At 54.1% G+C, this 70531-nt stretch overlaps 2 protein-coding genes across 3 annotated transcripts in view; both read right to left on the bottom strand.

Annotated features, from left to right (window-relative positions):
• Positions 1-7968, bottom strand: part of SLC2A9 (solute carrier family 2 member 9) — a 221878-nt gene extending 213910 nt beyond the window's left edge. Inside the window, exon 1 of one of the 2 annotated variants that reach the window (XM_035005304.1) lies at positions 7631-7968. The gene's annotated coding sequence lies outside the window, so the exon portion shown is untranslated. The remainder of the gene's footprint in view (positions 1-7630) is intronic. The other variant, XM_035005303.1, reaches the window with a different exon arrangement.
• Positions 7969-20319: 12351 nt separating this feature from the next.
• On the bottom strand, positions 20320-61872 carry WDR1 (WD repeat domain 1). Its single transcript, XM_035005301.1, has 15 exons — positions 61725-61872; positions 61158-61279; positions 50562-50652; positions 45484-45631; positions 44291-44471; positions 36618-36695; positions 36178-36258; positions 35606-35839; positions 32803-32890; positions 31197-31353; positions 30319-30406; positions 27429-27539; positions 24493-24666; positions 22716-22860; positions 20320-21260 (listed from the first exon to the last, which is right to left on the bottom strand). The coding sequence occupies exons 1-15, from the start codon at positions 61738-61740 to the stop codon at positions 21154-21156; spliced, it is 1821 nt and encodes a 606-aa protein (XP_034861192.1). The 5' UTR covers positions 61741-61872; the 3' UTR covers positions 20320-21153.
• Between the last annotated feature and the right edge of the window lie 8659 nt (positions 61873-70531).

The raw sequence follows: 70531 nt of genomic DNA, 5'->3' as shown, positions 1-70531 counted from the left end.
CCTCAGCCTAGACGCCTGCTCAATGCACTCATCCTTCAAGACTCAGTTCAAATATCCTTTCCTCACACTCCACCCCCTACAGAAATGGTGGGTGTCCTTCTGCTCACCTGGTTTTCTGTCTAATGTAAATCTTGGTTTTGTGATGCATGCTACTGTTCATTATAAACCCTGTTCCCGACCAGATCAAGTGCACCTTGAAGGCCAGGGCATCTGTAGGCTGACAGCTCTGAAATTTGTCTCCCCGACTCAGAACACTCCCCTAAGCTCCAGACCCACACATCCGACTACGCACCGGACAGTATCACCTGCAGGACTCACAGACTCTTAAGTTTCTCTCCCAAACTTTTCCCCCAACCTGGGTCCCCTGTTGCCCCGACATCTCCGTAAGCAGCTCTCCCAGCTTCCTTGGGTAGCTAGAAACCTTGGCAGCATCCTGATTCCTTCTGCTTCCTTTTCAACCTCATCGTGCATCCGTAATGCTCACCGGTTCTAGATCCAAACTGCCTCTCAGTGTCACTTCCTCTGTCACCTGACTGCCACCCACTCTCAGCACCTCTCTGTAGGGCCACCGCCAGCTTCCCATTGCCCTGGCAGGACACTCTGCACTGCCCCCACGCCCTGCCTTTCTTCTCCATACAGCCCCTCGTTGGCATCCTTCCCGGTGCTTGTCACCCTTTGTGATCATTCTGTCTGTCGCCTGGTGTTTGCTGTCTCCCCCAAACTGGGACTGTGTGTCTGTCCCTGTCACCGCTGTACCCCCAACACGGTGAGTCAGCACGGTGTCTGACTCATATGAAGTACCCAACAAAAGCTCAGCGGCTTCATGCTAAAGGTGCAATGAAAGGCTGGCTGAACCATCACTGGAGTGTGTTCTTGAGTGACACTCGGATGAGGACAGGACCAGCCCACACCATGAGAACCAAGCACTGATACCCTTGTTTCCAAAAACGAGTTCATGAAGTCAAACATAGAGCTAAGCAGTGAGGAGCCGACACTGATCTGACCTTCCTGCAAGGTTCTGCTCCGGGGCGCCGCGTGGAAATCATTGGAAATCTACTGTCATCCTGGAGCAGTACTGAGAGCAGAGCCAAGGTCCTCAGCCAGGACATTATATCCTGATTCCTTCCGTACAGATTGTCCACTTGGAGGCCCAAGGAGGACACAGGGGAACTCACGCCATCAGCCCATCTGGTGAACATCTGACAACCTCTCCCATCCCAGTGCTTCCCTCCCACAATGCTTCATGATCACTCCTTTTCCTTTCCCTGTTTTCCCCTATTTAAGTGCTCACATATAAAAACGGAAGACTGGCTACTTCGTGGGGAAAGGTTGCAAGGGCTCCAGAGAACCAGGGCTCCATTTATAGGGTCGGTCATGATGTCGGTCCTTGCTCTCTGCTGGAGGCATGCGTCTGCTGAAAAACACACTCCGTTCCTCTGCTGGGTTTTGGTGGTGGAGCAAGTTGGGACATGGGGAGACAAATAAAATCTTAGAGTCTTCCCCTCTTTTGATCTGGTGCTATTTTCTCCCAATTCTGATTTTTAACATTTCATTAAAAAAACCCATCTTGATCTTCTAAAAGTCAAGTTAAAAAAGAAAAAAAGAAAATGTCTTTATTGTAAGAACTAACGGCAGGGTGCTTGGGTGGCTCAGTCGGTGAAGCATCTGCCTTCAGCTCAGGTCATGATCTCAGGGTCCTGGGATCTGAGCTCTGCATCGGGCTCCCTGTTCAGCAGGGAGCCTGCTTCTCCCTCTGCCTCTCCCCCCACCCTGGGCTCACTCTCTCTCTCTCACTCTTTCTCTCAAATAAATAAATAAAGTCTTAAAAAAAAAAAAAAAAGAACTGCAGAGACTGAAAGCCAGGGGGGTTGCCAAGGGACATCACCAGTTTTCCTTCCTGTTTTTGTAAAGGAGAAATCAGGAAACCCAAGCAGGCAAATCAGGCCCGTTGTCTGCAGTCACGAGGGCAGACTTGGGCCAAGGCCAGCAGAGCTCAGCCCCCGTGTTCCTGGTCCTCAACGGATAGGGAAGGCGGGGCTTACCCAGCGACTGCCACATGCCGGGCAGCCTGCACGCCTGAGCTCAGCTCCCCGAGTCCCCAAGCGCCCTGCAAGGGCTCCAGCGAGACCCCATGTCTGAGCAAGGAAAGCCTGAGGAAGGTGTCAAGGTCACACACCGGCGGAGATGAGGAGAGACTCTAAGTCAGATCTGTCGGGTGCCAAAGCCTGGGGGCTGGCTCTCCCCCATGTTTTCCCTCCTCCCATTCAAGCATCCGGAGCCAACCCTGGCTGGATTTTCCGGGCCCTGGTCAGTCATCTGAACGAATCTTGTCTCCTTGCCAGGGCCCAGTGTCTCAACCCCGCCTCCTTCACTTCCCTCTTAAATGCAGTCACCACCCTCCCTCCCACGCCCGTTCCTCGGGGATCCTCTGGCCACCCCCATGGACCCACACACAGCCTCCGGGGAACATGTGTGCAATCCCACAACAATGACACATGACTGATAATCATTTGTTGATGACCTTGCTGATGTTACATCTCATAACAGCCGTAGGAGGGAACACCTTCTCTATCCATGCCTGGCGCCAAGAAAACCAAGGCTGAGGGTGGTTCTATGATCCGTCCAAAGTGAAGTTAGCCTGGAGCACGGTGGGAGCCAATCCAGATTAGCGGTTCTGCCTCACTGCACTGGGCTTCCGGGCTGAGTTCCGCTTCCTGCAAGTGTGGAGCCCACACTCAGAGAGCCTGGCTTCATAGTCCAGCTGTGTGACCTTGGGCAAGTCACCTAACCTCTCTGGTTTCTGTTCCTGCGTCTGTGAATCGAGATGATAAACATCCCACCTGCTTCGTGGGGTTGCTGTGAGGATTAACTGACACAGACGTAAAATCCTTAGAACAGTGCCCAGCAACTGGGCTTAACATATGTTCGTTGTTAGTTATCTCTTAGGAATTTTGATTACGCAAAACATCATCAGGGGCCGGGTAAGAATCTTAACTGAAGTCAGAATTCTAGGTCAAACTGACTCCTCCACCCTCACTCCTTCCAGACCTCTTTTTTTCTGTAATCGTATCTTTTCTCCTGCTTTTATCTGGAACAAAGGAAGGAATACAAGGTGGAAGGAGCCGTGAGAGTGATGGGAAAGAGGGTTTTTTGCCAATTCTGCCTCTTCTTTCCTGTCATGAGAGGGTGGTTAGGTGGGCAAATATACTGACGTAGGAACTGGAATGTGAGTCTCAGCCTTGCCATTTATGAGCAGTATGACCTTGGTCGAGTTACTCTACTTGCCTGAGCTTCAGTTTGTTCATCTGTAAAATGGAAGAAAATGTACCAGCTTCACTGGACTGACGGGAAATCGTTACCCTGGGATGGAGACCCAGGCGGCCTTCAGCTTGAGGCCAGCACAGCCGTGAATGTGCTCCTAGCTGTCCCCTTGTGGGCTGGGGTGGGTTTGTTTGGCTTGGATTATTGGGCTCTAGATAATAATGAGTTTATTTAATTTGAGAGAGTTTGCCCCAGCCACATCCCCACGTCCAGTGAGGTCCGTGTCCATACCCACACCCCACCTCCGGTGAGGTCTGTGTCCATGCCCACATCCCCACGTCCAGTGAGGTCCGTGTCCATGCCCACATCCCCACTGACACTGAGCATTGCCTGCTGAAACATCATTGTCCCAAATCACACAGCTTCCTGTGCACTCAGCAGTGAGTCACCCAGTCTCCCAGTGCGACCAGTCGAAACAGGTGCACTGGTTTCATCTTCAAGCCTCTGGGAATTAGCTGCTGTGGAAACTCTCTTCAAAAGATCGGTCAAGTTTCCTGTTCCTGCATCTGTGATTTGCCATCCTTTGCTGTTCCTCCGTTGTCATCGCTGTCTTTCTTAGGAATTTCCAGAAGTCCCTTGTGCATTGTAGGGATACAGCTGACCCCCTGAGGATGCAGGTTTGATCTGGGTGAGTCCACGTCTACAATACTGCAAACATAGTTTCTCTTCCTTATGAATTTCTTAGCAACATTTCTCCAGCTTGCTCTACTGTAAGAGCACAGTATATAATACATACAACATACAAAACATGGGTCAATCAACTATTCAGGTTATCCGTAAGGCTTCTGGTCAACAGTGGGCTATTAGTAGTTAACTTTGGGGGGAGTCAAAAGTTGTACATGGATATTCAACTGTGCAGGAGTCAGGACCCCAACCGCCGCGTGGTTCAAGGGTCGACTATAGTCACACGTCAGTTTCAGCTATGACAAATACTTTGCTCCCGTCTGTCTCCATGAATCTGTCCCTGGTGTCCTTGCATGCAACCGACATCCTGTTTTGATGTGATCTCATTCGTCCGATCACGGAGATTCCAGCTTATCAGGATGCTTCTCAACTGAGGGGCCCCCGAATGGAACGGAACATTCCAGCTGTGGTCTGAGCCATGTAGTGAGGGTCGGTGGGCCTGGATCTGAAATCGAAATGCAGAACGCCTTGCCCTCGGTCCACGTTCTGCACCAACTTGCTGGTTTCTGTCCGCAATTTCAGGCTGTTGAGACCGTTTAATTTTGATGCTGAAACTGCTCAGCGTTGTGCTGCCACAAAACATTCATGACCATACACACCGCATTTCGGTTGATATTTCTGGAAGGTCGAGATGAAGGAGAGGCATATTCCACTCTGTGTCCTGTAGACACCGTACAATGTAGGACGACTGTCCCCTACTTGCCATGTGCGCTTTGTCCCTCACCCTCTGAGTCTCCTCTCTATCTAGGGTAACAAGGACGATGACACACACCTGTCATCAGGCTGCCATGAGGGGCAAGTGTGTTATTACCTGGAAAGCGGTGAGCACAGTGCCTGGGGCACGGGAAAGGCACGCTCTGAACGCCTGCTCTGATGGTTAGCATTATGGTAGTACGACTTGTGCTGTCTAAGGAATATTGAATGGAGTTGCAAAGACTTGAAATCTCTTGTCCCCAGTCACATGCCAGTGACAGCAGAGTTGAAGCTGCATGCTCCTTCCTCAGACCTCGTGTCTCATGCCACTTCCATCCTGAGATATCCAGGCGAGCTGAAATCTGCCTGTCTCCCTGGCCTTCCCTGGGCTTCGTGTTTGGCATCTAAGGGCGCAGGGGACCAAGGCTACCTCTGCTCCCCATGACAGGCACTCATCCGTTGGAAGAGAGGTGCTCGTGTACCCCTGACCCAAAGGATCTCTTCTCCGAGCTCACCAGCCCCCTCCCTGTGGCCAAAGAGAAGCCACATGGTTTCACGTGCAGGCTCATCTTCCCTCAGTCTCAGTCAACACACACAGGGGCTCAAGCCAAAAATCTAACCCTCCTCGGTCCCTCACTGTTCCCCTCGCCCGACATACCCTGTCCTGTGGGCTCTAGTCGTACGACCGACCCCACCACTGCCCGTTCTGCTCACTCCATGCTGGGCCAGCCCTCCCCACCTTCTCCTGCATCCCTGCAGCGTCTCCGCCCTGCTCTCGCTGCCTCCCCCGTCTCCCCTGCAATCCACTGGCACTCAGCAGTAAGACTAAGCATTGTATTTATTATTATTATTTTTAAGATTTACTTATTTATTTGAGAGAGAGAGTTCGCATACACGGGGGAGGGGGAGGGGGAGAGGGAGAGGGAGAGAGAAGCTCAAGCAGACTCCCCGCTGAACACGGAGCCAGTCATGGGGCTTGATCCCAGGACCCTGAGATCATGACCTGAACGGAAATCAAAAGTCAGATGCTTAACCAACCGAGCCACCCAAGAGCCCCTATTTATTATTATTTTTAAAATATGTTTATTGAGCTCTTTATGTTCTCTCTACCGATATCTTTATGTTTTAGTAAGATGCTCTCATACAGGGTTTTGAGATCACCTGTTTGTTTTCAAGTAGGCTCTACCCCCAATGTGGGGCTTGAACTCACGACCCTGAGATCAAGGTTCACACGCTCTCCTTACAGCGCCAGCCAGGTGCCCCAAGACTGAGCATTTTAAATGTCAGACAGAGCATGCTGTTACCCTTCCTAAAACCCTCCAGTGGTTTCCCATTTTCCTTAGAATTCAACCCAAACCCTTTGGCCAGCAATGATCCAATGATCTGACCCCTGCCTTTGTCATCAGCCTCGTCTCCCTCCTCTCTTCCCCTTGTCACCTCGCGCACCAGCAACACCACACCTGGCTTCTCCCAATCCCCTAAACATGCCTCAGGGCCATGGTACTTGCTTTTCCCTCTGCCTGGAACTCAGCCTCAGAATGGACTTTCCTCCTCCACGGTCAGTGCTCTGCTCAGATGTTACCTTTTCAGAGGCTTCCCGTGACCATGCGGCTGAAACCGTCACACTGTGCGCCATAACTCTCCATCCCTGGACCACACTATGGGTTCTCTATCATTTATTAGTGTTCGGTATGTATTACTACTTCTCCGTATCTGTCTCCTCTCTAGGATGCACAACCCCTATGAGAGAAGAGACCACCTGCGATTTGCCCCAGGTATGCTTCGCACAGGACAATTCTCTCCTCAGCCATGATTCTGCTCGGGCATCCCCGGAACCTGTGGCCGTGTCAGGCTACGTGGCCCGGGGGGGAATTAAGGTCTCAGACAGAATTTGAGTTGCTAATAAACTGGCCCTAATATGGGAAGATTATCTGGGATTATCCGGGCGAGCCCAATATAATCGCAAAGGTCCTTTAAAGTGGAAGAGGGAAGCAGAAGAGGGAGAGTCAGAGAGACGTGAGGTGGGGAGGAGTCTGTCCCCCCTGAAGATGGAGGAGCGGCATGAGCAGAGGAACAGGGGCAGCCTCAGGAAGCTCTAAGCAGCGAGGGAATGCCCTCTCCTTGAGAGCCCCCAGAATGGACCGTGGCCCTGCTAACATCTTCTTTTTTTTTTTAAACATTTTGATGATCTTTTTTTTTTTTTAAGATTTTTTTATTTATTTGAGAGAGAGAGAATGAGAGACAGAGAGCATGAGAGGGGGGAGGGTCAGGAGGAGAAGCAGACTCCCCGCCGAGCAGGGAGCCCGATGCGGGACTCGATCCAGGGACTCCAGGATCATGACCTGAGCCGAAGGCAGTCGCTTAACCAACTGAGCCACCCAGGCGCCCCCTGCTAACATCTTGACATATAGTTTTCCCCCTCCAGCCTGCGTGTCCCAGCAGCTTCCGGGCCTTTGGTCAAGGGGCTGCTGGTTGCCTTCATCTTAATGCGGCCCTGCATTTCTGGCTTTCTGTGTTTTCAACACCATCCTGGAAACATCCCTGGGGTGTTAACGTTCTCAGTCCCATCACTCTATCATCCACCCGCTCCACGCGACCTCCTTAGGTGTTTCCCTGCCCCCATTTTACAGACGAAGGAACTGAAGTGTCACTTGCTTATCACTAATTCACCTTTGGCCCTTCTTCAAGGACGCTCTCTATACCCTCGCTGAGGGCTGGCTGTCTCCGTGCAGTCTTGTGTTCAGAGCATCACCCAGCCTTACCGCCCCCCACCCCACCGGATGCAGCCCAGTTGCTGAGAAGTGAGGATGTGAAGCCATGTGCAGAGAGGGGGGGGGGCAGAACTCTGGCCGCCTAGCTCTGCCCACTGGGCCCCCCGATTCTTAAAACAACATCACAAACCACAGCCACAAAACACAAGACGGCTACTCACCGCCTCTGGTCCCGCCGCGCTCAGCCCTTGGCGCCTCTGGGAGAGCTTCTGAGCTCACGGCCGCTTAGGAGCATAATTCGAGCCGCATCATGCCCGTGGGCTTCCCACTGGCTGGACTCCCAGGCCTCCCTCCGTGGTAGGGCTGGTCTCTCAAGAGCTTCCCTGAAGCCACTTGGCCTTTTCGGTGATATTGGCCCCGCCTGTTTGTCCAGTCTGCCCGTCAGATTCCTGTGGCCTCTTTTGAGCTCCTTCCTGATTTGACTGCAATCCCCCTCCTTGCACGGAGTGAGAAGTTAATTTCCTTAACAAATAACTATTTCCCCATCCTAACCAGCGTTTCGCAACCTGGGCACTCTTGCCTTTTAATGATAATTCTGTGCGTTTCAGGATGTTTCGTAGCGTCCCCCGCCCCTTGCCTGCCTGAAGCCAGGAGCACCCTTATACCCTCATCCCCATCCCCCATCCCCCACCCCCTCGTGACAACAACAAAAAAGTCTCTGGGCATTGCTCAATGTCTCCTGAGGGGCAAGATCAACCCAGGGGTGTTTCAACCTTCGTGCCTCTGTTCCAGCTGGACTGAGTGATCTGTATTATTCTCCCCTAGACTGAAAATCCATGCCTCTGTATCACCCATTCCCAAGTTGTGGTTTTCCAAAGAAAAATGATTGTGATTGTGTTGAACAAGAGGTCAGTTTCCATTATGGTAGTGATTAGTCAGCGTTCTCCGAAAAATGAAACCAATAGGATGTGTATATATATATATATTTCTTAATATATATATACATATATATATATGTATATATATATTAAGGCATTGACTCATATGATTTGTGGAGGCACAAGTCCAAAATCTGCAGGGCAGACCAGCAGGCTGCAGACCCAAAGAAGAGTTGCAGGCCGAGTCCAAAGGCCATCTGCTGCTGTGTTCCTTCTTGCTCAGAGGAGGTCAGTCTTTTTCCTCTGAAAGCCTTCAACTGATTAGATGAGGCCCACCTGCATTGTGGAGGCAATCTGCTTTACTCAAGGTCTACTGATTTAAATGTTCATCTCACCCAGAAAACACCTTCACGGAAACATCCAGGATAAGGTGTGACCACATAACTGGGCACTGTGGCCCAGCTAAGTTGGTGAATAAAATGAATCATCACAAGTGACAAGGATGAATTAATTTATGGCAAAGAAAGGGAGAATGCACTTGAACTCATCTGGAAGGTGGGGCCAGACTTCCAGACTTCCATGATCACTGTCTGAAATGTTAATGTTATAGAGGCCACACTGGGGCCATCAGTGGTTCTCAACCCTGGCCGTTACAATCACCCAGGGAGCCTTGAAAGAATTAATAATGTCAGAATCACCTTCGAAGAGCCAGATCCATTTAGTTTGTGGTGAGGCTCAGGCGTGGATGCATTGCTAGCAATCCTCAGATGTTCTTAATGTTTGGCCAAGGTTAAGAGCCCTGGGAAGAATGAATGTCTGATGCTCCCCCCAGGATGGACCAACAGAGATGAGCACAGGCTTTGCAGGGAGGTGGGCTGGACTTGAGTCCTGCTTCCTTCCAAGTGAGTTATGTGATGCTGGAATGGCCATCCTGAGGCTGTTGGTCAATTAAGAGGATGCTTGGAAAGCACTTAGCACAGTCCCTGGGAGGAAGGAAACAGAACATATGTCATACATCAGTTTATGCTTGCTCCCACCACTCAGTGTGGTATTAACAACCTGGGTGTCTCTTCTCTGTCATTTTTATTTAAGTTCCTCTTAAAATATAGTTACAATTATGCTTTGTCTAACACGTGCTGAGCTTTGAGACAGACACTGTGCTAAAAGTCAGTAATATCTTATCCTCACAATTACCCAATAAGGAAGAGTCTATGATGGGCCCAGGCTACCGAAGAGGAAACTGAGGCATGGAGAGGTTGAGTGGCTTGCCCAAGAATGTTGCTGACAGTCTTGATTTATCTGACTCCGAAGGTTAACGTTTTTTAAAAATTTTGCTTCCAGTAGACCGAAATCAGGATTATAGCCACCAAAAAAGAGGAGGCAAAACATGTCAGAGTTCCCAGATGTCCCCATCATGTGCTTAGAGAACCTAAGAAAATAGAAATTAAAATTAGTATGGGAGCACAGTCGTTAGTTATTTAACAAAGACTTTTGTTTAAAAAAACAAAGTCATTTAGCAAAAATTTTGGTGCATATCCAAAATTCAGTCATGTTCCTGGTGAATAGCAACAGGAAGGAGAAATCATACTTAAAAACAAAGACTTCATTCAGGACAGCAATTAAAAACCATGAACTACATGGGAATAAATTTAGCAATAGAGGTGAGGCAGGTTAATGAGCATAACCACCACCAATCTTTACTGAGGGATATTAGAGAAGATTCGACCTTTGGAGAGATGGTCTGTGCACATGGTAGATATTGTAAAAATGTTGATTCTTTTCAAATTAGTTTTAGGTTAAAACGATTTTCTTTTTTCAAGTAAAAAAAGAAATTGAAACAATTCAAAAATTTCCAAGTGCAATGCAGAGTGCCTTCTGAGTAATAGCAACTTCCAGTATCTCTGAAGAAGAGTCAGCTCTTCTGAGCACTTGAGTCACTTCTAGACTTCATTTCAGATTTGTTCACCTATGGCCAAGAGACTCTTTTTGTTTGGCTGTTCCTGGACACACTCAGATCCAAACTAATTTATTCTTTTATTTTATTTAATTATATTTAATAATAATAATAAAAAAAATTAATAAAATAAATTTATTTTAAAAATTGCTTTAGTTTTAAAAATCTTAAATTGTGAAATGTATCATAGGTTTAGAAATATTACACACACACACACACACACACACAGTTTAACAGATAATTAAATGAATATCCATGTAACCATCTAGGGTGGACAGACTCTTAAGGTGGGTCCATGATCTGGCTTTCATGTTCTTGTGTGATCCCTCCCCTTGAGTGTGGATAGAACCCGTGACCTTCTTCTAGACATAGAGAATATAACAAAAGTGAGGGAGTGTATGTGATTGCATGTGTGTGATTATGTTACGAAAGATGGTAACATATGGATGTACCAACATGCTGAGCTGGCCATACGGCTAAGAACTGGGGGCAGCCTTCAGTCCACAGCCAGCAAGACACTAAGGCCCTCAGCCCAGCAGCTTACAGGAAACTGAGTGTTGTCAATAATCACGTGAGCTAGGGAGCAGATCTTCCTCCAGTAGAGCCTCAGATGAGACCACAGCCCCAACTAACACCTTGGTTATAGCCCAACAGAGAACACAGCTAAGCTGTGCCCAGACTCCAGACCTACAGAAATCATTTGATCATTCCTATGCTGTTCTTTGTAGATTTACCATCTAGGTAAGTATCACTAAATAGGATATGTTTGGCAAGCACACACCTAACTCTGTAATAATAATAAAGACATGGTCAGTGAGGTAATTTTTCACATGACAAAGTAACTTTGAAATTGATCTTGAAGAACACATAGAAAGATAGAAAGTAATGACAAAATATGTTGAAAAAGAAATTAAAAAATAGATCCTTTTGTTAGATATTAGAAGATATTGTAAAGCTAATGTAATCCTGCTGTAAGAATGGATCGTGGTATACGTAATATCGCAGCATATTTACCGGCATGTACATGGTTTTTCACGTATGTCTATGCCAGTCACCATTCAGATCCAGATGAAGAACGCTTCCAACATTCCAGATGCCCTTTCCCAATCAATAACCCCTCCCCTCACCCCAGGTAGCCATTATTCTCTCAACACGGATTAGCTTAGTCTGTTCCCAAATTTCACATAAAGGGAACCATGTTGTATTCACTCTTTTGTGTCTAGTTTCTCCTGCTTCACAGCATGTTGACAAGATGAATTCCAAGTTGTTACCTGGAAGGGTAATTGGTTCACTTTTATTGCTGAATGTGGACCAACGATAATGTGTTCCCCCATTCTTCTGTTGATGGGCATCCAGACTGAACTCAGCTTGAGGCTCTTTTGACTAGTCCTGCTCAAATGTTTTTATCCCTATCTTGCGTTCTCTTGCACATACTTGGGTGTGGGATCAATGGACCACCGAGTAGGTATGTGTCTAATTCCAGCAGACACTGCCACATGGTGGTAATCCATATCTTTATAAGGAGTTTTGATGCAGGTGGTCTTGGACCACACGTTGAGAAACCCTACTTAGGTAAAGCCCTATTATGTGAGCAAACACATTCCCTTGAGTTGACCCTTTCTTGGGGTATAACTGGGGACGAGCTTGCTTACAGTGAGGTACCAGCTAAGTGATTTGGGGAAGTGGGGGTGGGGAGTGGGAAATTAAATTTATACCATCTCTTCGCACCTCTTTGGAACAAATCTTTGCAGCGCACCACTTTTGCCCAACAGAAAGAAGATGAGAAGAGGGAAGCTTTGATGGGGGTGGGAAGGTGAGAACCCAGGTCACTGTGTCCCATCAACCAAGCTCTCTCTCACCCCAACCATGAGCTAGAGTAATGTCCGATTATTTGCTAGAAAAGAAGGATCTGCTTGGGACCTTGGGTTGTCTGTATGGGGAGGGACTGTCCCTTCCACTCACCTGAAACTAATTGCAAAGCCATTTCCCCCATGCTCTTAACGCTGGAGGAGGCTTGCAGGTAGCAAGAGAGATGGCATTCCTCCTGCCTTGCCCAGCAGGTCTGACAGCAAAGGCCAGTTATAGAAAAACCGTCCCTTTCAGCCGACTCTGGCCATTTTGCCACAGACCCAGCCAACTTCTCTGAGGTCAGAAGGCCAGGAAACAGGGCTTCGTGCTGGCAACCGGGCAGAGGTGTGGGAAGGAGGACCTGCCTGTCGTGTTGGCCGATGCTCTGCTTCCAGGGTCTCTCTGCCAGGAGCCACTTATCCTTCCAGATTCCAGTGATCTCAGCAGGCTGGCTCAGCCTTGGCCCAGCCACGATCTCAAGCTGCTCTCTGCTGTTCTTAGCTGAGCACTACAACCAGGGGCCACGGGCACCAGACAGAAGAGCAGGTGCCCAGAAATGAAGGAAGGGCTTCCACCTGGAGGCAGGCAGGGGGAGGGAAAGGGGGTGGGTGTTAAAGGAGCCAGGCTCCGAGCAGGGAAGGTGGGCTCTAATCCCCACCCACCCCACCCACCCGGCTGGGCCCCATGTCCCTCCCCGGGGCCCCACAGCTCCCTGAGTGTCCTCTAGCAAAACACTACTTGTTTACACTCTCCCCCACTTCTCTAGAAACCCAGTGAAACAAGACGAACAGTGTCCATCTTACCTCAAAGCTGAGTATATCCCCAAAGCGGAATGTGTTGCCTGGTACCTAATAGATGATCAATGAATATTTCGTTGAATGTATGAGTGAGTAAATAATTGAGTGGACTTTGAATGAATAAAGAAGTCAAATATCTCATTCATGCTCTCTTTCTGAGAATCAAGCTATTAGGATCATGGAGTTATAAAGCTCTTCTTCCTAACAAAAAAATCCCTAGCTCTTTCAAAATAAAAAAGGACGCTCTTGTCTGAACTGTCAGTGACTGGGGATATTTGGGGTCATCACAACTACCATAGGGGGAGCTGTTAGCATCTAGCGTGTAGAGGCCAGGGACACCAGCACGCCTCCCGAGGTGGGCAGGAGGGTCCAGCACAACACAGAAGCGTCCTGTGCAAACTGTGAATAGTGTCGGGGCCGAGTGAGCCAGATGTGAGCACGTGGTCTGGGGGAGGGGGGTGGGGGGCTGGGGTCGACATGTCTGGCTGCAAAGTGGGAGCAGCAAACGCTGCTTGGGACAAACTTGCACCGGTCGAAAGAAAGACTGAAAAACTGACCCAGATAAGAACCACTCCGAGAAGATTTCACAAGTTATAGCAGCAGAAGCCAAAGAATTGGTACATCGGTGTGTCCGGAAGTGAACGGGGTGGTGTCTCTGTAGGACGTACGTGCCAACTAAACCCAGAAATGTGTTTGCATCTTGTAGCTCAGACGGTGATAAGGCAGCTTTCCTCCCAGACCCAGGATTGTGGTGTGTAGCCATTTAGTTTGGCCAGACCTGGAGTATTGGCTTCATTTTGATGAATGGTATTTTGCAACCTTCAAACATTTATCAGGGTTGTTCCCATACCTAATGAACTGGGTGCCAGAATGGAAAGGAAAGAAGGTGGGAAGAAGGGAGGGAGGGAAGGAAGAAGGGAAGGAAGGAAGGAAGGAAGGAAGGAAGGAAGGAAGGAAGGAATCAAAGAAGGTGTAATTGTCAAAAACATAAGTTATTTGGGGCACCTTGCTTGACCTGCCTTCCTGTAGCCCAAAGGACATCAGGGTAAGCAAAAAGTCAGAAGACAAGGCCACTTGGCGATTCTCCTGGGGCAGTCAGAAGTGTGACTTTTCCCACTCCCTAGTCTCTTAAAAAATAACATGTCTCAGACTGATCATCCTTCGGATGCAGGTGAGTCTAATTTGTGACCACATCACAGGAAAGCGGCTGATGATTATAATTCAGTTGCCAGTAGGATGGTGTCAGTCTCCACCTGTGAACTGCTTATGTTGCCCTCCATGTGGCCACACTGACGGTTCCAGCCAATATTTCTCACAATCTTTTTTGGGGGAGGGAAGGGGGATACATAACACCATCTTTTGTGAAGGTTGTACTAGTTCAAGCTAACTTATTTATGATACAAGAATACATGTCCTGGATTAAGTTCTTCACAACAGTTCCCTGCATTTGTACCTCAATCACCCTATGAATACAAGTCACCCCAAATCTGGCTTCCATGCCCCTCGCCATGCGCACTTTGTACCCGGAGGCTCAGCGTGGACACTTACCTTGTCTCAGATCCCTTGGGAGGTGAGAAGCAGATCCGGGACCAACGCTGTTCTTCTCATCAGCATCTGATATTGCAGGTGGGTCCTGGAAATGCAGGACTATTTATGTTTCTGCTGGCTGCAAGCTGAATGTGTCCAACAGCGGCCTCCTTGGCTCAGCCAAGCCTCTAAGGCAAGTCCCGAGGCCTCTTCCCTTTGCTCCCTGCGGCCCCCACCGTCTGTTCTGTACTAAGGCTCCAGCAGTGGGACCTGCCCTCTGAGGCCTGTCTGGCGGCCAACTCCATCCCTCTGTGTCCTAAGTTCCTGCAAGCCAACTGCTCTCCAGTTCTATTCCCCACTCCTGAAAAAGGGACAGAAAGGGTGCTGACTCACCCATGGGGCTGTGAAGATCTTCTGCTCTGTGACGTGAACGGGTTGAGCGTCTCCACCTTCTCCCCCTGCAACGTGATTGCCATCTACCTGTGAGGTGCTAGTCTGACGGGCAAGAGGGTTGTCATCTTCCTTTTTCTTTTTCTTTCTTTCTTTCTTCTTTCTTTCTTTTCTTTCTTTCTTTCTTTCTTTCTTTCTTTCTTTCTTCCTTTCTTTCTTTCTTTCTCTTTCTTTCTTCCTTTTTTTGTTTTTATAAATTAGGGTGTGGAAGGTACTAGATCCGATACACGATTACAAAATGCCACAGAATCCAAATTAAAAGGCCCAGTGTAGGGTCACTGGAGCTAGTCTGGCTCAGGCAAGAAAAAGTTTTTTTCATCTGCACCCCATCTTGACTTGGGATTTCTAAAGTCTCGGCACCTGTTGGGGTCAATGTTTCCAAGGTTCTTTTTTCCTTTTAAAATTAGTCAGTTATTGGTTAAGAATTAATTGTATTAACAATATTAATTTATATCAATATTTATTCATAGTTAACAAAAGTATTGCTTTTAATTATTTAAAATAATAAGAAATGAAGAATCGATGGTAAATTAATCAATTATGAGCCCCCTAGCAAGAACACTTTTGTGGTGACAAGGTCTTTACCTCGTCAGGTAAGAGCAGGATGGTAACTCGGCCCCGTAACTCGGCCCCAAACCTCCACCGCAACCAGTGGAAAGCACATACGTACATACCGGTCTCCCTCACTGTTCCAAATTTGCGCTATGCCCCTTCGCTTTTACGAAAGACCTACATTTGTACCCATTTTCACGAACTGAAAGAAATCCAAAGAGGATTTTCACTTCTAGGCAAAATGATGAAAAGCAAAGGGAGGCAGGGCGCACCGGGCCCGGAGTGGCGCCCCCAGCGTCTTCCGCGGGAACTACACCCGGCCTCTCCGCGTGGAGCCGCGAGCTCTGAACTGTGTGCGAGCATCCGGCTTCACCTCCACCTGTTGTGTGCATCCGTTAGTTAGCAAGGTGCGTCCTAAGGATCAGAAAACCTAAGGAGGATTTATTTGGAGGTCTGGGAATGCTGCAGAATTTACCGGAGAGATTAATGGTAACTGCTTCTCTGCTTTTGGCCATTTTGGCTCCGGACAAGTTTCACAGGTGCACTGTCCTTTCGGATAGCGGGGAAAGCTGTATGTCAATGCTGTTTCCACATCCTCTCCCGAGATTTTCTGTGCCCTGCACCCCTCGCAATCCTGGCTTACAGTAAACCCATGAAACCAACTTTCCGCCTCAGGTTCTATTTCCTAGTAGCTGCTACCTACTGATTTTAGACAGGATTATGATAGTCAGCAGTAAATCAGAAAACAGCATTGTCACAGAAATCCAGGCCTTAATGCAAGAATAGAAAAAAAAAGATTTTTGTATTAAAGAATGTGAGGTTTATACTTCTCTCCAAAGAATGGACAAATGAATGAATCCAAGCAATAACAGTAGATGGTATTAAATAATCTCGTATTTATTAAATATTTTTATTTATTAAATATTTTTCAGGAATGTCACAACCTGATTCCTGTTTGGCTTTCTGAAAGCCTTCTCCCCAGCTTCGAGAGACCACCTACTCCAGGAAGCGCCCACCCCGATTTCCTTCCTGAGATGCTCCTTCTAGGGCACAGGTCACAATGTGCTGTATGTTATCATCAGATGGAAACTTATTTTGTGTCCTGCATTCAGTGATAACTACTGTATGTTACTTAGTTTTAGCAAACTTCCTTCTACATCTACAATCATGGCTCATGTTTATCGCATTTACTGTGGCCCAAACCCTGACTTAGGCTTTACCTGGAGTATCTCACAGGATCCCTACATGACCCATTATTACCCCCATCTCACAGACGTAGAAACTGATGAATACAGTTGTAGACACTAACAGCCCGGATGTGCAGGCCATTCTTTCTTGTTTCTGTGGCAAGTCAGCTTGGGATAGGCTCTGCTGTGGTAACAATGAAATCTCAGTGGATAGATGGAATACGGGTTTACTTGGTGCTCACGCCACACTCTGCAGGTCTGGTGAGCCCCCTCCATCGGCGGCCAAGCCTTTCTGGAATATGTGACCTCCCAAGTCAGGGGTAGGGGCTGAGATGGATATACAGAGCCCTTAACCACCTCTGCCTGGAAGTGGCCCCCACTCTCCCTTAGAGTCACAAGGTGCTATACGAAGGTCTCCTCCTTGAGTAGGGATTGTGGGCCAAACTCAAGTTCTGCTTTAAAAAGCCCTAGTAAATAATCCTAAAATTTGTATGGAACCAGAAAAGACCCCGAATAGCCAAAGAAATGTTGAAAAAGAAAAGCAAAGCTGTTGGCATCACAATTCCGGACTTGCAGCTCTATTACAAAGCTGTCATCATCAAGACAGTATGGTCCTGGCACAAAAACAGACACATAGATCAATGGAACAGAATAGAGAGCCCAGAAATGGACCCTCAACTCTATGGTCAACTCATCTTTGACAAAGCAGGAAAGAATGTCCAATGGAAAAAAGACAGTCTCTTCAACAAATGGTGTTGGGAAAATTGGATAGCCACATGCAGAAGAATGAAACTGGACCATTTTCTTATACCACACACAAAAATAGACTCCAAATGGTTGAAAGACCTCAATGTGAGACAGGAGTCCATCAAAATCCTAAAGGAGAACACAGGCAGCAACCTCTTTGACCTTAGCCGCAGCAACTTCTTCCTAGAAACATTGCCAAAGGCAAGGGAAGCAAGGGCAAAAATGAACTATTGGGACTTCATCAAGATAAAAAGCTTTTGCAAAGCAAAGGAAACAGTCAACAAAACCAAAAGACAACCGACAGAATGGGAGAAGATATTTGCAAATGACATATCAGATAAAGGGCTAGTATCCAAAATCTATAAAGAACTTATCAAACTCAACACCCAAAGAACAAATAATCCCATCAAGAAATGGGCAGAAGACATGAACAGACATTTTTCCAAAGAAGACATCCAAATGGCCAACAGACACATGAAAAAGTGCTCAACATCGCTTGGCATCAGGGAAATCCAAATCAAAACCTCAATGAGAGACCACCTCACACCAGTCAGAATGGCTAAAATTAACAAGTCAGGAAATGACAGATGTTGGCGGGGATGCGGAGAAAGGGGAACCCTCCTACACTGTTGGTGGGAATGCAAGCTGGTGCAGCCACTCTGGAAAACAGTATGGAGGTTCCTCAAAAAGTTGAAAATAGAGCTACCCTACGATCCAGCAATTGCACTACTGGGTATTTACCCCAAAGATACAAAGGTAGAGATCTGAAGGGGTACGTGCACCCCGATGTTTATAGCAGCAATGTCCACAATAGCCAAACTGTGGAAAGAGCCAAGATGTCCATCGACAGATGAATGGATAAAGAAGATGTGGTATATATACAATGGAATATTATGCAGCCATAAAAAGGAATGAGATCTTGCCATTTGCAACGACATGGTTGGAACTGGAGGGTGTTATGCTCAGCGAAATAAGTCAATCAGAGAAAGACATGTATCATATGACCTCACTGATATGAAGAATTCTTAATCTCAGGAAACAAACTGAGGGTTGCTGGAGTGGAGGCGGGTGGGAGGGATGGGGTGGCTGGGTGATAGACATTGGGGAGGGTATGTGCTATGGTGAGCGCTGTGAATTGTGCAAGACTATTGAATCTCAGATCTGTACCTCTGAAACAAATAATGCAATATATGTTAAAAAAAAAAAAAGGAGATAGCAGGAGGGGAAGAATGAAGGGGGGGAAATCGGAGGGGGGAGATGAACCATGAGAGTCGATGGACTCTGAAAAACAAACTGAGGGTTCTAGAAGGGAGAGGGGTGGGAGGATGGGTTAGCCCGGTGATGGGTATTAAAGAGGGCACGTTCTGCATGGAGCACTGGGTGTTATACGCAAATAATGAATCATGGAACACTACATCAAAAACTAATAATGTGGGACGCCTGGGCGGCTCAGTCGGTTAAGTGGCTGCCTTCGGCCCAGGTCATGATCCCAGGGTCCTGGGATCGAGTCCCATATCGGGCTCCTTGCTCAACAGGGAACCTGCTTCTTTCTCCCTCTCTCTCCCTCTGCTTGTGCTCTGTCAAATAAATAAGATCTTAAAAAACAAAAACAAACAAACAATGTAATGTATGGTGATTAACATGACAATAAAAAATTAAAAAAAAAAAAAAAGCCCTAGTGAAGAGTGGAGTTGAGGGAGGTGGGCCCCCGGCTGGCTGGTGGGTGCCCTCCTGCCTCCCAGCTCCTGGCCCTTATCAACCTAAAAGCGTTGTTTTGAAAGATCCAAACCTGTGGTCTTTTTCCATAAATGTGGTCACTTTATATGCATTATTCTATCACTTAGCTTTCTATCATAGATTTTGAAAACTGTCCCAAGTATGCACAAATTTGCATTTGAAAAATCCCGTGTGCTCAAAGAAAATTATGCTGAGCATTAAAACATACACATCCTTTGGCCTAGCATGTGTAGAAAAGTATGCTATTTGCCATGTTTTAACAATTTGTTTACTGTGGGGTTTTTCCCCCGCTTCGATACACTTTTAACTCCATTGTTTAAGATTAAAAACTTGTACCTACTTTTAATTTAGTTTGGCATAAGGACAAGTAAGCAATCTTATTTTTTCAGATTGGTACCCAAATCAATCTTCACTGTTTAGTGAATAATTTGCCATTTCCCCACGGATGTGAGATGAGAAGTAGCTTGTCCCCAATCCAAATACACAGGCATGAAGCACTTGTCTGGACTCTGTTCTGCAGTGGCCCCAGCTTTTAGATATACTACAGAGTAACACTTAATTCTCTTTTCCTTTCTTAGGTCTGTTTTCATACATCAACTGTGGAAGCAGTAAGATGAAACCAGAAGGGAGAAAATATTTTTTATTAGGACTGCGTATTTAGACACCTTTACAGTGTTGTCTTTCTAGCCAAGATCATCTCTCACGATTAATAGGAATGTTTGGAAATGTAGTGTTTTTCAACGCCTACAACGCATGTCATTCCTTACTTTTGAAGGCAGTGCTAGAAAGGTCACGGACTGCCCCAGAACTTGAGAATCAGGTGGGATCTAGGGATCATCTGGTCCAATGTTTTCAGTTTACAAATGAACAAGTTTAGGCGCAGAGAAGGGAGGTGAGATGGCCCAGGTCACCCAGCAATTTGACCCAGAAGTGCCCGCCCCTTCCCTGGGGCTTCTCTTCCCCCACTGGGTGATCCAGCAATCCGGGGTCCTGAACGGTCTCCCCCTGAGGCTGCAGGCCGGGGAGAAGCCACTCGGGTCGCACAGCATCCCATGCCGCCCCCCCACCACCACCACACAAAGTCAGTCACCCAGTGACGAGAAAGACATTTAATCACTTCTTGGTCTTATCTCTTAAAGCGCTCAAGTGTTTTCACAAGTGCAAAGGGAGCGATTGCTCTCAGCCAACATTTACCAGTAATTCCAACACACGCAAAAAAACTACAAATCACCGTGCTTTATACTTACTTTTAATTTCTGCACTGAAAAAAAAAAAGGTGAAAACCATGACAGGTTAGGTTACAGTGACGTCACCTCTGCCTTTAAATTAACCTTTGCTCTTGGGGGCAGAAGGGGGAGAGACAGACAGGAACACATCAAAGCAGGAGAGCAAAACGGGGCCGAGACACCGGGGTCCGGCTGAGCCGGCTCCGAAAACCCGGGGGCGGCGGCGCGCTAGCCGGTAAACACGGACAGGCAACAGTTAAAGACACAGTAAAAAGGGGAAAAACCCCCAAAACAGAACTCCCACAATTCCATCCTTAAAATCAAGCACGACAACGGACAGCGAATCCAAGGTTCACGTGGCGCACCCGTCCGCCGCGGGGGCGACCGCACGGCGGGGCGCGCGCTCCGGCCCGGGGGCGCCCCTGCTCTGCACAGACCTGCGCCCGCCAACGCGGGGTGCTCCGCGGGGAGGGGGCGGCCCACAACCGCAGCCTCCCGACCGACAGCAGGAGCCGCGGCGCGGGTCTGTGTGCCTTCGAGGCTCTGCCTCCGGAAGGCTCTGCACTCGGGCTGGGGTGGGTGGTGGGTTTGAGTTACGCTCCACACGGTGTTTAAGTGCTTGCTTTATTTCGCATGTGCAAACTGTCACTGTCTAAAGCTTTCAGAAGGACGTGTACAGAGAGGAACACCCTGCGGAGAGCCGAGGGTACTCGCGTAAGGCCCCTCCCTCCTGAGCGGGGCGGGGGCGGGGGGCGCAGGGCAGAAATATGGAGAGAAACGACGTGTTCCGCTGCGGTTAAGCTCAAGTCCCTGATTCGGTCCGAACAGAGGAGGGGGCTCCTCAGTAGGTGATTGTCCACTCTTTGACAGAGGCGTCGTGGGAGGTCGTGATCAGCGTGCGCTCGTCCAGCCAGGCCAGGCTGCTCACGTGATGGAGCCGGTGTGCATCTGGGGAGAAAGAGGGCGTTCTGAAGGGAAGCCCCTCTGCTCCCCCAACACCTCACGCGACGAGTAGGGGACAGGCTGTGCCAACAGCGACAACGGCCGAGAACCTGACCCCGTCCCTCTTCACCGAAGGGGGAGCGTCTGGAACGTGGAAGGTGGCTGCAGGCAATCTCAAGCCGGCATCCCTGCGGTCGGCCCCTCCCAGACACGGGGGCTGGCCTGACACCCAACAATGTCCCCTGGGAGTCAGAACTGCTCCTCCCCCAAGGGGGTAAAAGTCTGTTCCTTTTTATGCATAAAGCAACAATACAGACAATACACGAACAGCTTCCTGGTGTATCTGCAGTAACAAAATGGGCGGGGGGCGGGGGGCGGGGGCAGTGAATAAAGGCGGAGAAACCTCTCTAAGAGGTGGACTGGTGACCAGAATACCCTGAGAAACACCCGCGGGGCCCCGGGCCCCCCTCTGTGAGAGGTGCACCAGGGTGACTACAGTCCTCCCCAGTTTCCTGCCTCTACTCTACGGACTGGGTGGGTCCTAGTACAAACCTCACAGAGCAGGGGACCCACGTGAATCTGTTCTGGGCCACCTCCCACTGGGCCCTCCCATCTGGCTGGGGGGTGACACCAGAACAGGAGAATTTCAGATCTATCCTGGACAGACACGGTCCCTCCTAGGGCCATGAGGCATGTGTGACTACAGAGCCCTTGAAGCGAGCTATTGCCACATGTAGAAAAAATATGTTGGGACTAAATAAAACAATTAATAATTTCATCTGTTTTTTGTTTTTTTAAACGAGGCTGCTAGAAACACAGAAGTCCACAGGTGGCTCCATTACACTCCTACTGGACGCTGCCCATCGTGGAGCGAGAACCTGATCAGCAGTTTAATTTAGGGGGTGGGGCGGGGGATGGGGAAAGTGCTGTGGTCTGAATGTTTGTGTCTGCCCCTCAAAATTGTACACCAAAAACCTCATGCCCAAGGCCGTGGTATCAGGAGGTAGGGCCTTGGAAGAGCTGCGAGCACGAATGGGATCAGTGGCTTATTAAAGAGGCCCCGCAGAGTGGGGCCCAGTGAGAAGTCTCTGGCCCAGAAGAGCTCCCCAACGCCCCAGCCATGCCACCCCCTATCTGGGACTTCAGCCTCCCAAACTGTGAGCAATTCTGTGGTTTATAAGCTACCCAGTCTGCGGTACTTGTTACGGAAACCCGACGGGCTGAGAAAGAGATGTCAAGAGGGACCCGGTGTGCTAAGGCGCATGCCCGGTGAATGGAGACCACCTGCTCTCCCGCGGGGAATATGTGCATCGTCAATCCCTCTGCGTGTCTAGCGGGGGCCGGCAGAATGAGAGCCATGCCTCTCGGGGGTGACTTCCCCAGAAGCACAGATGGGACACTCGGGCTTGGGGAGAGCCTCTCTGGGGCCGCCTGGGGAGCCGAGGCGGGATCGAGAGTCACCTTGGATCTTGACCCTGGTCTCAGGGTCACTTAGGGTCCAGACGTACACCATCATGTCCATGCCACCGGAGGCAAAGTGCTCGTTGTCTGGTGACCAGGCCAGGCAGACGATCTTCGCGTGGTGGCCGTAAAAAACGTTGTTCTCCTAGTTGCAGGTTGAAAACAGAGGTGGTAGGTCAGGGTTCAGGCCAGAGGGGTGCGCGTCATCTCACCTGCCCCCAGCGACCGCCACGAGGGCCGACGCTGATGCAGCACGCTCTGCCAGGCACCGCGCATGCCTCACAGAGGGCTCACGGGAACCCAGGTGCCCACCGCTCTGTGATGAGGCCCAGGAGGGTACGGCCCCGCACGGCCCAGCGTCGGGCAGCAACCACTGTGCCCCCGGGGCCCCGAACGGCCTCCGTCCCCCCTGAGGTGCTAGGTGTGTGCACTCTCCTTCATGAAGCCTCGGCCCAGCCAGGGCTCAGCGCAACGCAGACACGAAGGCTCGAGGAGGCCCTGCCTCGGGCAGGTGGTGCTCAGGGAAGGTTCAGGCAGCAGAGGGAGGCCGCCGGCCCCTCCCCACACACACCTGCCCACTACTCACTACTCGCCGCCTGGGGCGGGGGGCTGGACGGAGCCTGCAAGCTGGAGGACTAGCACTTTCCTGCCACCGTAGGAATGCTTTTTCTTCAGGGCATTCCATTTTCTTAATCTCTAAGAAAAGGTCGACTTGACAATGATTTTCCTTTTCAAGTTTGCCTGTTCTGTGCTGTGTTGATCCCACCCTGTGGACCGCCTACTTAGCATGCTGTCGCAAGACTTCTGTTGTAAATACATGAAACCACTAAAAATGAGATAAACACAAAATCTGAGGAATGTGGCGAGGGAGCAGAAAGAAATCCCCTGGGAGGTGGGGTGTCATGTAGATGGAGGTCCTGATTACAGGCTTTATGTCCAAAGCCTTTTGTCAGAAGTAACATTGTGGCATCAGACAGACTAAAAAGAGACTCAACTCTAGTTCATATATAAGCCCAAGTATTTATGGGGAAGTGTACAGATGCCTGTAATTTAGGTGCACCCAGAATTAAGATTATCGGATGGATAACGGCAAAACCTAGGTGGTAAATTCTTTCACCTCTGCTGCATTCCAAAACCATTCAAGTGCTGGGGGGCTGGCGTGGTACAGGGCCCGGGGACCGGAGACCTGCCATCCTGTGCCCCCGCTCTGGCCACACCCAGCAAGTGACGGAACCCCTAACAAAGCTCAGTCTCCTGTCTGTGAACTGGGGCAATGGATCGCTCTTGGCCCTCAGCTGTCCTCCCATGCCCAGGTGCCTCTGCACCCTGGTCTGCCCTCGCCAGCCCACTGCCCAGCGCCCCCACACGTGAGGCGGTGCTGGGATGATCCGCGCTCATCTTCGTGAGACTTAAACAGCAGTGAGACTCAGGAAGAAAATCTAGTCTCGGCCCTTAGAGAAGAAGCCAGAAAGTCACTTAGCCCGGCAGCCCAGGTGAACCACTCAGCCTGCCTTCACAGCAAGCCTTGCTGCCACCCAGGGCCCTAACTTTCTGGCAAGTGTTCTATCTCACTCACAAAACCACGAGACCCTGGACGACAGTGCGTCTCCTTGTCTCACGTCATTCAGCTCTGAGAACAAGGAAGCCACGTGGTCTCATGGTCTCATGCGACTGCCGGGCTGATGAGAACAGGGGAGAGAAGCCACGGCCACCCCCCCACCCCTCGCCTTCCGCACTGCCCAGCACGGGGACAGAGCCGCCCCGCCTGCCCACTCACCGAGTAGCCGTCCGCGACACTGAAGACCGTGACCACTTTGCTGGCATCGCACACGGCTAGGAAAGCGCCATCGTGGGAATACGCCACATCGGTCACGGGGCCCTTGGCCTCCAGGAGCTTGCCCTCGTCCTTCAGCGTGGTGCCCAGGATGGAGTACAAGCGGACATTGCCGTCCTGCAGGAGGACAGAGGGGCACTGAGTCACTTCCCGACGTGCACCACGGCGGGAGCACACGCAGGCATGCACACGCGCACACCCTCCTGACACCCGTACGCACGCTCTCCCGACACCCTCCCGAAAACCGTTCAGCAGCTCCCACGGCGTACTCAGCTTAGTGGGAAGAATTACTCAGGAAGGTAATTAAAATGCCGAGTGCTAGGCGCCCCCACTTCTGCTTCTGGGTGTTTGGGTGTTCAGGACTCTGCCTCTTTTCATAAACGCTCCAGTAAGTTCTAACGCAGGGCAAACTCAGAACTACCCATACACACTTTAGGGCCCCTGGTCTGGCTCTGTCCCCTCCGGCCACTGCCTGCCCCCTGTGCTCCGTACCCACAGGGCCCTTCCCAGCGCCCAGGAGGTTCCTTCAGGCACCGACTCACTCTGACCAAGCCCCCCTCTGTCCAACCGGCTGTCTCCTAGCGAGCTCCCCCTCCTTGTCGTGACCCAGGTGCTTCTTCACAGGGGAGGCACACCTGCTCTTTCAGATGGCAGGTGCCACCTAGTCCATGGGCTGATCAACTGCCCCAGGGGTCCTTGAGCCTGGGATGCCCGTGAGATGCCCAAGTGCCTGGCTCTACCCAGCTCTCCTTGGCGGGAGCCTCTGAGGGCTGTCTGCACACCTCTGCTGACAGTTCCGCCCATGCTCTGGAGCTCAGCCAGGGGACACACCTTGGGCACCTGCCCTCCAGGCCAGGGACCCCCCTCCTGATTTCATGCCCCCAGGGACTTGTCTAGGACTTGGGCCTGAGAAGTGTCACACACGGTGGAATGAATCCCTGTGGCATGGATGGACAGACAGAAGGAACTGGGACAGGTGGTGTCCTTGCGGCTGCCCGAGGCTGCCCTGGGAGGAGGCAGATCAAGGACCAGCCGCCCTCTCGGGGCAGCTGAGCTACCCGAGTGGCGAACATGATCCAAGGTGTCCCAGCTCTGTGCACGACACAGCCCTGGCCCCGCCTCTAACGCAGGAGGAAAGCCCTGTCCGACCCCAGCAGGGTTTCTGAGCTCACGGGACAAGCCCAGCTGACGCCTGCCCGCAGTGCAAGTCTGGGCCCCAGGGTCCTGGGGGTATACTGCCCACATGGAGGCATCGCAAGGAAGGAAATGGCTACGCTCGCAGACCGCACACAGGACGTCAGAGGAGGGCACACGGCACAACGCCCGCCACCGGGCTAACTACGTGATGGGACCGCCACTTGCTAGAATGTCATTAAAATAAATGAAGACTACTAGCGTGGGGGACAATGGGGAAACTTGGGATAAACAGAGATGTGTCCTGTGTGATCACGGAGATTCACAGGCCCAGGGCTGGCAGACAACCAGGGAAGACGAAAGCTGCCAAGACCTTGAGGTGGGAACTGAGGGGACGATGAGACAGCCATCTCTCTTCTTCTTAAGTGAAAAGAGGTAAAGGTCTAGTAAGCAGGGCATGGTGCTATGCTGTGCAAGGGGGAACACCAGGTTCAAACCCCACGTCTGACTTGGACCTCCTGCCCCAGGACCACAGCTGTGAACTCTTCCCTAAAAAAAGGAAGGCTGTTTCTCAAAACATGCCAGAGGGCAGCTACCTGGGAAAGGGGTGACAGGCCCAGAAGGGACCGCCAGCACTGCGGGGTGCGGGCCTACAGGGACGGTGTCCAGGCCGAGCACGTGCAGGAGAGCAGGGCCGACGGGAACCCTGTGGGAGGCGGTGGGGCTGCTGGGCAGGAGGGGATGCAGCCCCCAGGCAGGGGCCACCACACACACACACACGGGACACAGCTTACTCGTCTGTGAACACCAGGGCAGTCCACGGGTCTTAGAGCCCCCGAGGACGGCAACACAGAGGAACAGCTACAGTGCAGGGGCTGACAAGCTCTGCTCTCTGTGTCTGGGCAGTGGGGGCTCGACGCCGTGCCCACGGGCTCCTGGGGGAAGGAACAGCTTGTGGCCGTGACAGGGGGCTCCCTCACCCGCTCGGGCAGGCACCCTGACCTGGCTGCTCCCCCTCCGGGCTGGAAGGGCAGGCAGCAAGAACCACCTCTGAGGCTGGGGGGCGAGTGGAGTGGCCGGTGCCGAGCTGACGCGTCCCACAGGCCAGCTACTGGGCAAAGCCCTGCCCGCAGACCAGCCTTTCCTCAGCCCTCACGCCGGCTCTGCGAGATCGGCCGTGGGCCTCTGGGGGGCAGCTGGCCCTCGGCACGGCCGGCACTGCCCGACACTGGCGCCCTTCCCTGGGGGCGCGGAGGTCTGCCATCTCGGCTGCAGAGCTCCTTCATCAGGGCACCTGAGCCCCCCAGGGCCGGACGGGGCGAAGGGAGCCGGTTTGTAAAGCAGGCAGGACTCGGCCTGGCAGGCAGGGACCACCGGGCCCCCACGGCTCTAGGTTTAGGGGGGCAGGAGCACCACAGACGTCCCTGAACCCATCGGGTTAGTGCTGCTTCGCACGGGCTAGCCATCTTGTCACGCTCCTCCCACCTACAACCCGCCAGCCCAGCTCACCCGTGCTGGTCCTCTCACAACACGCTAAGTCACGTGTGCCCCACGCATTCGTGTGGTTGACGGCCCAGCGGTCCCCCTGCTGTGCGCTCCCCAGCCCAGCCCTGCCCGCTGCCCGGGCCCTTGGTCCCCCACCACTTCCCTATCTGCCTCAGGACACTCCACACTCACCCAGCCTGTGTCACCCCCAAACCGCCCCGACAGCCAGGGGCAGGCGACATGAGGGACAGGAGACTCACCGTGCCCCCGACAGCCACCGTGTCACCGCTGGGGTGCACCGCCACCACTTCGGGCTCGTAGCCGGGGCTGTCGATGCTGAAGCACTTCTTCTGATCCTTGAGCAGGACGATCTGAAAATCACAGGCAGCAGTCAGGGTGCAGAAGCCGGGGACAGACCGCTCGGCCCCACTCTGGGCCCCGTCTCGAAGCTTGCTGGGAGCAGGGGCCCTGTGACCCTGCGTTGTGCTTCCTCCCTCATCAGCCGCTCGGGGCTGTGACTCTTCCTAGTCACAGCATCGTAGTAACTATCGGCTGCTGTCACTGTCACCACACGCGCCGGCTTCTCGGGAAGCCATCTGACGCCAGAACTTTCCATCCTCCCGTTACACAGTTCCACAGGAGCTCTGCCGAACGGCCTTCTCCTGAGGTTCAAGGGACGCAAGCATTTGGAAGAGCAGGGCTCTAGAGCAACACTGGGAACGAACAGGACACGCCGGAGTCTAAGTTCTGAAATCCCAGGTCCAAGGAAAGGCCCTCTGCACCGCCCTGGAGCACGGGAACATCCACGTGTGCTAGTGTGAGCGTCTTGCACAGCTGGGGGGCAGTGTTGGTACGTCTTCCACACAAAAACTGGGTCCCAGGTGGGGGCGCCAGCGAGCAGAGAGCACAGCTGGGCCCCAGGTCCACAGAAGCTCTTCGCTCCCAACCGGCCTCCCCCCAGAGCACGACCTGGCCCAGGCAGCAGGCAGAACAGGACAGATGGTGCACAGCAAGGCAGCTGGACTGTGGCGCAGCGAGCCCTGTGCGGGGCTCCACCCCAGCCGGGCCTGAGTGCCCAGGTGTCCAGGCCCTGCTGAGGGCCCTGTGGGGTTTGATCCTGGCTCGGCCGCCTACTGCTTGTGGGGACAGCTCTGTCCTGAGCCTCAGCTCAGCTTCCCAGGGTAGAAGAACCTAATGGTGCCTACACATCACAAAGCTGGAATCCGACGTTCAGGGTAAATAAAGTCCCTAATAAAGGCAAATAAAAGTAGCAGCTAAGGTCCGCTGAGCCCGAGACACAGGCCTTGCTAAGAATGCTGCACACACCCCGCCCCTGGAGACGGCAAGATCACCACCCCCACCCCCACACAGACGAGAAAATGGGGTACAGTTATAACTCTCAAAACCAAGCTGGGGCTCGCGTCTGGGCCCCCTGGCTCCCACGCGGTTAACTTCTGCCCTCTGGTGCTCACAAGAGGCCCTCTGTACACGAGGACCCTCTGCGCCCTCCACCCCCACGCGCCCCTTGCTACCCACCCCTCCTGCTTCTAGCTCCCGGACTGCTCCCAGACAGCATGGCCTAGATCTGTGACGGCTTTGGCTTCATCCCACAGCACCCCTGCCCAAGCTACCAGCTGCCCCACGAAGGGCAGGCTGGCCCCTGCCCCCACTGTGCAGGGGCCTCCGCTTCTGCGTGTCCTGTGGGGCGGGGGCTGGGGGAAGAGGACAGGTGGACAGGTGGCCGCACCCTCACTAAGACCCACCACTGAAGACGCAGCCTGAGAAACCCTCACCGGCCATCTGCCCGACTCCGGAAGTGGACGTTCCTATCTGACCAGTAAGGACTAGGGGCACAAGCATTTGCCAACACTTGCCCAAGACGTGAGACTTGAACCTAGCTGTTTCCCTTCCTGCACATTCTGCTGACCCTCTGACCTGCAGTGAGGAGTGCTAGGGAAGCTTCCTACCTGGAGTGGGGCAGGGAGGCTGGGCAGCAGCGGCATATCACAGAACAGCCCTGCACTCCCCCAGCCCTCCCCAGCGCGGCACCAGGCTGGCCCCTCTCTGACCCTTTGTGCAAGCCCCGCTGTGAGCCTCGGAGGAAGGCCTGTCAGGACGGCCCTCCACCGACAGGAAACTGAGGCCTGGAGACACGGAGCGCACCCCACGGAGCCGCAGCCCAGGCCCACCCGTGCTTCTAGAGGCTGCCTTTCAGGCCCCCTACACACCCCCCGCCATGGCTCTCCACACAGTTCATGCCTGTTGTTCCCCCACCGACCACCCAGGCTGCTGACAGAAGTTCCTGCTATCTAGGACACGCAGAAAACCATTCTCCCAGAAGCACTTAAGTGAGCAGGATGGAGGAGGGGCGGGGGACCCCGAACAGCAGCTGCCTTTACCAGGGTTGTCTCTCCTGCCGTTGGGGGCTGTCAACCTGCCCTCCCTGATCTACACACTGGGATGCCCCGGTCTGCTGACAGACGCCGCCTGCGCCGGAGCAGAGCCTGGTAGGAAGTGGGTCACGCCAGGGTCTCGATCAAGGGTGCTTTGTTCCAGAAATTCCAAAAGAAAAGGTGTATAGGTAACCTGTCTTGAATGAGAAGCCAGGCCGCAGAGCTGGGATACCTAATGCCATTCTGGTCCCGGCACCCCGGCCATCGTGCGGCCTTGGGGAAGTCACCAGATCACTGCGCCTCGGCCCCGCTCAGGAAAGGAAGGTGCATCGCTGCCAGGAGCCTCACAAGCCCCCCTGTGAGCTGCCAGGGAGGAGAAAAGCAGAGCTCATAGTGAGGAGCATGTGCGGATCACACAGCTCCAGGCCTCAGGGCTGCACCCCCGGCAGGCCCTCTGGGCTGATGGGCACACGGGGAGGCTGATGCCTGACAGCCGTGCCCTCTGGCAGCTGCAGACCCTGGGCAAGCAACTTACCCCCCTGTGCCTGTCTCCATGTCTGCAGAATGGGGAGGACCCTGTGCGACCGGGGAGGCCTGCGGATGGAGCCAACAGGCGTGCATGCGGGGCTTGGACAGACACGTATCAGAGCTCGCGCCGCATGGGAGGCCAGGGGAGATCGGAGGTCAGATGCCGCGGCCTGCCAGTCCTGCTCTGCCACCCTGCCCGTCCTCCCCGCCACACCGAAGCAGACCGTACCTGCCCGATGCACACGACCACGGCGTAGCCTCCGGGGCCCACAGCCACGCACTTGGGCTGGACGTCCATCTTCACAACTCCCTGCCCACTGGTGCAGACAAGGGAAAACGTGTTATGTCCACCTCATGGGGGCTCGGCGTGCGGGTTAAGCACACACCCACCACACACCCATAGCAGTTCTGGGGCCAGGAAGCAGAGATGCTGGTCCATCCACACGGACAGAGCCATGAGCTAAAACCTGGGACCAGTGAGAAAGGGCCCCCGGCTCCAGGGAAAGAGATCGGAAATCACACAGGGGCTGGGGTCAGGGGGCTCCCGTCTCTGTTACCTGAGGACTGCCCATGGACCGCCCTGGGGGACCCCATCCTGCTCTTGTCCTGCGTCCATTGGCCACAGACCCTGGCAATCCCTGGATACAGATGGAACCAAGCCCACCACCCACTCCCAAGGTCACAGCCACTCTGCTCAGCAGGGTGACTCTTCTGAAGAATCGGATACTTTCACAGATGAAAATCAGGTCTTCGTTTTTGGCTAATGCCGTGAAAACACGCCCTGGAAAATCTTGCACACTTACAAAAACTTCTTGAAAAGAGTAAACGAAGGAAAATCCCCTGTGACTGGCCAAGTGTGGGGTCTGGGAGAGCATCTGGGCTGAGATGTTGCGCCTGGCTTCCCAGGCAGAGTCTACACAGCTCACCGTCCACGTGGGCCACTGGACTGTCACCCGGCCCCCAGCCGAGAGCCCGGTACAGGAGGAGTAGTTGGGGGGAGCAGTGAGAAGAGCAGAGTGCCATCGAGGGCCGCGGGCCGGAAGCAGCGTGGGCAGAGAGCCCCTCTTCCGGGGTGCACTGTGGACCCAGGCCCCCGGCAGCCCTCACCTGTAGTCCCTCAGCGTGAGGTTGGTGTACCGCACAGTGTCATCCATGCTGCAGCTAACCAGCTGCCCGGACTCGTCCACCGTCATCCTGGACACCTGGTTCGTGTGGCCCTTCCCGGCGAAGGCGTCATTCTCCCCCGTCTCAGAATCCCAGTAATGTGGGGCGGCGGTTAAGGAAAAGCCGCCTCCAGGACATGGCGCGGGCCCCACTGGGGATGCCTGGCCGTCCCTCCTTCGGGACAGCGTATGTGGGACGGGGAGCACGGGGCCTGAGGGGACGTCTATGGCAAGTCTAAGTCCGAATTCCAGAACGTTCTGGTGACAGTGGGTCACTGAGGACACGCCGAGCGATGAGCAGTCCGGCCGGACCCCCTGCAGCAGCCAGCACGAAGTGTGTGGGTCCCCGCTGGCCAGCGGTGCACACGGACCACAGCCCAGCGGCGGCAGGCTCCCGCAGTGAGGGGACAGCTCTTCACTGCGGCCCCGCGCCACTGAGCCCACGCCGCCCTGTGTCCTGCAGTGTGCCGTCAAGCCCGTGACCGTCAGCAGGAGGCTGGCTGTGCCTCCCCGCTCAGAGGGTGGCCAGCCAGGTGCCGCCGGGGCTGACCCACCCTGGCTGGGCTGGTTTACACACTGCGAGCGGGAGGTGCTCAGCGGGGAGGGGTGCTTTAAGTGAGGAGGCTTTTCTTTCACACAAACACCTGAACATCTCATTTCAAATGAAGATTATTGTTGGCTCTCGAGCGCCACGGGTATGCTGCACGGTCGACAAGCTCTTGTGATGGAGACCCAGCGCTTGATACCCAAGGAAACGTAGCTATCTGAGCATCAGAGTTCACACCAGGGCAACTGAAGACGGCGTGACTGCAGATCCCCACGCCACTCCAGAAGGGCGGATTCTAGAGCCTTCTCTGCCCCTGATTTCATGCAGCCCCCACCACACACTACCCTCCTTACATTTAATGGGGCAGAGGATGACGTGTCTGCCCTCCTACCCCAGGGCTGTGGGGAGGCCTCCCGAACTGGAGCTCTCTTGTGAAAACCGCAAAGCCCTGCAGGGAAGCGTGGGCCTGCACCCCAGCACCCCACAGACAACAGTCCTGGGAGGAGCGCGGGCTGTAAGGGCTGCTTCACATGCCTCCAGGGAAAGTCTCGCAGGACCGCAAAGAACCTCAGCACAAGCCAGATTGTGGTTCCAGTCCCAGGGGCCACCGACAAGCGGTGTGACTTTGGGGAAGGCACTTGAGCATTCTCAGCTTCTGTTTGCCACTTTTAAAGCAAGGGGAACAATACTGACAGGTTCTAGGTCCTACTTAATCCTAAGACTCCTGACTCACGGCTTGTGAGAGGGATCCAGCAGCACTAGGGGCCCAGGTGGGGGCAGCAGCTCGATTCAGAGCTGAACAGCCACTTACAGCTACACAGAGAAGTGACCCACCGGGTCAAGGCTGCAGCACGGAGCCAGGAGCCCCCAGCGTGGACGCGGCCCGCTGGTCGGAGGCCCGCCGCCGCCACCTGGCTGGTCTGGCCTTTGGCTCAACGGGGACAGAACACTCCCACCTCTCCTGTCAGTGGCCCCGGAGCCAGCTCTGTGAGTCAAAGGATATTGATGTGTCCATCGTGGCTCCCGGAGTAGATGTAGGACTTGCCACCGTTTTTATGCACCGTCAGACACTGGATGGATTTGCTGTGACCCTGCGGAGGACATGGACAGGGCCGGGTGAGCGGAGAACACGCCATCCTGTGTCTGCAGCCTGCCAACCGCCCTCCACCGACTGTGCCCCTGGGGGATGAGGCAGAAGGCCGTCCACATCGCGGCGGACGTCCGTGCCGACATCCTGCAGCCCCCCGTGTGCCCGAAACCCCCTTCCAGGAGCCGCGGCCTGCTTTTCCCCAGCTGACTGGCCATCTGGCAAAGCCCCATCATGCAGCCCTCCCCTCCTGGGACCCAACCTCAACCCCGGCCAAGGATGGGATCTAATAAAACCCCAGGAGCCAAGGGCCTGGTCCGTGCAACTGACCCCGGCAGTGCCCCTGAACGGGGGAAAGGCTGCTCACGTCCGGCAGACGGGGGGAGGGGAGCCCCAACCCCGAGCTGAGCCTCCGTGGAGCGGAAGCAGCAGTTAGCGGGATCAGTCACAGGAGGGCCTAATGCTCACTCACGGAGGCAGGTGGGGGGACATCTGGGGTGAGAGACCCAGACAGTCCCGGGGTGCTAACAGTCTGTTCTCTCCCCAGAACCGGAACATACAACCCTAGCTTTGACTCCTGGCTGATGAGGTTTCTTCTCTCCCAACACGCCGCTCCCCACCCAAGCTGTCGGAGGGCCCTGACCCCCAAAACCTGACTCCTCTGCAGCAGCCCCCCGCTGCTAGGGGGGACACGTAACCTCGCTGTAACTGCTCCTGGGGGCCTGGGGTGGGCAGGTCTCTGTCTGGTCTCTCCCAGCAATGCTCCGCAGCCAGGTGGCACAATTCTGCACAGGCCTTGCCCCAGGAGCTTCCCAAGCGTCCTGTGGGGTTCCACTTGTTACCACACCATGGCAAGAAGCTTCCGAGAGAGGTTCACACAGTTCTCAGGAGACACACTGGGTCCTTTCGACCTCACGTCTCCTTCTAGGACAGAGTCCACCAGCCCTGGTACTTAACGCGTGGTCCTCAGACCAGATCGGCCCCACTGGGCATCCCACCTGCGCATCCTGAGGACTCAGGACCTGCACCCGGGGAGATGCCTGGGGACTCCATGCATGTGCCCTGCCTGGGGCCACAGCCTCACCCGGGGACTTGTGAGGAACCTGAGCTCGCATGTGCCCCACAGATGTCCCCAGACGAACCCAGCCGCCGTGTTTGAACAAGCTGCCTCTCGGCTGACTCTGATGGACGTTCAAGCTTGTAACCACGGCTCCAGCTACACATCGGAATCCCCGGGTGTGTTTTAAAGAAGTACCAACAGCGAGAGCCACCCCTAGAGGTTCTGACCAAATCCCTCTGGGGCAAGTCCTGTTCCAAGGCCTCCCGGTCCTCCTTCAGGCTCTTCAGGGATCCAGCCCTTTCTCTATCTCAACGTGCAGTGGGGCTGAGAACTGCTAATCTAACTCCGGCCTTCTCCTGGGCCCCCACGCGTGGCTCAGACACTCGGCAGCGTGAGATCAGCACCAAGTACCCCCTGGGATTCACGCACACGTGCTGTGGCGGGAGCGGGAACAGGAGTTTCTTTTCTGCTAACTGTAAAAGCCCACAGGATTCCCCGAGCCGGCCTGGGGGCAACAGAAGCCCAGCCTGTAGCTCCCGTGCTTTCGGTGGCCCGCGGGAAACTGCTCTTCCGGGCCCAGGTGGGCTGACAGCAATGCCTGAATGTCTCAAGGAATTTCTCCCCATCTAACTGGAGGCCCAGCAAAGTGACTGTGTCTTGCGATAGCCCCTGGCTCTGCACCAGGCCATGTACACCCGCATGACATATACACCAGGCCAGGCTGGGAGCCCATCGAGGAGGAGGTCCCAACGCCCCGTCCTTAGGGCCAAGTGGGGGGGGGGGGAGCGTCATGAGAGCAGAAGGTGTGGGGCCAGCAGTGAGGACAGATGCTGCTGTTACACTAGCTCCTCCGCCGCAAGCCACATCCCCTCCTGAATGGACACAGCGGCTCCCACCTAGGCAACCCCTCCATCAACTCCTAGGCAGAAGCAGGGTCTGCAGGGAGCGGCACCAGCCGGCCCTGTCCTCAGGGAGCGCCTAGGTCCTCACCTGGCGGCTCGTTTCCGGACAGGGAGAAGGCATGGCCCCCACCCCCCTCAGAGAAGGGGCACCCAGGGCAGACTCTGGGCATCAGCTGCCCCGAGGAAGGCTGAGGAAGGCTGGAGACGGGTCCCAGCATCTCCCATCGCTTGCTGCTGCACAAACTCCCGGCCGGGCGTCCACCTGTTTCTCCGAACTCATTCCCTCCCACGTGCCGTCCCTGCTCGAACCACATAAAACTCAAGGCCTCCTCGAACTCCATCCCATGTTCAAATGCCACATAATGCCCAGGTCCAGTCCCAAGGCCTCCCGGTCGTCCTTCAGGCTCTCTGCCGGTCCTCCATGTCTGTGGTGATGCTCTTGGGGCCCCGTGTGTTCCGGCTGTCAGCTCCTGAGGGAGGCTCTCCTCCCCAGGGCACGGGGACTCCTGACAGCAGGGGGAGGGCCACTGTCCACAGCCCCAAGGCCCTGAGCCCCTGGTGCTTCTAGAAGCTCAAGGGAAACTCGGCACCAGCCTCCCCCTTCTGCTAAACACATATCCCAAAGCAACTAGCATCCTGCCATTGCCCAAACCCGCAGGGCTGGTCCCCCTGGGCCTCACGCAGGTTCCCCCTTCTCCTCGCTGGGCGCACACCTCTGCCAGCCCCTTGGACAGAGGCACTGCCGGCATAGCCTTACCTTGATGACCCGCAGGGGTTTGCTGGGGTTGTTTTTGTCCAGGTAATTGATGTACCCAGACAGGGAGATGCTGAGGAGGTGGTCCTTCTGCCACAAGCAGCCCAGCTGCTGGTCCAGAACGGTGGAGCCCATTGTAAACGTACTGACGACAGAGTTCACATTGACGTCCCAAATCTTCAAGGTTTTGTCTCCGGAAGCAGAAAGCAAATGGGTGCTATCAGGGCTCCAACTGATCTACTCAAAGGAAACAGCGGGCCACGTGTCAGCGAGCACAGAGTGGGAAGGGGCCTCAGAAAGCAGCCTGCCCACAGCCCCCATTTCTGAGCAGGGAGAAGCCACGGCGGGGGGTGGGGGAGCCGGTGGGACCAGTGTCCAGGCCCCTGCTCTGGCCACTGGCTTCTCCAGGCCACGACACCCCTTCTGTGTGACCCTGAAGCTTTCCACCGCCGCCCCTACTTCAGCCCCCTCAAACTTCATGCTTCTGACTCCCAGTTGTGTCCGGACGACTGCACATGTACACACGGCCCCACCATAGTCGCTGACACGCTCATACAACCCGGATCCGTACTCACAGCGTAAATGCCTCCGTCGTGAGCCTTGCCTCCTCCCAGGGCACACACTTTCTCTCCCGTCTTTCCATCATAGATGTAGATCTTTCAAGGAATCACACACATGTGGGTCACAGGTGGGAGGATGCGCTCACCAGCTGGCATGCAAATGAGCTCTTCCTCATCCCTGCTCTACCATCAAGGGTTTGCTACTGTGACTCTTAAAAAAAGAATCTGAAAAATGTGCTAACAGGCGGAGTTTCCAGCTCCATTTAAAAGGAGAGAACTGGAAAGGGGGCCACCAAGCTGTGAGGACACAGCCTGGGAACGGAGTGCCTCCCGGGAATGGGATGGAGGGAGAGTCTGAGTTCCTCTCGGGAAGACTGGCTTTGGGAGGCTGGCCTGCCCTGAAGAGTTGGGAGGCGGTCAGATGAGCCCCCACCGCCTTGGGCCCCAGCCCTCACCTGACCATCCGCACTGGCTGTGGCAAATCTGTTCCCATCAGGAGAGAATCGCACACAGTTGACAAAGCGGCCGTGATCCTGCAGGAAAGAGCACAGTTATGCACCTGATGACAGGAGACTCTGGAAAATTCTTTATGAAATACACAATCTGCTTCAAACATCTGCTCCGGCTGCCAATGTGAACTGTCAGTCCACAGCAAGACCTCAGAGCTTAAATAAAACAAGCATGAAGCAGCTCCTGACTCACTGGGAGGTCTGCATCAGCCTGCCTGTCTTGGCCCAGGCCCATCTGCGCCCGCAAGGCTGTCCCCTGCTAGGCCTCCCATTCCCATGCTCGGTCGGATGCCTGAGATCCCCTTATCCTCATTCCACAGAGCAGACAGAGCCCAGACAAAGCCGGCTCTCTTCCCTCAGGGCCCCAGAGGTAGCTCAAGCCCAGAACCCTAGGCCTCTTCCCCAAGTCTCCAGGGCCCAGCACACAGCAGGTGCTCAGCTGGATCAGGATGGAGCTGAGTTAACTGAGGTTTTAAAGAAATTAGACAATGGTCTTGCACTTCTGGGGAGTAAGACTCCAGATGACTTCCAGGGATGATTCCCTTTCCTAAAGATTCATTCTTTCCTCCATCAAGGGTTTGCATAAGAAAACATCCTCTAGGGGCACCTGGGTGGCTCAGTCGCTAAGCATCTGCCTTCGGCTCAGGTCATGATCCCAGGGTCCTGGATCGAGCCCAGCGTTAAGCCCCACTCTGGGCTCCCTGCTCCACGGGAAGCCTGCTTCTCCCTCTCCCACTCCCCCTGCTTGTGTTCCCTCTCTCGCTGTCTCTCTGTCAAATAAATAAAATCTTTAAAAAAAAAAAAAAGAAAGAAAACATCCTCTAAACACCCCACACCTCCTCCTCTACCTGTAAGAAACACCCCTTAAGTGAACTTAATAATTTATTATTAACTCTCCTCAAGGTAGGAAGTGTTAAGGGCTTCTGGGGTATAAACACCTAACCTTAAGGAAAACCCGCACCCATCACCTGCCCCCACAGCGCCCTCCAAGGCCAAGCACCGAGTCAACTTAAGTCAGGAGCTGCTTGTGTGAAGGCTCCGCACGCGTCTGCGTCACGTGAGGGGCTGAATCGTGCTGAAATCGTGCCACCTGTGAACAGAAACCTCCTTAGGAAAGAGAAGAGGGTCTGTGCAGATGCAGTTGAGGTACGATGAGGTCCTTAGGGCAGACCTAACGCTCCATGAGGGAGATTAGGACAAGACACAGACGGGGAGGGAAGAGCAGGTGAAGATGGAGGCAGACTGGGAGGATGCTCCTCGAGCCAAGGAATGCCAGCGGACAGAATCTGGAAGGAGTTGGGGGAACACAAGCCTGCTGACACCTGGATCGCAGGCTCTGGCTTCCAGAAGCGAGAAGAAATCCCTGTTGAAGCTCCTGGTTTGTAGTCCTTTGCTGTGGCAGCCACAGGGAACGAGGACACCAAACACCATCATCTGTAACGCTCCTGGGATAATAACCCTTCAAGGACACTGTGCTCACTGCACTGCGAAGAAACTCAGGCCAGGAAGGAGAAATTGGGGCCAGGATCCCGAGGAAGGGAGCCACAGAGCCGGGATCGGAGAAACCCATGTGTCTGCGAAGTCCAACTGGGAGGCTGAGAAGAGTCACCCCTCAATTGGGTTTTCCCCGGTGTAGGCAGCTCTCGTCTCGGACACACGAGACTGTGATCTCCACCCACAGACTCTTCCAGGCCAGGCACCTTGGGCCCCAGGCAATTCAGTCCAGAGCTGGAGCACAAAGCCAGCCCCGCATTCTGCTCTTTAGCAATCACACCACTTTGCTCAGCTGACAAGGCCAGAAGCAGCCAGCCCTTCATCTCCCTCAGAGGGATTCCCCGCAGGGGTGGGGACTGGAAAGCCTGAGCACTCTGAGCCCAGTGACACTGGGGATCCACACAAGCCGGCTTTCCTTTCTGCCTCTTTCTGGCAAACACCGTCGTGGGGCTGCAACTTTGCTCTGACTCAACAGCCTGACCTCTGGGGCATCATCATCAGTGCCCGCGGCAGAGGTGCGATGGGGCACGGCTTCAGCCTGAACTTGGCTCTGGTTTTGGGACCGCTGGGAGGCAGTTCCCGTTACTAACATGCCACCCACCTGGCTCCCGGGGCCCAGCCTCAGCCAGGCCAGGTCTTCAGGGTGACACCAAGGCCACAGACCGGAGTTTCTTGCGTGTGCTCATCTGTGTGAGGGCTGACCTTCCACGCTCCAAGGTCTGGCCCCCATGTTTTAGAGCAGGCGCAATCCGCCAATCTGAACCACAGTGGAAGGAATCAGCTACCAAACTGCGATCTCTCAAGCCCTCCAGAGTGCTTCTGCCTCCACCATGGTCACCTGTCACCCACCACCTCACCACTGCGAGGGCCCTGGGGAGCCTCCAGGCACCTCCCAGGAGACAACCAGGCCCAGAGGGAACCTGGGTCTCCGGTTTCTCTTCCAGAACACTGGGCTTAGCTGCACTAGCTCTGGGGCCTGGGCAGGCCAGGTCATATCCTTAACTCCCCAGGCCAAATGCCACCGTGGTGCCAGCCGGGCTCCCCAAGAACTGGGGTGCTGAAAGAACGCACAATAAACGGAGCAGACCCTGGGCTAAAGGGGTCACTGCAGTGGGATGCTGATCCCCCTTTACTGGGCATTAAGGAATATGCCAGGAGTTAGATGGCCGGCCACCACTCGAGAGAGAACAGGAACGTCCCCGTATCCCAAGCCCAGCTCAGGGAAGTCAGGATGCCCTCCTGAAGGGCGGCACCAGACACCCAAGCCCCACACCTGCCCATGTCCACCCAGCGGCCGGAGCGATCCTATTATGAGGCCACTGCCTCTCCTCAGAAAGGCCTTCTCCCTTGACCACCGGCCCCTGTCTCTCCGGATCCGACTCCTCCCAGCACTCAGCATCCCCGATGTTACAGGGGATGTCACGCATGATGGGCTCGTGGCCCTCCTCCCGGATGGAACGCCGCCAGGTCCCTCCCCAGGCCCTAGAACAAGACAGGCTTGTGGGAAAGCCTGGGTTTAGTGAGGGCCAGAAAGAGCAGATGCCCCCAGAGGGCCAGGCGCTGTGTGAACCCAAGGCCTTTGGCTTTAGAAACTCCTCCCTTTCAGCTTCTCCTGCAGCTTGAGCCAAGAGTCCAAATGAGCAGGAAACTGATGTCTGCTCCTGAAATAGCCCACATAAAGGCAAACAGCAGTGAACAGCCCATTAACCAAAAAAGTGAGGGTTAAAAATAGCCTGTTCCACAGGGAGGTGAGGCCTGAGTACAAAGGAACGGGTCTGGGGAACCATCACGGGGTGGGGGGGCAGGGGGCATGGGGAGGGTTCAGACACCTGACGGGCTTCTTCCGGCTGCCCGACCCAGCGGCCACCTACTGGGCTGGGGCTCCCAGCCCCTGGCCCTCCCCACGCTCCCTGGAGGAGTCACAGCCCCATCCTGCAGGCCTAGCTCACTCAGGCCATGCCCTGATGTGGAAGGTCCTCGGTGTCCGGTCTACACCTGTCAGCCCATCATCAGTCACAGCTGACACTCACTGCAGCGCGGCGGGGACTGTGTCAGCGGATCCTCCCGAGAACCCCCCACGGTCACTATCTCTCCCCCATCAACACCTGACCCACCAGCACCCCCTCCAGACGCTGAGAACAGAGCTGTGAAGCCATCAGGTAATAAGTAATGTACCTGAGCCCCCGTCACTGATAGGCTCAAGCACCATGGGGCTCCACGGCCCGGCTCCAGCGAGCACAGGCCGATGAGCTGGTCCGCTCAGGTGTCCCCTCTGAGAGCCCTCCCTGGTTTCACTGGCCCCAGATGTCCCCTGAACGTACAACTGCTCCTAACCCTCACACTGAAATGACCTGCCCACCTGTCCTGCTGCCCTCCCGAGCTCATGGAGGGAGAACCGGCTCGGATGCCTGGGCCCACCTCCCCGTCCTCCCTGAGCATGGCATGGGTCTCCACAGCTGGCGCTCTGAAAATGGCCTCTGTCCTCCCCTGAAACCCTGCCTCGCTCCTTCAGTGCGCCGCCCCGGCCAGGCCACTCACGCTGCCATCAGCCACGTGGGGCAGGAGTAGACCAGCAAGGAAATGGGGGGAAGGAGACCTGCCCCGCTGACCCCCAGCGTGACTGGCACTGATGAACCCACAGCTCTCTGAGAAGCCAGACCGGCAGGTACAGGGGCGGGAGGTGGAACGGCTAAGGACGAGGCAGGCCATTCTGTGGGCCCAGCCTGGGCTGGAACAACGCAGGCCCCCGATACACGCTGAAGGACCGACACTGCTGCTTTCTGCCCTGCTGTGAGTCAGGAACAGGGAAAACCACCAGAAAAGCCTGCAGAGCAGAGCTCCAATTTACTTACCTGCCTAGAAAAGCAGTGCCTCTAATAATAGCCAAGATAGATTTCTGACTCAACTCCGCTCCGCTGCGTAGAAGGAAGTGGGACACCCCCCTTCAGTGCTGCCCGTGATGGGTGAGACCACACAGGTGGCAGGGGAAAGCCCAGGGCGGCCGGCTGGAGAGGAGACCAGGTGTCCCCTCTGCCACAGGTGGGCGCCATGCACGCTCAGAAACTCAGGCAGGATGTTCCCATTTCCAGATCACACAGCCACAGCCTGGACAAGCTGGCCTGGGCCACAGGAGTGCCGCCTAAGCAATCGCTGAACTAGACAAACTATCCAATCGCCCGCAACACGTGGCTGTGGGAAAGGCTGACATAGTGTTCTCAAGAGCTTGCTCCAGAAGGGGCCTCCATGGTCGTGCCCGGCAGAAGAGGAAGCCCAAGGCCAGAAGGGCGCTGAAACCTGCCCAACGCACCGACGGGCAGGGTACACAGACAAGGCGGGCAAGCGAACCGCCTCGGTCGCAGGGACATGCTTGGAAGAAGAAATTCCTGCTGCAGAGACCGGAGTAGGTAAGGGCCCACCTGCCCCTTCTTTCTTGGGTCCTCCAAGGGAACCTCAACCTTTGTCCACAGAATGCCAGTGCCAGAAGCAGAGACAGTGATGCCCCAAGCCTCCACCCCACACCCGGCCTCCTATGATCCTGGGGAAGTCACCTGCCCAAGCGGCCCACGGCATCTGAAATGAGGGTGGCCTGGGCCTTTTCCACTCAAGGTTCCTCCACCCCATCTTCCTGCAGCCTCTGGAGCCCACAGCAGGTTCAGGCAAAGGAAAACGAACGCTGAACTGACAGCCCGAGGGCCCAGCAGAGCCTGGCTGAAGCTGATCCTCACTTAGCTCCGGAGGATCCAGGAGTCTACACTCACTCTGCACACCATAAGCAGCAGGTTTAAACCAAAAAGCTCAAGAACCAAAGAGAAAAGTGACCGGACCCCCGCTGTAGGCCAGCAGGATGGCCAAGCGAGCTGAGTATGTTCAGTCCCTCTGGCTTGTCTGAAACCCTGCTTTTACCTCCCCTTGGGTACGTGCACCAACTGCGTTTTATTCTAGCACGTACTGAAACTGAGAGCACAACTCAGTCTTCCTCAAGGCGGCCACTTGAGCTCAACCCCTCTGTGCTCCTGACATGCTCACCCCTTGTCCCCCTAGCCTCAGCCACGGTGCAGAGGGAGACAGCAAGAAGCTGGAGCCTGGATGGGCAGGCAGCCAGCCACCCACTCCAGCTGCACTCTGGGGCTCTGAGGGTCCAGGGCAGATACACGTGCATAAGTCAGACTGATCTACACAGTTGTCAACACTTGACGGGACATTCTGGGTGGGTGTGGGGCCCCGAGTGCTCTCCCCACCCTTCATTCGCTGGCCACCTGAGCCTGTTAGCATCTTCTCCAACAGAAGCCCAAAGATCTCCTAGTGGACACTCTGATATGACGTCTGCCAGCATCTCTCGTCCTCCCACAGGTCTACGGGGCTAGCAGAAGACAGCTGTCACCGTCCCGTCTCCCGAGGGGACCCGGACACGCCACTGGCCCATCCAAGGGTCACAGAGCCAGCCCAGCATCCCCCACTCCTGGTCTGCAGCCAGGTCCTGATGCAGGACCCATGGGTGACAGGCTCCACAGGCAGACCTGAGGACAAGCTGTGTGCCCACCCTGGACACAGGTACCAGCTGGACTAATGTTTGTACCTGACAGCCCTGGGCTGGGGCCTTGGGGTGAGGGCTGTGTTCTCATGTTAGGAAATAAAATGGAAAGAGAAAGATTATTCCGGCCAAGTCCCCAAGTGAGCACATGGAGAAGGCTGGCAGTGTGCTGGTCACAGGCTCGAGCTGCCTGAGCTCAAACCTGGTCTGCTGACTCGCTGCTGAGCTGCTCTGGGCCGGGTTTAGTCTACATCTGCAAAGAGGAAGTGATCCCTCCCAGCGTAAGGAGAGGCACCTCACTGGCCCACAGCCCAGATCACGGCCAAGTGACATCAAACAGTGGGGGGTGGAGGGGGACTTGGGAGCAGGGACAGCTTCACTGAGACATGCAAGGACAGCCTCCTGTTGCCACAGAAAACCTCTTATCTCCCTCTCCTCCTCTCCTGGGTGCAAGGCAGGACGCTCAGTTATCTGATGCATCCCACGGTACCTCTACCTGCACTTAGTAAACACTGACCTTGAACAGCCTTCGACAAAGCCCCCACCACCTACCAAGCGGGCAGCAGGAACCGGAGAAGGTTCAGGAGCAGGAGACGGCCACAGGAACGGCTGCAAAGGGAGCTCTGAGCTGCACACCCCACGGGGCACGGAGAGCCTTGCTGGGCTTCCCACGCAGCCGCCTGGCCCTGCTCAGGGGCCCTGGGGACGGAACGGAGTGTTTCACCACTGGCAGGGCAGGAGCCCCTCCGTACCCGAGCCAAGATCTGCACTGCCCACCCACCGCCCAAGTGCCACCCTGTTGGGAACCTGCCGAGGAAGTGGCATCATCCTTTCCGGCCATACCGTGCCCACAGTTTATGAATCACTGCATGCAGTCATCGAAGTAAACAGCGGTCCCCACAGAGCCACTTTAAGGACATTCTCTCATTTCATCCTTGATGAGGTAGGACAGGAAACTGCTCTGGACCCGTGGGCAGCCGTGCAGTTAAGTTCATGGTTAAAATGCACTATATTGATGCCCCCATACCCACCTTGCAAATGGGAAAAATGAGGCTTAGATTCAGACCCTTGTCCCAACCAGGGAGCAGGGGCAGAGCTGGGACACTCAGCTAAGGCGTTTAGACACATGTCTTCTACAGGCAAAGCATCTAACTCTCCTCATCGTGTGTCCCATTCAAGCTGTGACCCTGCCCTCATCATCTCACAGGAGGAGACGAACCCGGGTGTCCCTGGAAGCTCACCAGCTCTACCACCTGGCTGGCTCAGCAGGTCTCGAGCTGGCAGAACCAGAGCCAAGCCTGGGCTACCCCTTTCTAACAAAGCTCCTTTAGGCCAGGACACTCACTTGGTCACAGGGCATCAGAGCTGTGTCCTCCCTGCAATCCCAGAAACACACACGTCTCCCAGGGCGGGTCCCTCTTTGCTGGAGGTAGCCCCGCCGGCCGGAGGGCTAGCGTGCTGTCCCACCATCACGTCACGTTCCCCCGCAAACCCCTGTCTACACATCACGGCATAAATGACACGTGCTTGCAACCCTGCGGGTCTAGACTGCCGGTTTCACATGCAAACCACCCCCAGAGGGGACGTCACTTACGCCAATTGTAAACTTGAACTTGAACGGTGGCCCCTCAAAGAACGCGGCACAGTTATCATCACTGCCCGTGGCCAGCCGGTACGGTCTGCTCTGCTTGATGTCCACGCTGTTGATGACTTTGTTGTGTCCCGTGATCTCGCCCACGGAAGAGCCGCTGTCCCACAGGAAGACAGCTCCAAACCTTTACCCGAAGAGAGGAGTCACAGGAAGAAAACAATCAACCCTGGGGACGGTCGATGAGCCGTGGGCAGCTGAGTGGCCCGTGCTCAGAGCGGGGCGGGGCGGGGGGTGTGCTCACGGCCACGCTTCCTGCACACTCGCTAAAGGAGCAAACACGAGGCACCGTGGTTTCGGCTCTGTGCCGTGTCTGCCAAAGAATCTGAGAACAGGTGCCTCTGGCAAGGGTTGGAAGTCTGCGTCTGTATGGTCCAGGGCCAACAAGTCTCCCACCTGCCGGGGGAACAGCTCTGTGGCTTACCAGTTTCCTAACAGTTGTACTGGGCGGGACCAAGGTATTCACCAGCTACCATCCTCTACTAGAAAGGAGAGGATGCCTTGCTCTCAGCTGGCATCCGATGAACACGCCACTGCGGGGGTTACTTTTTGTATCCGAATGAAAACTGAATTGTTAAGCCCAATAGGATGACCTGAAAAACTATGGCAGAACGCTTGCCAGAACACACATTAAAAATAGCCTCTGAGTAAGGGAAACGAGATGCGTGCCTGCCAAGTCCCAAGTGCCTGAGGCCGTGTGGTGCCCTGGGGGGAGCCCTGCACTGCGGTACTGACCCTGCTGGTCACTGGACCCAGGTGCAGCAGCCACTGAGGGCCACCAACCCCGTCTCCACCGGTCCCCTCTTCCTTCGGAAGGTCACCACCTTCGGTGACGTGCCCAGCTCCCCTGCAGCCAGGTGTGGCTGTGTGCTATGCTGGGAGGGACCCCAGTGACGCTCCCGGAGCTCCCTTCCCCCCCCTTCCTGCTGCCTGGAGTGTGGGCATGATAGCTGGCGCTCCAGGAGGTGAGGGGCCAGGGATGTCAGAGATAGAGAGAGAATGGGCCCGGCCCCGGGGGGCCTCAACACACACTAGCCCAAGCTGGCCCAGAGGTCACCGCTCCCCTCCTAGCAGGGGCACCCACAAAGAAAGCAAAGCCAAGACACACGGGCAGGGAGGGGCCAAGGCCAGAGACTCACTTCTCCCTTCCTTCCCCGACCACTGCGATCCTCTTACTGTCTTCTGTCCAAGCAATGTCCTTGATCTTCCCAGCGAAAGGCTGATACTCATACTTTAAGAGGTGCTCCTTCTGCGTGGTATCCCAGATCCTCAGCTTTCCAGATACATCTGTGGACACAAAGGGTGGCGAGAGCCATGTTGACCCCCGGGCCTGGGCCGTGTGGGCACGAGGCCCGCCCATGCAGCACGGCCCAGGGGCTCACAGGTTTGCTGCAGTTGCCCAAGGCCACATTTCAAGTGAGCAAAACGTGCCACGGGTCCATCAGGGCCTGCGGCCTCTATGAGGCCCACAACTGGGTCCCTGCACTGCACCAGCCATCCCCTGGATGACAAGCCCTGTGTGGGCACGCGGAAGCCGAGACACATGCAGGCAGGCCAAGGCGTCAGGCAGCAGTCTGGTTCTATGATTCTAGTCTCCCCGCAGGGGGATCTAAATGGTGTACGGGCCTCGGGCAGCTTTCTGAACTCTCGGGACTCAGTTCTTCGTTTGCAAAATGTGACAAGACTAGTGACAGCCGCCTCTCCCACGCAGCGACTGGGCCAACAAGGAGCGGAGCTGTGTGCAGCTGGTGCACGCCGTGACTTGCACGTGGCCCCCGCCTGGGCTCCCCTCCAGCTCCTCGCCCGCACCCCCCGCATCTACGGCGGCTACAGCGACGCACATGCCACAGCCCAGACGAGTGAGGTGAGAGCAGGTGCCCCGTGGGAGGCGCGCAGGTGGGTGCTGGAAGGCGAAGTGGTACTACAGACGGAACGCGAAGCCACGCCTCTCCTTGGGGATTAGTAACCAAGTGACTGCGCAGGAGGGAGAAGCACACGCCTCCCTTCCCGGCAGGATCCTGTCACCGAGATCTGAGACCAACTCCGACACAGCCCTTTCCAAAAGAGCACCAAAAGAGCACCGAATTCCCAAATCAGCATGAAAATGGAGGATTTTACAGTAACTCCTCCGCCCAGACTGGGCCTGGGGGGAGGTCCTCCCAGGAGGTAAGCTCCGGGGGGTTCCCAGGGTCCCCAGGCCTCTTTAGCACTTAACACAGCCCCTCCGGCTGCTCTGTGAGCCCAGCTTCAGTCCTCCCGCTCGGGCCGCAGAGCTGAGGGAGGCGGAGGCTGCACGGGCCTCCAAGGGTACAAATACCTTACACCGACAACTGCACTGACCAGAGGGGGGAGGACAAGGCCACCTCCGGGGGGGCTGCTGCGAAGATGACAGGAGTCAGCACGTATGAAGTCTTAGACTAGCACTGGGCACGCTGCAGGCGCTCGCTGCAAGCTGGTCATCACTCCCCAGCGAACAAACTAAGGCTCTGCAGGAAGCCACTGGAGACCCTGCCTCACAGCAAACACCCGCACCCACAGTCCGCGGGCCAGACAAGGGGAGACTCCTTGCCATGTGAAAAGCACAACCTGAGGGGTCCCGGGGGTGCTGGGCCTCTCTGGGTGAGGTCCAGAAAGGCTGCCTGGCCGAGGCGAGTTCCAAGGATGACCTAGAACTAGTTCAGTCCCTAACCAACGGGCCAGCGGGAAAGGCAAGGAAGAGGCAGACGCCGGAGCATCAGAAAGGACACGTGTGCAAGCAGGGTCGTGCGCACACTCACACACACGCCAGGCCGTGTGGTCAGCTGGGCTGAGGCCGGTCCAGGGGGCTCTGGAGTCCTGCACAATCAGCGTCTACAGCTCAGGCTGGCCGCGTCCCACCGTCTCGGACAGGACGGAGCCGGGTTGCCCGCTTCCCCTGGGCTCTGCCAGTCCCTGCCTGCCTCCTCGGGGCGCTCAGGCTCCTCTCTGGGCCGGACACGAGTCGTTTCTCCCACGGCCTCCCCACCAGACCCCCCACCTCCTCCGGTGGGCCCTGCTTGTCCATTTAGTCTTTCTTTTGTTTCATCTGAGGGAAGCTGACAACGTCACATTACTTTCAGGTGTACAACCTCCTGACTTGACAAGTTCATCCATTACGCTGTGTGCACACAGGTGTAACCATCATCTATCCTGACATCGCTATTAATGACGTGCTGCGCCCTTTACCCCCACGACTCGCTCACTGCACACCTGGGAGCCTGTGTCTCCCACTCCCCCGCCCCCGCCCCTCTGGCAACCGTGGTGTGTTCTCTGTATTTATAGTCTGATTCTGCTTTTGTTTGTCCTTTTTTCCCCTTAGATTCCACTCTTAAATGGAATCCTATGGTCTTTGTCTTTCTCAGTCTATTTTACTTACTGTAATACCCTCTAGGGCCTCCCGGAGTGTCTCAGACGGCATGATCGCGTCCTTTTTTATGACCGCATCACGATTCCATCATATATATATGCCACATTTTCCATGTCCATTCGTCTATTGAGGGACACTTAGGTTGCTTCCATACATTTAATTCTTTTTCAGAAGCAGCTGGGGCTAGGAAGAGACAGTGGGGCATAGAGACCAGGTGCTCGGGCCCCACTGACGAGGGCAGCCCCTGTGCAGTCACGAGATCCTGACCAACTGCCCATGGGTGCCAAGCCCTGTGCTGAGTGCTGGGGACACAACAAAGACACCTGCCGGGGGCAGAGGACACCTGCAAGAAGCCAGAGATGATGGGGAAAGAGTTCCTTCTGTCCCCCACTGGGAAGGCATCTCCCTCTCCAGACAATACGCTGCATCAAGGGGGGCAGACTGGGTGAGCCTGCCCCCTGCCCCCTCGCCCCAGCAGCTTAGCAACATGGGGGGCAACAGGGAGCAGGGAGTGACATGGGCCTTCCAGTGCCCACGGGGGCCTCTGCTCGCCCGCTCTGCAGCACGGCCTCTTCCTACGTTCCTCACCTGAGCAACCCTTCTCTCCTCTCCTCTGGGCATGGGGCCCCTCTCCTAGGAAGCCTGCCACTCTGCGGCCTGGGTGCATGCTCTGAGGGCAGCCCGAGATTCACAGCCCTGGTGGGTGCCCAAGGGACGGACTATGGGGTATAGACCACTAGCATTAAAATTACCCAAGGGAGACACGGCTAGAAATAGGGAATTGGGTTTGCCCTGGAAATGGCTCTGAACAAGAGAACATGGCACTGTGGGCATGTCAACCCAAGGGCAGAGACTGACCATTTTGTTCAGGGCTGGCTGGCATGGGCTCATTACACAGTAGGCCTTCTGGAAGGTTCGATCATTCAATGACATAGACCATTCAGACTCACAGGAATCTGAAGGTCCCACAGAGGGCTGGAACCCCATCTGGGAGCAAGCCACAGGCTTCCCAAGGTACTGAGACCCCCCCACCCTAACCTGGGGAACCCCAGGTACCACGTAACCCACTTAGCTGGAGAGCACAGCCCTTTCTCAGCCTCCCTCCTCCTCACTCCAAACCCTGTACAACCACACTATTTTTAGCCCAGGACCTAATCTCTACAGTGAATGTTTCCTTGTCTTCAGTTGATTCAAGGGACCAGCAGGCTAGAAACGTAAATGTGATCTCCGCCCACGAGCACCTGGATCTATATGCAGCCCAAACCTGCCTCAGTTCCTGCCCAAATCAGGGCGCTTTCACGGGAGAAAAATGTCAAACTGATCCTTTACTTAGGTGGACTGTCCTTTGCAATGGTCTCTGTGCCAGGCTTCCTCATTGATTTAGCATTAGGATCTGAAGAGCCCGGCTCTCTGGCTGGTGGAGCACCCTGCCCTGGGACCCGGGAGTGCCGGCCCGGCTCCCACGTGATTCAGCAGCCGGGCCTGCAGCTCCACGTGCCAGGGTAGGGAAGCCGTGCCAAGCAGGCAGCAGCGCCCTCGCCAACCACGCTTCTCTCCTGAGAAGACATAATTTTAAAAGGCACCAGGGCCACTTCTTGGGGCTTTCAAGGAAAAGGTATTTTCCTGGCAAGCAGGGCCGGCCAAAAAAAAAAAAAAAAAAAAATTACACGGCTAAAATAAACCAAGGCATAATAAATTAGAGCACGTTTTACAGATAGAGTTGGAGTGAGCCTAACACCACCATCATTAAGTGCCCACGTTGGGCCAGACTCCTGGCCAAGCTCTTTACACTCGGCCCCGACCACCGGCTTTAGCCATCAGCCAGCGTGCCTCTCTCTCTGGCGTGTCCTGGTTTCAGTGGCACACACTTCGGTCACCTGCTGTCAGGTGGCCACCAGCGCAAGACAGGCCCAGGCATTTCACACACACTGCTACTCCGGATCCACTGTCTGGCTTCCGGGAGAGAACAGGGCCCAAGAAGGTAAGTTATTCCGGGCAGGCCGCACAGCGTGTAAGGGACGAACCCTCCAGGGACAGCCGCAGGGATGTGTGACCCCTCTCCTGGCCAGTCGGCTCTTTCAGCAATTCGTTCCTCTCTGCTGCTCTCTGGGGAGGCTGACAAGGCCCAGGCCCACACCCGCTCACTTGCTTGGCTTCCCCTGAGGCCGGAGACAGGGCTGGGCACTGACAAAGCAGTCAGGATCTGCTGAGTGTGCGAATGAACAAATGAGTGAATAAACGGGAGGCCACGCTAACTTCCGTGCCTCCCCTTCTCATCTGCAAACGGTAAAAGATCTACCTCAAAGAAGTGGGTGAACAAAAGCATCCACCGTGGTAAAGATCTTTATGTCCCTCCTCCCAGCCAGCCTCCCACAGAGCCACACAAAAGCCTGGCTGGAGTGGAAAGGAGCGCTTGCCTGAGGCCCGCATTGACAGGACTGGGAAAGGAGCAGCTAATGAATAAAGGTGACACAGGACAAAGCTGCAATTCACAAAACACACACACACACACACAAAATGAGCTCCCAAACATCATGATACAGCTACCCACAAAGGCCTCTGGCCAACCTCACAGGAGCGTTTCTGCTGACCTCTGAGCTGGAACCAGCTGGAACACCGCCAACTGCAAAGCTCTGCAATGGGGCTTTTTGGCGGCTTATACTTTCCTTGTCAGCCCCAAATGAAACCAATCACACTGGCTCCCCCTGCCGCAGCTCCCCTCCCTTTACCACACCCCCCACCTCCCACCACCCTATGGCCAGGAGTCCAGTCTGGCCTGGGGAACCCCTGGGCCACACCACACGCGTCCACGAGCCACGCGCACACAGGTACCTCCAGAGGCGATGTAGAACCCGCTGGGCGCGTACTTGGCCACCACCACCTGATGGGCATGCTCCGTGTAGATGTCAGCAAGGGCTGGGTTCTGCAGGGAGGAGACCAGAATGAACACAAGGAATGCAGAAGCAGTCAACTGCTTCCCCCTCTCCCGATGAGTGGATTCGGGGGCTAAAAATAACACACGCACAAACATTTAAGTCAAAACCTCCATAAAGAAAAATCCCAGCAGTACGACTACCTGCCTACACACCCACTGCCTGCCTATCTTCGGGTGATAGGAAACTAGGCAGGATTAACTCTTTCTCTTTCATCTACAGCTGTGGAATTTGAGATGATTGTCTTTCCTTTGCTTTTCTGCACTCGACACAGTACCAATATATATTTGTAAAATACACGCTTGAGACAGAATTTTCACTGGAAAAAAGCCTACTATTCTACTTTTCTTTGTGGGGAGCCTCCCGCTGCGGCTGCTTTCTCCAGTCACCTGTGTGCCGGTCTCCCTGTTCAGGAGCAACTCAACCCCAGCTGCCCAGCAGCGTATGGCCTGAAATAGAGCCCTTGGCTTTGAGCTCCAGCAGCACAGCGGAGCGCGGAGCTGGGAGCCTTCCCCTTGTCACAGCCGTCGCCGGGCGATGGGGACTTCCTACTCGCTTCGTAGCCCAGATGGAAGGCTGGCTGGACTCACGGCAAGAACAGGGCCAGCATGTGGGACGAGAAGCATCTCCACTGCTCAGCGAGAAGGTCCTAATGTCTAATTTACTAAAAGTAGACAGCGGCGCCCCCACTTCCACATACTCGAGCGGCCTCAGCAAACCTGCAGCACACATACTGAGATGCTCTCGATTTGTCTCTACAGCTGGGCTTTCTTTCAGGAGGGAACAGACTCGGTCATCTACTCCCCAATTCCCGCAGTCGGCTTTCTATGAACCAAACACTTGAAAAGAGGCCGCTTCCCACTGGCTGGAGGCTGAGGACACATCAGGCCCCAGTGTTGACACCCTGCTTTCTAGAGGTGGCGGCTGCAGGCACATCTAGCCTGACCCCCAACTGCCCCCCTTCCCGACCTGACCACAAGACCAGAGCCTGCACTTTTCTCAGCCTTCTGGCCACAGGATCCCCACACCCCCCATCCTACCAGACTGAGACCAGAGAAGCGGACTCTAAATTCTAGCCCCGCCCACCACCGCCCACCTTCTGGCATTCCTGTTCGGCCCACGTCTCTCTGCAAATGCTGTTCCCCAGAACCACCCCTCCTGCCCGGTGACACCTACTTCTGAGGCCTAACTGCAGGGCTGCCTCCTGCACGAAACCTCTTGTGAAGGCTTCTCTTCTGTCCCCCTAAAGCAGTTCACGTGTCTCTAAAGTTCCTAAAGGTCCTTACGACACACGATACAGGTATCCCCTGCTTTTCCAAAGCCTGCACTGTGCCACTTCGCTTTTCCAGAAGACCTACATTAGTACCTGTTTTCACTGAGAGCCACACAGGATTTTCACTGTCATGAAAAAAGGCAAAAAGCCAAAATCACATTCAGCACCGGTTTTGTGGCAAGACGAGCCCGTCTGGGGTAGCAGGCACCCGAGAGCAGCGAGGGATGCCCCCCAGCGCCTTCCCCGGGAGCCACACTCAGCGTCTCGGCATCAAGTGGCCAGAGCTCCAAGCTGTGTCTGGGAGCACCTGGGCTTTATCTCCATTTATGTCGTGCATCTGTCCGAAGGTATCAGAAAAGCCAGGACAGGTGATTTTTTGGGGGTCTAGGAACACTCAAAAATTTTTTCATATAAAGTACCAGTAACTGCTTCTTTGCTTTAGGCCATTTTGGCTCACATAAGGTTTCATAAAATGCTCTGGTTTTGGACAGCAGGGAAACCTGGAATCCCAAACCTTCTTGTAGACCTGAACCTTCTTGTCATCTCTTCCAATTAGTTTTTCTGCAACCTGCTTCAAGTGCAGTTTCTTCAGCCATCAAAGCAGTTCACAAATAGCAGGTGCTCAATAAATGGGTTTTTTTTTGGGGGGGGGGAGTACACAAAGTCCTTTTCACCCCTACAACTTAACACTCAGCATTATGTGATGTGGTGGGCACTTAATATACGTGCTTCATAAATTAATCCATCTTGGAATAAACATTTGCTTGAAAGGTATCGGGTACTCAAAGATGATGTCACAAATGGCAAATAGGCACATGTAAAGGTGCTCAATGTCATTGTCTTTTAGGAAAAGCAAATAGAAACTACAATAAGATACCACTACATATCCACTAGAATCAGCAAGATTAAAAGACTGGTATCACCAAATGCTGGCAAGGACGGGGGCGCAGCGTACGGGAATGTTCACGTATTGCTGGTGGGAATGCAAAACAATGCAGCTGGAAAACAGTTTGGCTGGTTGTTCATGAAGTTAAGCATACACTCACCACACACAAAACCTGCAATCCCGCCCCTACCTATTTACCCGAGAAACAAAAGCACATGTCCACAAAAAGACACACGCATGAAGGTTCAAAGTTGCTTTACTCATTAATAGCCCCAAACTGGAAACAACCCAAATGTCTACCAACAGACGTTGGAAGAACCACCACCCTGTATCCACACAGTGGAACACGCCCGGGCAAAAGGGGAACATCCACTAACACGCTCAGCCACATCACTGAACCTCAAAGGCATTATGCTCAGTGAAAAAGTCAGACACGAAAGACAACACTGGGTTGCAGAACTCCTTTTTTATGACATTCTACAAAAGGCAAACTTAAAGGGACAGAAAGCAGATTGGTCCTTGCCGGGTGTTAGGCATGGAGGGAGCCCACTGATGGCAAGGGTCTTCTGGAAACGACGGGAAGGTTCCATGTTAGGACTGCGGTGGTGGTTATGGGACTGTGTGTATCTGTCACGTTGTGCAGCAGATAAATCTTGCTGTATCTAAATTATACCTCAGTAATATTAAGATGCCTGGTATCCATTTAACATCTGCCTAATCCAACCCATTCCAGCCCAGATTAGTGCTTCTTATCCTAACACCCTAACACAGACAAGATCCCTCCCAAAGAAGCTGGCCAAAAGTGGTCTGTGGACAGTCCACCGCTCCTGAGATCCTTTCCAGATTGTCTGTTTCAAGGCTGACTGAGGGGTCTTACACCCCACACAGTGGGTGCCACCAGGCCATTTTACAGGTGAGAAACCCATCCCATGGGCAACTGACCGCCCATGCTAGCACTCAGCCCCACTGGGATCTGCCTTTAAATGGGTGGGCTCCCAGGGGCCTGGGGCTGGGATGCAAGATGTGTAGACATCGGCTCTGGGAGAAGTTCTGCCCCTAAACATTCCTTCCCTCAAATGGTCAGGGTGGCAAGTGCAGGGGGTGTGAAACACCCAAGGTCATCCCCAGTAGGCTCAGCACCAGAATCCCAGGCTGGATGAGACATCTCTCTTGTCTGCATTGCAAATACAACTGAGCCAGCAAGGGAGGGGGCCAGATTCTCCAAGCTGAACATAATGACTTTTTCTGAGTCCGTGGCAAGCTCCCCACCTCGGCTCAGCACACACACAGGGAGGCTGGCTACTACAGGCAGAAATGACAACTCCCCTGTTCCCACTGTCATCCTCCCAGGTGAGGCTCAAGGCCACAAGGCACCAGGATTTGGACCTAATGCCCACTCCCCCGCCTCACAGGGGGCGGCAGCTCCCCTCACTTGTCCTCCCTCTCCTGCTGTCCCCAGGCAAGGAAAATAGGACTTGGGTGAGTAATTTATTTGAGGCAGGGCTAGGGAACAGGGAAAATGAGCCAGGGAAGGGAAGAAAGCCAATTCTGGGTGCACCAAGGAATACTCCTGTTCCGGCAGGGGCTCCCTCTCCCTGGGGGCCTTAGGAGATGGTTCAGGACACGTCCAATCTCACTGCCTGCACTCTTCTCAGACCCCTACAGGCCTGCCCTCCTGGGCCAGTGCCCTTACCTGGCCAGGGCCCCTGTCACTCCCACTTGGGGCTAGAACAGGAGCATCCCCTCCCCCGTCCCCCGCAGCTCAGGGCCTGGCAGTGGGTACTTGGCAACACTGCTGAGGGGCAGAGCTCAGGGCTGCTCAGGCCCTGTCATAGGCCTGGAAGGCTGCCCCCACACCTTGGAGGTCAGGGAGCCTCACAGAAGACACGAGAAGATAGAGTCACAGATGTGAGGAAAGACATGGGCACAGCTGGCCGACCACGTGCCTTGCAGACCCTGCAAATGCCTGTGGGGACAGCAAGGTGGGGGCGCTCTGGCCACAGTGGAAGCCAGAAGACAGGAGGCACCTCAGCCCAACCCAAGGAGGCCCATTCTCCCATGGACTACATGCCGCCCCGGCCTCCCACCTGCACAGAGGCCCATCTGCAGGACCAGACTTCCTTCTGCCAATCCTGTCAAACAGGATATGAACGCCAACCCCCCACACCTTCCCAATCTGCAGCCTGCCTGAGGAGACTCCCTACAACGAAGGGAGGATTCCTGAAACTCGCTTCATCCGGGCAGTGTCTGAGCCGCCGGCTCCCCAAAGCTCTTTCAGGTCCTAGGTCTTCTCAGGCTCAGATGCCGAGGAGGGATCAGAGGTCACCACACCATCTATAGTGAGGTTAGTGACTGGCCCAGGTCACAGTGCGTGGCAGCTTTGACCTCAGCGCCCGAGCCAGTGAGCCGGGGGGACACATCAGGAGGTTGGGAAGGCCTCCCCAGCCGACCAGCGTAGAAGCTGTTGGACACGGCACTGCAAGAGGGGCCTCCGTGCTCTCCTGTAGCAGCTGATGGCCCCGGAGCCTCCAGAGAAAGCCCTGGGCTCCTCCAAACTCAGACCAGGTAAAGTGAGCGTGACCTTCCAGGATGGCATTTCACAGGACTGGCTTTCTAACTACTTCTAGTTCCTAAAAGCAGTCACTGGGAGCTGGACCTGTGTATCTGACACAATCTGCAGGAACCTCTGTTCACTGATGACTAAGGACAAACTCGAATTACTGCACAGTAGCCTGGCGTGAAAGAAAGCAGCCACACGGACATCTGGGCTTCCAGAGCGGCAAGCTTGGGCCCAGAAGCCGAGCCCCTACCACGCTGCCTCAGAGAGAAAGAACACGTACGTATGACTCACTTACTCCTTCCAAGAACTCCCTGCACCCACTCTGGGCTGGCCCTGGGGATCCAGCAGTGAGCGAATGCTTCGTACGAATACGACCTGCACCAAAGTAGCGGCCAGTGAGCACCGTCCTGCTCCCACTTTGAGGCTCCCGCCAGCCCAGAGGAACAGAACCCTACCTGGCAATCCGAAGTCCATCTTCCACTATGCCTTGCTCCTTCCTCCAGGAACTCACCGAGTGACTTTCTTCCCTTTATCTGTCTCTGCCTCAATGACACGCCCTAATTAGCTTCTACCACCCAGGCAAAGGCTACCGCCAAGAATCCTTCCCCGCTGTCCCAACTGGGAAACGATCTCTGCCATGAATGCCCTGCCCCAGCCGCCCACCCCACCACCCTCACTACTTTCTTGATATCCCTCTCCACACCTCTAGGAACAGGAACGGGGTAAGAAACGTATCAAAACCACCAACAACCGGCAGAAGCCCCTAACTGTGCTGAGAGCACACAAGTCAAACTTCTTCCAACCTCCGTGCACACGTGGTTCACTGTCTAGATTCTCCCCGATCTCTGCTGTCTCTGTCTCACTCCTCTTCCTGGAAAACTCTTACTTATCCTCCAAAACCCAACTCAAATGTTCCCCTTCTCCAAAAACCTTCCCTGCTGCTCTGTGGCACATCTGGTTCTTCCCTCTTGTTCCCAATCACCCAGGACATTCTTTTAAAGTGCTCAACCAGAGCATCAGAATGGTTACCCACAAGGGTAACATTCAGTCTCAAGGCTACTGATACTGCGGGCCAGCTAAGTTGTAGTACAGCCCTGTGCACTGTGGGATGCTTGGCAGCATGCCTGGCCCCTACCAACTAGAGAGATATCAGTAGCACAAAGATGTCTTCAGACGTTGCCAAATCTCTTAGGGGCTGGGGCTGGGGGCAAAATCTCGCAACCATTGATTTGAATCTTGGACACTGTGGTCATGGGCAGGGTTCAGCAAGACAAGCTTAGTGACTATGTGTGGGAAACATCAAGAACCAAGGATCGGTTCTATCCTCTGATAAACACTTGCTGAGTGTGTTCATCTTGAACCTCAAATCTTAGGTACAGAACAATCTCTACTACAGATCTGATCATATTACTAGTCTGCCTGATCTCTTTATGGTTCTAGTGGTCTCTGCCCCAGGGCCGCCTGACCACCCACTGCTAGGGCCCCCCACACCCTCACACCAGGCTCTGGCCCAAAACTCCACAACCCCTGCAGGGCACCTCTCGCCCAAGCGCACCTCATCTGTCTGGCAGCACAGCATCTGCGCTTCCTCTCAGGGTCACAGCCCCATCCAGTTCCCAGTGCCGGTTTTCCCCACTAGACTTCGAGATCCCTGAGGATGGGCCCTTGGGCTCTGCGAGAAAGCAGATGCTTGGTAAGTACTTGTAACAGGATTCACTGGGGCTCAGGCATAGGAGGCGGGAGGGGCAGGGCAGCAGGGCGGGGATGGAAAGGAAATGCCTATCCTGGGCCAATTAATAACACTCACAGGACCCCTGCTGTGACTCGACACGTGACAGCCAAAGCACCCAAGAATTACCGGCCCACGAAGCAAGTCGCCACGCAGCTCTGTGGCCTGGTCTGAGCCTCTCTCCTCACTTCTTAAAGATTCGACCCCCAGGTCTCTCCTGCTTCAACCTCATGCATGTGCCGCCTGCTCATCTGTCCAGGTGGTACTCCAACATACCACTCCCTTCGGCCACCTGGGAGCCCGTCACTCCCACCAAGACCACGAGCTCCATGCAGGAGGGGCCTCCCCTGGACGCACAGCAGGGACTCAGGAGGCATGTGCAAATAGACAGAAGGGACAACGTCAATCCTTCTGGAGCCATCTGTCTCTTCATGGACCTCCCCCACTCCATGGTGCGGAGGGGGGGCACGCACAGGTGGTCCTTCTGCACATGGCTGGCAGCGGATCACTCCAGGAGAAACTCAGCACTCAAGTTCAACACCCCTGAACTTCACACTGTACTCTGAAACAAAGCATGGTGAAATCCAACAAATATGTCACTTCCTAGAATTGGATTTTATATACGTTATTTTGTCAAATATGTTATGTTAGTTCTGGAATCTAGGGATTAGACTGCTTTAAAGGCAAGCTCCAAACCTGCCCTTGTAGCTAATCTGCTGGCTGCTTCTGGCAGCTTTCGAGGGGCCTCTGCTGGGAAGTTCATGTGCCAAAGCTGTTTTTTACAGGGACGTGATGCTGGGCAGTTCAGAATCCTGAGCAGGCTCCTTCACGGTCACTGGGAGTAACTCTTCCCTGTCTCTGCAGAATCCGCAGGGGCAGTGGCAATGCTGGCCCCATGCTAAGAATATACCAGGCTCTCCCCTTCTGGATTATTCTTTTCTAGATGGCCACACCACTGTATGCTTTTAATTCGGATGTGTTGAAAGAAAATAGGTAAGAAATGCTCTTTTCCACAAGCTTCTAAGGTGCCATTATGCTGGGTTCACAAAACAACTTTTAAGTCAACACAGTGAATGACAGCAGTGGCTACGAGTGGGAAGTCAATATGGGTATGGATACCTGTTGGGTTTGAAAGGAGGGGCATGTCACAAAATTTAGCTCCAGCAACTTCAAGCAGGCTGAGATTTCCGGGCAGTAAAACCTTCCATGGCTGCCTATTATCTCTCTGACACAGCTTGGCACTCAAGGCCTTTCGACCAACGGATAAACTTATTGAGCACCCATTATGGCCAGGTACTCTCTTGGGTGAGCACACAGCGGTGCATGAAACAGGGGAGAGCAAAGCCCTGCTTTCAAGGAGCTTCCAGTGCAGCCACAGAAGACAGGCAGACGCACACATAGTTGTAGGATGTGGTGGCCTGCCTGCTGGCTCGCTCCGTGTTAGCCCTGAGGGGTAGAGAAGGCCAGGATGGGAGTGCTGTTAATTCCTATGTCCTGAGCCAGGTATGTGACATGTTGCAGAAAGAACATGGAAGCAAGAGTGCCTGGAGCCGAGTGGAAGGGTGGGGGTGTTTTGGGGGTGAGACCGGAGGTGACAGGCTGGATGGGGATGCTGTATCAGGCACCGTAAGGCAGAGCAAAGGGGCAAAAGACACCATCTCATATTTTAACGTAACTGGTCTGGCCATGCTCTGAGAGCAGACTGGAGGACAGCCAGCATGGAATCGGGGAGACCAGTCTGGGTTTTCTGTTCTGCAATCCAGACAGGATGGTAGCTTGGAGGAGGGTGGGAAACAGAACAGGGAGAAAAAAATGTCAGATTCTGAAGTTTGAAAGTAGTCACTAGAATCCAATGAAGAATGAACTATGGGAGGGAAGAAAAAGAGGGAAATCCAGTAGAAGTCCCAGGTTTGGGGCCCGAACAGCTGGAAGGAAACCTGAATGTGGTCTGGACAGGCCAAGTAGAAGCCAAGCAGACGTCTGTTGGACATTCCTTGACCTGGTCCCAACCTTTCTTCCGGGCCTCCTCTCCTTCCCGAGCCTGTAACGTAACCAGACCATCTTCCTTCCTATTCCCTGAATGGTCATGAGGGTTCCCCATCTCTTTTCCCCAGGAATGCTGTGTCCCACCAAAAATGGTGTCCATCTTAACTGAGTGCCAATAGTCCCCCAATCCAAAAAAGAGCCCAATGGCCTGATTTACATCCAGAACAGGAACATATTAGCAGCTTCCCATGCTGTCCTGGCCCCACAGAAACTTACAAATAGCTGGGAAAGGAAAGCAGACACACCCTCAAGGGAGAATGCTAAACTCTGGGGTACGGTAAAAATAAAGACCTCTGAAGAATGAGCAGAATGGGTGTCACAAGCTGGGGAATGTTTGCGGGGTGGGGGTGGGGGGTGTTTGTGCACAGCTGTGAACAATTTTCCACTGGAAGCAGCTCTGATGATCAGCCTCCTTCGCCTTGCTCCTTCTCCCTCTGCAGAGCAATGGGCCCCAGGGCTGAAGGATGCTGCAGTTCAAGAACCTCCCATGGCACCAGACACACAGTAGGTATCCCACATGAGGCCTCCCACCTAATAGTACATGTAGATTGCCACGACACGTCCAGGATTGTTAGGGGCAAACCCAGCGTTCCCCCACCCTGTATCCCTGAGAATGGTTTAGTCCACTTTTATACTCAAAATCTTGGGACCTACCCTGGACATCTCCAGATCATTACCATCTAAGTCCCTGGTGAGGTTTCTCTCAGTTCTGCGTGAGGCCAGATCAGCTTTCTAGGAATCCGTAAGTAGCACAATAGCACCTTCAGTGAACAGTCACACCCGCCCACCCCTTCATTTGAGGTGCCCAGCAATCCGGGGCAGGGCTGAAACTGCCACTTGGGAGCTCGCTCTTTCAGCAGAGGAACGACAGTGACTGGGTGGCTTACCCAGAGACGAGGGGAGAGCCAGCAGCACCTCAGACCATGCAGAGTCCTCTCCTTTTACAGGCAATAAAAGCGAGGCCCACAGAGTCCCTTTACTCCCTCAGCCAGTTGTGAGGTCCCCGAGGGCAAGTGCATCTGATCAGCAACAATCCCAACCCACTAGGGGTAATCACTCGCAACAGATGTGAATCTAAGCTGACAGCCCTTGGGAACATGACCAATCAAAATCATCCACCTACATACTGTGCACAAGGCCCAACCCCAAGCACAGTGCAGGAGAAGAACCCCTCCCCGCCAAATGGTTGTGCTGGCATTTCCACCTTCCCTCCCCCATACCGTAATTCAGGCTGAGGAAGGGAGAAGAAAGATTTCAGTGTACAATCCCAGCAGTGGGGAGACCAACAAGCAGACTGGGTCATTTCAGTAATTACAGAGGAGTAACAGGAATTTGCGAGGATTTCCCACGAAACTGGCTCAAGAAGCATTCTCAGCCTGGGTCCAGGATGTCAGTCTAAACGATTCATGGGGATAAACTGGTTCCTGATTTTGCACTGGGGCTCACACCAGGCTGGAGTGCAGAGGCCTGAGCAGGAGTCCTGGCTCCGCCACACTGAGACCCTGGGTGTTAATAATGATCATACCTAAGTGCCATTTGCCAAGTGCTGGGTGTGTGCCAGGCATGCTGGGCTGTAGGGACGCATCATCTCATTCAGCGGCACAGGCAGTCAGGGGAAGTGGGGGGAGGGAGCCTCATCTCACCACCACCTCCATTCTACCAGATGAGGACACTGGGATTCAGAGGCCCAAGTCACCAACCGCCCCAAGGTCAAGCAGCCGCTGACCGGGTGTGTCTGATCCCCCTAATCCAGAGCCCTCACTAATCCAAGCCTCAGTCTCCCCGGGGGGGGAGAGAGAAGAGAGCCTAGGAAAGCTCAAAACAGTCTTCTAGGCTTCCGAGGTGTGGTCCCAAGGCTGAGGGGGCGTGGCGTCCTCACCCTCCCCAGGCCGCTGGGCGGGAGAAGAGGGGGGTAGGGGGAAGGAGAAACCTGGGAGTAGCACCCAGGGTCTGAACCCGCGCCCGGCGGCGGGGGGTGGAAGGTGGGAAGGGAGTACTCACGTCGATGTTCCTCAGGATGACGCACTTCCCATTGGTGTAAAGAAAATTGTTGCCCTTGGGGTCGCCGCCGATGATTTTGGAGACGCCCCTCTCCACCTGGGGGAGGCTGGCAAACACCTTCTCTGCAGAGACACAAACCGAGCAGGGCGCGCGTTAGGGGCAGCCGCCACCTCGGCCCCCGGCCGGGCTGAGGACTGGGGACCGGGAGCGGACGAGAGCGGGGCCCTGGACCGGTCTCAGCCGGTCACCTGTTGCCTCCACCGGGAGGGGCGGCCGCCACTTCGAAGGAGCGCGGGGGACCGCGCGACTTCCCGGTCCGCGCTCCCGACCAGGCCCTTCAGGGACGCGGGGGCTCCCACGGGCCCAGCCCGCAGCACCAACTTTGGGGCACCCCCCGGCCGGGGATCGCCGCCGGGCGCCCCGAGGGCGGCGGGGCGTTCGCCGGCCCGCGCCCTACCCCCCTCCCCCGCGGCCGGGGACCCCGCCGGGCCGCCCGCGCCCCGCCGATGGCCGAGGGGGCCCGGCGGCGTGGGAGCCCCCCCGGGGGCACCGGGCCGCGGCACTTACTGATCTCGTACGGCATCGTCGCCCACTTGTTACCGCGCCGCACTCGCCGAGAGCCTCCGGAGCCGCCCGCGCCGCGAAGCAGACTGGCCGAGGCCGCGCCGGGGACAGGGGGCCGAAAGGCGGCGCCGGGCGTGCCGGGCGCGGAGGGGGCGGTCCGAGGCCGGGGCTCAGAGGCCGGCTCGCGCCCTGCCCTGCGCGCTGCCGCTGCGGACGCGCCGAACCCGGAAGCGCGGCCCCGCGCGCGGCTCGCCCCCAGCTTTGACCATATATAGTCAAGCGCTCGGCTCGGCGGCTGCAGCCCGCGTGAGCCTGCGCGGACCGGGCCGCCCCTCCCCCCGCGCGGGCCCCGCCCGGACGCCCCGCCCCGGAAGTGACGTTGCCCACGGCCCCGTAAAAAATGTGGCTCGGGGGCAGGCTCGGCGCCAGACGGGTTCTGGCCGCGGGCTGAGGGCTGGTGCTGCGTTCGCGGAGGGAAGGGCGGGCGGGCGGGCTGCTGGGGCCGCTCCAGGCTGAAGGTCGGGGGCCGCAGAACGCGCCAGCTCGCTGTAGTGGGGGGAGCCGGGGAAGCCTTCTTGGAGCCTGCGTTTGCGCCGCGGGCGTTCCCGGGCCGCTAGCCTTCCGGCTGAGTCGGCGCCCGCTCGGGGATCGCAGAGTGCTTTTTCTTTTATTAAAAATACTCCTGAATAGGAGTCGCCCTTCCTCCAAAGCAGCCGCAGACAGAAATTTCAGGGCTATGCCTCGCTGGGCCCGAGCTCTTTCTCTCAAAACTTCCTTTAGAAAGCTACGAAGCCAAGGAGAGTAAAGGGAATATAGGTGCTAGGAAAACCAGGGTTTATGAATCAGGGAGGCGGGGGGAAAGGGGGAACTTCTACTCTGAAGGTGAAGGCAGCGTTAAAATGGGAGAAGCAAGGGCTCGGAGATGTTGCTTTAAGCCTCCCTTTTCTGTAGGGGGACGCGCTTTGAGTGGGGGGCTAAGTGAGAATATGCAAAGCACCTGTGGGTACTGAAGCCTGAGCTGGAGAACCTTGAAGCGCGATCCTTGCCTTTCTGTTTCTCTAATCTGCTGGGAAGACCTCTTGGCTCTGTTTTCCAAACCTCTCCAGGTTGATCGTTTCTTGCCTCCTTGGCTGTTAGTCCCACAGAACTAAGCCCCGAAGGCTCACCTGGGTTATCGCAGGTGTTTGCTATCCAGTCTTAATGCTCCCGCCTTCCCCCACCTTCACCTCAGTCTGTTCTTCAGGTTGCAGCCTGTGTGTTCTATGAACTGAATCCTATTTTTCACCTTAAAGTCTGTAGGAGCTCCAAGCTAAAGCCTTTAAGGTGGCTGATTGGACCCTAGGTGACAAGTCGGAGTTAGGAGAGACTCCATCTACTGTCCTCAGCTGTACCTTCCTTTCTCTTGCACACTGTCCGTCTTGTCCCAGGAATGCCCCAGGCATATGCCTGCCCCAGGGCCTTGGCAACTTGTTCTCCACCTCGAATTACTCTTCTCTCCAGAAGAACCTAGTTGCTCCCGTGTTACCTGCTCAATGAAGATCCCCTTCCTTGACCACCTTATTTTAAATCCCAAGCTTCTAGCCCTTAGAACATATTCCTGATACTACCTTCCCTGTGACTTTTGTTCAAATGGGTGACCCCCCACACCCCACATGTGATCTTTGATCAAGAAACAATGGCTGTGAAGGTAGTTCTATGAAGTGAAGGACCCTAGGAATAGTAAGTCTTGGTACCAAATGGTGATTCCTGAAACAAGTGGTGGCTCTAACCTGAGAAACCAGGATTTAATTATCAGCCCCTAATGAGACTTGGGTTCAGAAGAGGTGGATTTAAGTTCACCCCTAGGATATTTATGTAACCTAAGGACCTACGTGCAAGTAAAACTAAGGCACCAACCCCAAACTCTTGCAAGCTGGTAATCTTAACACCTGTACAAAGCCTTGTTGGAGTTGACGCTGCTTGACGAGCTAAAACTCCAGTAAAACGTTCTCAAAACCCTGGCAGGAGGTTTTGCTGCTAGCTTAGGTAGTCCTGTTGATCTGGAGGCTTGAAGGGGATGGGGGGTGGGGATGCTCCCCCTAGCTTAAAAAGAACTGTCTACAGACAACAAGATTAAGCTGGAAGTTACCGAGGTTGAAAGGGAAGAGGGACACCAGGGCATTCTTCCTCTGGCTGGTCTCTGGGACGGTGTGCTTGGTGGTCTCAGCGGTAAAGGCTCAGTAACACCTGAGTGGTATCAGCTGTGGCTAGCTGTGGTCCCAGCGCTTTTTTCCTTGGGTCCTCCTTACATACACCTTTGTTAATACAACCTAACAGCCTGCCTTCAGCCTCCAGGAGGGACCCTGAATGTCAGTATCCTGGAGGCTCCTTCTCTGCGTGTTGGTCCAGCTACTTCTCCAGCACCTCACCTGTCACCACCTGCCTCCCCAGCATCTCTGTAGGAAAGTCCCCAAGGCACTTAGACCAAACCAGCCTAAGACCAAACACCACCCCCGCTCCCTCCTGCCACAGGGCTGTTTCTCTGAAGCCTCCCTTCCCACAGTGACCCCTGTCTTTCTGGCTACCCAGCCCTGTCTTCACCCCCACATTCAACCCTTCACCAAATCTGGTTCCTTGAATGCCGGCGTTTCTCAAATCTATCCCTTCATCTCCCTAACACGGCCAGGCTCCGAGCTTCCTCGCCTTACATGGGCTCCTTTAGCCACTTCCTAGCTGCTGTGTCCACTCAGAGCCAGAGTAACCTGCTGGGTTTGGCCAGCAAACCCTGAGGTGGTGAATGAAAAGATTACTCCAGACACCTAAATAGGAGAAAGAAGGTTGAAGGGACCAGACGCTCTAGTGGTGAAAAGATCCTGAGCCAGACTCAGTCTCTGCTTTTATTGCACGTCTTAATACATCAAGAGCAGAAAAATAGAAAGGAATGTTGGGCTTTAATAATCAAGACCAGGAGCACCTGGGTGGCTGTCAGTTAAGCATCTACCTTTGGCTCAGGTCATGATCCCAGGGTCCTGAGATCGAGTCCCACATGGGGCTCCCTGCTCAGCAGGAAGTCTGCTTCTCCCTCTGCCTGCCACTCCCCCTGCTTGTGCTCTGCCTGTCTGATAAATAAATGAAATCTTAAATAATCAAGACCTAAACCTATGGGGCAATGCATGGTGGAAGCAAGTGGTGTCTGATGTGCATGCGGGCTAAAGGTATGGTGAATACGTGACCATAAGGTGAGAGTGTTTTTCATCTAAGCTAAACGTTTACTCTCTAGGTGAGAGCGTTGAGCTGCAGTAAGGATCTGGCTGTTTTCAGCTCAAACTTCAAAAGAGACCCAGCGTTCCAGGTACTCCTCCTTTGCTTTTCAGTTGGTCTCACCTCCGAACTATTTCACTTAATCTTTCCAGGCACTATGAATCCTCACAGTAACCTCAAACCTTGTCAGCAGCCCCCACATCTTCTATCTCAAGATGTAGGCCCGGGGAGGATGTTGGTCTCAAAGTCCCTGCAGGGACCCAGCCCCAGCCTAGCTCTCCAGTAGCTCTGTGCCTGGGTCTCTTCGGGTCACGGGGGCCACCCCAAGGGCCTTTCAGCTCTGCCACTCTGCACAGCGCCTGCCTGGGGCTACTGCGCCTGCGGTTTCTGAGCCTTTCCTGTACACCCCAGTTTAAGGCCAGTCTGTTCCACTGAACTCTCAAACCAAGGCCAAATCGATTCCTCTGCTTCCTGGATTAACTTGCTTCCCCACCCCCACTGGAGAACAGGGGCCACCTGAAAACGGGCCACATGTTTTTCGAATATTTAGCCAAGGGCCCACCAGACTGCCCTAGAGGGAATGAGCAATAAGAGCATCACCTGAATTTGCATTTAGTTCCAAAGCAATTAGTGTCTTAAAAACCTACTTAAGTAATTCCTTAAATCTCAAACTCCTAGGCTGGCTTTGGGTAATCTGGTTGCAGTTACTTGGGTAACCCCGACAAAACCCTTAGATCGGCTTCCAGGTGTCAAGTACGAGGCCTTGATGCTTCGTTTCGGGTCAGTTCTGCTGGATACTTCGTGGTGAAAATGAGGGCTCAGGATGCGTGGCTCTACAGGAATCCACCACCTGAGCATGCTTAGCCTGGGAGCCCTGGTTTCCTCTTCCGTAAACTGGGATCCCACAGGAGACCTGGGCTTTGTCAAATGAGTAAATATCTAAAACCTGTAACCAGCACTACAAGATTTTTTCAAATTCCTGCAAGCTACAGGAACTTTGTAAATACTTTTCCATTTGAGGTGATCTACAGTAGATGTACCTCTAGGAGAACTTCGTATTCCTGCATAGCTTCAGACTGATCTTAACATAGTTCAGGGAATATATCCTAGTCATTCCAGTTACTGACCTTAGTTCTTTATAAGCCATGCTTTCATAGACCACTAAACCTCCCCTAGCTGATCTTCCTAAGGTCCGGGTGAGGGTCAACTAGCTGGAGCCAGCAAACCTGGCGTGAGACTTGGACCGGCACGACTTCACTCCTTCAGCATGGAGCTGCGAAGGTTCTGGGCCAGTCCCGCTGCTTCCTTGTCTCTATTCCTTGCGCTAAGAACTCCTGTGACTTGTACAATGAACACAGCCAGTTTTTGCTTCTCTCTGCTGCCTGATACTCGCCACTTTGGCTGAAATGGTGCCCTGAGGGCAGATGGAGTCCTGTCCTCAACTCTGCCTCCCTGAAGGGCTTTCAACAACAGCAGACTTTCCTAGCCTTGTATTTGGGAGCACTTCCCTTGAGCCGGGTGCTGGCTTGCATGTTCTTTGGCTCAAAAGTTAGGACTTGCCCACATTTCCAAGCAAAGGGCTACAGCCAGGATTAAAGCTTGGGTCGGCTTTCTCCAAAGCCCAGCTGTTTTCTCTTTTAAGAAAAAGGAGTGAACCAGAGGTACCTGGGTGGCTCAGTTAAGCGTCTGACTCTTGATTTTTGGCTCAGGTCATGATCTCAAGGTCGTGAGATGTGAGCCCTGCATAGGGCTCCAAGCTCACTTGCATGGAGTCTGTCCCTCTCTCCCCTGCTTCCCATCTCCACCCCCCCCCCCAATGTCTTTTAAAGAACCAGATCAACACTTGTGAACCTGTGTTCTTGAACAGGCAACTTTATTTCATTCCAGCCAATGGTAGAATCCAGTAGCTCTTGTCAAGTGCAGGGATGTCCTTTTTTAGTTGAAAAGCTGTGTCCTTGGACAAATACTCATTACAATACTACCTTTTTTTTTTTTCTCCTGACTTACACTAGAAAATGATCCAGCCATCTGTTAGGTGGTCATGATCTGCTTGGCTTTGGGTGCTGACCCTGTCCCAGTAGTCCCCATGAAGCAGGCATGTGGCTACATGATCTCTTGACACTCTGCAGTGCTGTGGGGTATCTGGTCTAAGGGCCATGCTGGTATCCTTGCTGATGACCTAGAGCATTGGGTGAAGGGAGCTCTGCTTTCTGCAGAAACCCTAGTACAACTCCCGGGTCTGTCCTTCCTCTGGTCTGGTCGGCACTAGGGTCCTTCTCCCTGGGTGTTGCAGGCGTGGGGAGATTCTGGACCTCTACATACAGAGTACAGGGTGTGCTTAAGCCCCAAGTTCTGCAGAACTGGCTCTAGGCTACTTCCCAAATAGCTGAGGATCTTGGGAAGTGCCAAAGCACCCCAGAAATCCATCCCAGCTTCTGCAACGCTTCCTGCTCCAAAGGAGTCACTGGCCGTTTCCAAACCCACTTCCCGCTATATTGGTCTTTAATATGCTCCAAGATGTGAACCGGGCTCCACTTTTGCCAAAGCACAGAAAACACAAGGCAGGGTTTATTGGCGGCCGGGAGGGCTTTGGCCTCTTCCATGGGGAGGGACATTGATTAGCTGGACATAGGCATTCCTCTGTTCTTTCATGGGGGAGTGATCAGAGCAGTTCAGCTTAAGGAACTGGTTGAGCATTGCTGAGCCCTTGTTTTGCCTGCATTCTGAGAACAGGTGCTTTGCTTCCTCCAACCGGTCAAGTGTTTGCATATAGACGGCCCAGCACCCAAAGCCGGGCCCACTATCTAGGTCTGCATGTGGCTGGGAAAGGGGTATTAGTTTGCTAGAGTGCTGTAGTTAAGTATCACAAGCTGAAGGACTTAAGCAGCAGACATGCACTTGGGCAGGGACCATAGCATTGACACTAGAGGTTTGCCACCCACATTGGAGTAGATGTCCTTGAGGAAAACCACCAGCTAGGGTACAAACCGATCGATGGGCAGGTGTTGTGCCAAAGGGTGCCCCCGAAAATGATCAAACAGCTACTCCCCATCCCACCCCCTGATCCAGCATTCCATTCTAAAATGCTCCAACGTAGCAACTTAGAATAGCAGTCTTTAAAATAGGCACCAGAATATATTTGTCATGTTTGGGAGCTACTTGGCATCTGGTGCTGCCCATGGGGCTGAGAGCCCAATTCCTTAGCCCTACTGGCATGGCCATGAAGGGACTTCTGTGTCCAAGTGAGGCTGCAGGGTGGTGGCAGCCGTAGATAGCCAGGAGCTGCTGTTTGGTCTCAATGTCCTCCGCTTAAGTCTGGGCCCAGGAAGACCTAGGCCCCTTGTCCTGGCTGGGTGGGCTCTAGGCCCTACTGATGGCATTGTTGGGACCGAGATAGTAGGCCTCTGTACAAGGACAACTTGAGTTCTATATGGCAACGTTTGTTTTCAAGGCAGTGTCTCTACAGGGAGACTGCAAGGGGGGAGGCTGGAGATGGCAGGAGCTGACTCGGGCGTCAAAGTTAATGGATCGAATAGCACCACTGTACACTTGGGCATGATGGGCGTCTGGTTTTAAGTCTATTTTTTAAAGATTTTATTCAACAGAGCTAGAGCCAAAGAGCGCAAGCGCGGGGAGGCAGAGGGAGAAAGAGAAGTAGGCTGCCTGCTGAGCAGGGAGCCCAATGTGGGACTCGATCCCAGGACTCTGGGATCATGACCTGAGCTGAAGGCAGACGCTTTAACTGACTGAGCCACCCAGGTGCCCCTGTTTTAAGTCTTTAAATTCAGTTTAGTGTTATATTGGCTTTAGTGTATAACAGTGATTCAACACTTCCATACAACACCGTGTGCTCATCACAAGTGGTCTCAATCCCCATCACCTATTTCACCCATCCTTTCACCCACCTCCCCTCTGGTGGCCATCAGTTGTCTAGAGTTGAGTCTGTTCCTTGATGTGTCTCCCCTGCCCCCTCCCCCGCCCCCCCCCCGCCCGGCTCGCTGGTTTGTTAAATTCCACATGAGTGAAGTCATCAGGTATTTGTCTTTCTGACTTATTTCACTTAGTGTTGTAATATACTCTAGCTCCATGTCATGGCAAATGGCAAGAATTCATTTTTTATGGCTAAGTAATATTCCTGTGTGTATCACATCTTTATCCATCTATCATGGACTTGGGCTGCTTCCATTATTTAGCTATAGTAGATAATATTGCCATAAACACTAGGGTGCGTGGGTCCCTTTGAACTAGTATTTTCGTATCCTTTGGGTAAATACCTAGTAGTGCAATTGCTGGATCAAAGGGTAGTTCTGTTAACTTTTTAAGGACCCTGCATGTTGTTTTCCGGAGTCGCCACACCAGTTTGCATTCCCACCAACGGTGTAGGAGACTTTGCCTTTCTCCACATCCTTACTAACACCTGTTGTGTTGCTTTTAGCCATTCTGATAAGTGTGAGGGGCTATCATTGTGGTCTTGATTTGTATTTCACGGATTTGTGATGTTGAGCTGCTTTTCATGTCTGTTGGCCATCTGGATGTTTTCTTTGGAAAAGGGTCTATTCCTGTCTTCCCACTTAATTGGATTACTTAGGTCTCCTGGGGTGAGTTTTAGAAGTTCATTTGTCTCCTGAGTCCAGGGAAATGAAGCAAAAATCATTGTGACTTCATCAAAATAAGCTTTTGCACAGCAAAGGAAACAATCAAAATTAAAAGGAAACCTACAGAATAGGTCAATTGCAAATTTCTCCCATCTGGAAAGAAGTTGCTACAGCTGATGTCAAAGCGGTTACTCCCTGTGTGCTGTTCTAGGATTTTGATGGTTTCAGGTCTCACATTTCGGTCTTTCATCCATCCTGAATTCTTGTGTATGGTGTAAGTGGTCCAATTTCATCATGTCGCTATCCAGGTTTCCCACCAATTATCGAAGACCTTTTTTTCCCTGCTGGATATTCTTTCCTTCTTTGTCAAAGATTAATTGGACTTAGAACCCAGAAGTGAATCCAAAACTCTATTGTTTCTTCAATCTAGGTCTGTTTCTGTGCTGGTACCATACTGTCTAGATCACTACAGCTTTGTAATATAGCTTGAAATCCAGGATTATGAGGCTTCCAGCTTTGCTGCTTTTTCAAGATTGCTTTGGCTATATAGTTGCAAAATCCTGTGATTCTTGATCTTCAGGGTCATGAGTTCAAGCCCCATGTTGGGTGTAGAGCTTGAAAAATTCTCTGGTTTTGATTTTTATTTTAAGGTTTGCAGTCTCTGGACAAGTCTGTCCCATTGAATCCCTAAATGTCTTTAGGCTGCAGCTATTAGTTCTCAGGATTGATAGGTACTTAAGTGTCTGATAGACTCCCTTCCCCCTCCCCAGACTGGGGCATGGTGCAGTATTGGCTACAGTGGACTTACACAGGGGAGAGTGAGTGTGGGTCCTGAGCTGCCCCTGTAGGTTAGATGGAAAATATACTGGAGCTTAGTATGCATTAGGCTTTCTACAGCCCTCTGTAAAACTGAGTGCATGATGGGAAAGAAGCATAATAAGATTGTTGTACTGGGAGCATGTAACTTAGAAGAAC

This window comes from Mirounga leonina, unplaced genomic scaffold (genome assembly GCF_011800145.1).
Source record: "Mirounga leonina isolate KUSES-001 unplaced genomic scaffold, KU_Mleo_1.0 Mir_129, whole genome shotgun sequence".
NCBI classification, from domain to species: Eukaryota; Metazoa; Chordata; class Mammalia; order Carnivora; family Phocidae; genus Mirounga; species Mirounga leonina.
The sequence above is the reverse complement of the archived record's forward strand: the minus strand, read 5'-3'. Positions and strand labels throughout refer to the sequence as shown.

Excerpts from the sequence above, each read along its gene's own strand:
- WDR1 (XM_035005301.1), bottom strand. Across the intron at positions 31,354-32,802 it reads GAGCCACGATGGACACATCA|ATTACTGGGATTCTGAGACG; the intron begins ATATCCTTTGAC and ends CCGCCGCCCCAC. Across the intron at positions 24,667-27,428 it reads CGGTGGCTGTCGGGGGCACG|GACGGCAATGTCCGCTTGTA; the intron begins GTGAGTCTCCTG and ends GTCCTCCTGCAG.